The sequence below is a fragment of the Esox lucius genome, chromosome 18 (genome assembly GCF_011004845.1).
Source record: "Esox lucius isolate fEsoLuc1 chromosome 18, fEsoLuc1.pri, whole genome shotgun sequence".
In the NCBI taxonomy this organism is placed as follows: domain Eukaryota; kingdom Metazoa; phylum Chordata; class Actinopteri; order Esociformes; family Esocidae; genus Esox; species Esox lucius.
The window spans coordinates 2,639,161-2,711,249 of record NC_047586.1 but is presented as its reverse complement, the minus strand read 5'-3'; the positions used below and the strand labels follow the sequence as shown (position 1 = coordinate 2,711,249).

Here is a 72,089-nt window from a genome sequence, read left to right as displayed (position 1 = left end):
TGGGCAGCGTGTTGACAATGTCAAGTTAAATCCAACAGCCTAAGAAATCTGTTGATGTCAGAAAACAGGTCACGGGTTGTGAACAGAGACCAATGTGCTGGAACATCATTTCTGTAAGGCAGCCACCACTTTTTTATACTTCTCCATAACTGCACATTGTTAAATAACAGAGAAATAATTAACGTTGTCACAGCTTGTTGCAATGAAACAGGCAGAGAGAACGAGAGCTTGGAAAATCCTCCTGTTATCTAGACCCCATGGTGTGTCTGTAGCAGGAGAATAGGACGTGGCCAGGCACAGGATGATGCGTAAACCAATACAGGCCGACTTACATGCGTACAAGCGAAAACAAAAACCCACGGGTAAATATCCCGGAGACACGGGGGAGCAGAGGGTGCATATAAACTGAGACTGATGAGAGGATATGAACCAGGTGTGTGAGATAGAACAAATGGATGAAAAGAGGAGCAGTACTGGCTAGAAGGCCGGTGACAAAGACCGAACAAGGAGAAGAGGCAGCTTTGGAGGGAGTCGTGACACTTGGATTGTATTGGAACACGGTCCAATCATCATGTTCTAGTGTTGGAACATGGCCCTATCATCATGTTCTAGTGTTTGTACACAGCCCTATCATCGTGTTCTAGTGTTGGTACACGGTCCTATCATCATGTTCTAGTGTTGGAACATGGCCCTATCATCATGTTCTAGTGTTGGTACACGGCCCTATCATCGTGTTCTAGTGTTGGTATACGGCCCTATCATCGTGTTCTAGTGTTGGTACACAGCCCTATCATCGTGTTCTAGTGTTGGTACACGGCCCTATCATCGTGTTCTAGTGTTGGTACACGGCCCTATCATCGTGTTCTAGTGTTGGTACACGGCCCTATCATCGTGTTCTAGTGTTGGTATACGGCCCTATCATCGTGTTCTAGTGTTGGTACACGGCCCTATCATCGTGTTCTAGTGTTGGTACACGGCCCTATCATCGTGTTCTAGTGTTGGTACACGGCCCTATCATCGTGTTCTAGTGTTGGTACACAGCCCTATCATCGTGTTCTAGTGTTGGTACACAGCCCTATCATCGTGTTCTAGTGTTGGTACACAGCCCTATCATCGTGTTCTAGTGTTGGTATACGGCCCTATCATCGTGTTCTAGTGTTGATACACAGCCCTATCATCGTGTTCTAGTGTTGGTACACAGCCCTATCATCGTGTTCTAGTGTTGGTACACGGCCCTATCATCGTGTTCTAGTGTTGGTACACAGCCCTATCATCGTGTTCTAGTGTTGGTACACAGCCCTATCATCGTGTTCTAGTGTTGGTACACGGCCCTATCATCGTGTTCTAGTGTTGGTACACGGCCCTATCATCGTGTTCTAGTGTTGGTACACAGCCCTATCATCGTGTTCTAGTGTTGGTACACGGCCCTATCATCGTGTTCTAGTGTTGGTACACAGCCCTATCATCGTGTTCTAGTGTTGGTACACAGCCAAACACTGAGAAGGAAGGAGTGAAAGGATGGGAGACAGTTAGAGGAGACATTGAGAGAAGACACTAAGAGGAGAGGAGACACTGAGAGGAGACAATAAGGGGAGACAGTGAGAGGAGACCGTGTTACTTAATATGCTGAATAGTGTTTGAGGAGTGAAGGGAAGCTTTCCTAAGTACTCTCCTCCCATTAAACATATTTGTCTGTTTCAGCTCCAATAAAAACAGCAAATCAATCCAGCCTCATCTGAAGCTGCTTTGATGTAGTCTTGGTAACTGGACTCACATTCCCACCAAAAAGAGACTGGTGCAATATTTATTACGCTTCACGGAAATTTTTATGTAAAAAAAGAGTGAAAATCCTTGAAATTTTCATCAAAAGTATTTTAATCAGGCAGTGTGCAGGTCAACTAATGAGTTGGCAGAGAGGGGCCCTCGCCGGGCGGTTAGCTTCAAAGCGCTATCTCATTAGCGTTAGTGCCTCTGATTATGATATCTCACACACACATACACACACACACACACACACACACAAATACATAGACACACTCAGCTGTCATTAACCAGTTAGCATCATTAGCCAGTTAGCATAATTAGCAGCCAAGGTCAGTGTTTGAAGCCAAAGACAGACAGCGACCTCCATCTTCCTTCAACTAGCATTTCAAACACACACACGATACCTTCAAAATAAATCCTGTTACCCCTCTACTCTGCTCAAAGTTTCAGGGCTGTAATTACAATCTCCTCTCTGCTTCTCAATCATAAACATCAGAGGAGAGAGGAGGAGTGAGGGAAGTGAAAGAGACCGATAGGGAAAAGTTAGGTCCAGTGTGGCTCAGTTAATAGAGCATGCTACAATCGGGGGTTTGATTCCCGGGGCTACCCGATCATGTCCAGTACAGTACACCCTTGAAAAAATGACCATCCAGTCAATCTTCGACTATGTGTTAAACACAGTGTTAGCTCAGTCACCAGCGCCCCCTTCAACAATAATCACAGTGACCTTCACACTCTAATAATCACAGTGACTTAACACTCTAATAATCACAGTGAACCTTAAACTCTAATACAGTGACCTTTGCTCTCTAATAATAACAGTGACCTTTACACTCTAATAATCACAGTGACTCTAGCTACATACACAAAGCCAGGCTCACTGATATCAACTTATTTATTAGCCTTCTAGGCAAATTCCCTCTCTACTTCAGTTCACTCCTTAACATCTCATACCCTCAAAGTAACCTGCTCTCCACTACACATCTCAATCTGCTCTACACTTCCTTTTGGTGTCACTCATGCCACCAATGACAAGAAGGATTTGCCAAAGACTCTTAGCTTAATAATTGTTATCTCTCCTCACTCTTTCAAATATAAAATATAAATGTTGCTGTCTGATCAAAGCACCCACCTGCAGAATCCGCAAAACCTTTCGGTTCATTTTACACCGTGTTTTATGTCATTTGAGATATAGTGTATAGTCCTATTTCATAAACTGGTTGGTTCAAATCCTGAATCCTAAGTGGGCGTCACCCAACATATCACTGTTCTAATTGCCTTGGTAACCGACTCATAGCAGCGACATCGAATCAATGTGCTGTTGCAGGTACTCCGTAATGCGTCGTGCCTAAGAACAGCTCTTGAACGTGGTATGATGGCCATATACCACACACCTCGTGCCTTATTGTTTACGTATACAGTGTTAATTTCTTTCTCTGTATTTATTTTTAACATTACTTGTGCTTTTCATAGTGGAATGCCTTTGACCAGATCGTCATTGAAAATGGTTGTCAATTGAGTTAAATGGTTAATTAATGGTTAAATGACATGAAATACGTCAAATGTTTGCAAAATGCTGGGATAAAAGTTTAGCCTAAATCACAAATGCCTGTACAAAGTGGAGAAGAGAAGGTTGTATGATTTGATAAATTAATGGAAATGGCTGTTCATTTAACAGTTTTTTTACAGGTCAAGTGCTATCAAAAACATAATTTCATTATTTGGGGGATTTTGGGCAATGTTTCTTTAACAGAGATGGTCCTGTTAACATGTTTCTTTAACAAAGATTATCAGATTAACATTTTTCCGTAACAAAGACAGTTCCTTTTAAAGTTTCTTCAGCAGAGAATGTCCTTTTGAAAAAAATAATCCAATCATCATGTTTCTTTAACAGAAATTGTTCTTTTACAATAACATCTAGTACAGACAGTATAGACGTGTATGCCAATTATTTTTAACAATAACATTATTTTATTATTTATACTGTAATACATGTTCATAACAACTGTGTGTGTGTGGGTGTGTGTGTGTGTATGAGTGTTCCCAGGGAAAGCTGATTGAATAGCCTCTCTAGCTCAATCAGATTAGCTCTTTTAGCGGATTAGCAGGATTATCAGGATTATCAGGATTAGCGGGTTAATTGCTGGCTGCTGGACAGAGGCTAACACTACGCTAACGCTATGTTAACACAGCCTGCTAGCTAGCTGCTCTACGCTTAACAACATGGCCTCGAACTGGCCGGGAAACACACACACACCTGCTTCCCATGAGGATTAATACACACACAGGCACACACACAAATACAGGCACACCCGCGCACAGGCACACCCGCTAAGGATGTTTAAGGGTTGGTTAGCCGCATTAAATAAATGCGACCAGTTTATTGGCCTATAGATTAATTAGCATGATTTTGTGGAATAACTTGGTGTGTATATTTAGTTAGTTGTATTGTGCATTTTATCACAGCCCGGGTTCAGCTACACAGCTTACATATCCTGGCATCTGCACACATCTTAAAGAGACTGGTGTCGACACAGCATAAAGAGCCTGGTTTCAGCACACTTTTAAAAACTGGTTATACTCCTTGCGTTCTCTCTCACTGCTCCTCTCCTTTTCAAAAACCATAATAGGTCAGAGAAGAGAGTTAAGATGGACTCTGTAAGCCTGGGTGTCTGTACTTTGTGTCAACTGCTGATGTAAAAATAACTTTAGAAAATATATTTGATTGATTGAGGGAAGGATGTGAAGCAAGAGGATGCAAGGAGAGAGAAGAGGACATCTGGATAGGGAACACAAGAAAAGGAGACTTTGAGGAAAGAATAAAGGGCACAATAAAAGAGGATTTGAGGTGTGAGGATGTGAGGAGAGAGGATGTGAGGAGAGAGAAAGGGAACAAAGAGGATGTGAGGAGCAAGGATGTGAGGAGCGAGGATGTGAGGAGCGAGGATGTGAGGAGAGAGGATTTGAGGACAAAAGGAGAGGAGAGAGCATGTCAGGAGAGAGAACGCAATGAAAAAGGATGTGCGGAAAGAGGACACAAGGAGAGAGGATGCGAGGAGAAAGGATGCGAGGAGAAAGGATACAAGGAAAGACAAGAGCCGACACGAGGAGAGGGCACGAGGCCAGAGTAAGAAAATTAGATGGTCTCCTAGTAGGGTTTATGAAAAGCAAACACCAGAGGCATTGTGGGTAAAATGTCATTGTGGGTACAATGGCTGTGGTTAAGAGGTTAAGAACAGCATGGATGCAAGCTATGAATCTACATTCTCTCTCTCTATCTCTCACATAGCCTCTCTGAGTAGTGCACGGGCACCTCCGGCTAATTAAGGGGAAGTGAAGTCTCTGGGCTCATCTTTAAAATATAAAACAAAGTGCTGTGATGTCACAGCCTATCAGCCTATCCTGCGCAGACAGAACCACTTTAGCAGAAAGACCAGTGACTGCGACGCCTGAACGCACAGACCCCACACTGACACACACACAAACACACACACAGACACCGCGCTGACACACACACACACACAAACACACAAACTCACAGGACAGGCTTTGCAGGATGAGGGATGCATGTTGGTTTGGGGCTAAACATGATATCTGCCGTCCCCTGGGTCGGCCAATCAGAACAGCCTGCCAGGGAAACAGTAAAAGCACTCAAGACTGGGCCTGCAGAACACACACACACACACACACGGAACAGCAGTGACACATACTGACACACACACACAGCCTACATGTACACCAGTCTCTCTCACACACATGTACTCACCTTAGACAGATGACCGCCAGGATCGTTTAAATGTTACGCTAATGTTGTGACCAATGGATAACGCTGAATGCACCAAACCCATTCCGAACTGGAAGACTGTTTAAATGTTACGCTAATGTTGTGACCAATGGACAACGCTGAATGCACCAAACCCCTTCCGAACTGGAAGACTGTTTAAATGTTACGCTAATGTTGTGACCAATGGACAACGCTGAATGCACCAAACCCCTTCCGAACTGGAAGACTGTTTAAATGTTACGCTAATGTTGTGACCAATGGACAACGCTGAATGCACCAAACCCCTTCCGAACTGGAAGACTGTTTAAATGTTACGCTAATGTTGTGACCAATGGACAACGCTGAATGCACCAAACCCCTTCCGAACTGGCGTTGTGATTTGATTCAGAATCCTTTCTAGATTAGCAGAATGTGTAAATTAGTGGAGTGTGGACAGGTTTAGTGTATGTCATCTGTATGGCTGTGAATTTCATCTTTGTACTTTCGCACAGATCTCACACTTTCCCACCTTTCACTGTACTTGTCAGTGAATGGTCTTACAATGTAGTCTAAACATTGGGAAAGCTTGAAGTTGGCCGGGCATTGATTAAATAAGTAAAAGGCTTGTTTGCTTGTGTCTTACATACGCCCATGGCTTTGAGTGTGGGCTTCGTTCAGTCAGGTGTGTGTGTATCCTAGTCGATTCAGCGTAGGCCTATCTGTTCAGAAGGTTTTCCTATAGTAGCGTTTCTGATTGTCTGGAGGTCATTTGAGACATTCTCGCCATGCTTTAATGAATCATGAGGCTGCAACACAATTTCTCTGATTGTGACGAAAATTTGAGGTTGACTCCTGCTGATATTGAATCAATACAAAAATGAAAAAAATAAGTTTATTCAACCAGGCACTTACTACTTTATTAACTAATGGACTTCTTTTAAGTAACCAATTATATATTATGAAATATTGAGAAAATAAAAGTAATGCCTTCTTTAAAATACAAACCAACTAAAAAATAAATTTACATTTTAAAATGAACGAAATGGGAAAGCATAGGGTTGCGATAGATCAGCTGCTAGCTTTGCTAACATTAAGAAATCGGTGGGTGTAGTAAAATAACATTTAATCTAATGCAGTGGACTGTTGACAATGACATGGTCATATATTCGATTTGACATCCATATTAGCGTCCTACTAAAATGTTTACCTCAACAAGGTATAGAATACACCTACAAATGACCACCTAAATGTAGGTTACATTTGCTGGAAGATTCCAGATCTTTCCCCTAAGGCACCTTTCACACATGCCATAACATTTCAGTTGTCTATGGGGAGTTAACCAAAACTCCAAAACATAAAGAAATACTTATTTCATTTTTTAAAATTAAACACCCAATATCCTTGTCTGAATAAATAATTGTCCACTTTTATAATGGGCAAAACCCCATTAAAAAACATTTACCCCAACTCCAGCAGCGACTGCCACCAAATGCTTCATGTAGTTATTGATCAGTCTGCCACAGCTCAATGGAGGAATTATGCCCCACTCCACCATGCAGAACTGCTTTAACTCAATGACATTTTGGTGTTTTGGAAAATTAACTGTCATTTCATGGCAATTCAACAAAATCTCAATGGGGTTTAGGCCTGTACACTGATGAGGCCATTCCAAAACTAGAAGTCTTGCTCTTCAACCATTCTGATGTGGACATGTTTTTGTATCTATATTGGGCAGGACTGGCACAATCAGGGATGAGAGTTCACCAAGGTGATCAAACATGTGACCCTAATAATCCCTTTTATTAGGTTCAGTTAACTAGGAAGGCAATAACATTGACTTTACATGAAGATTACGTTTGATTACTTAGTACACCACACAAATGAAAGGAGCAGCTAGCTTTGGTGTAATTTTGTCAGTCAGACAACCTCTATCTATATACTTTAATTCACAAACAATGAGAGGTAACTAGACCTAAACAATGAGAGGTAACTAGACCTAAACAATGAGAGGTAACTAGGCCTAAACAATGAGAGGTAACTAGGCCTAAACAATGAGAGGTAACTAGACCTAAACAATGAGAGGTAACTAGGACTAAACAATGAGAGGTAACTAGGCCTAAACAATGAGAGGTAACTAGACCTAAACAATGAGAGGTAACTAGGTCTAAACAATGAGAGGTAACTAGGCCTAAACAATGAGAGGTAACTAGGCCTAAACAATGAGAGGTAACTAGGCCTAAACAATGAGAGGTAACTAGGACTAAACAATGAGAGGTAACTAGGCCTAAACAATGAGAGGTAACTAGGACTAAACAATGAGCGATAACCTAGGCTTAAACATAAGATTGTCACAATCTACAACTATTAAAGTGGAATAGGTCTTGTCATAATTTTTTCAATCAATTGCTGAGCACTCACAAGTTCAACTATAATTTTTCCAATTCAACATGTTATGGAATGGGACTGGTTGCAACCAAACTATAACAGGCTGTTAACCAAACTATGAGACTTACTTATTAAGTAAGATTTAATCTTCCTTAATTTTATAATAAATATGATCACACTTATTGACTATACAAAATTGCCACTATTTCATTTAATTAACTGACAACAGACAATAAAGCTAATGTTTAGCTTGTGTTTTAGTGTAGTGTGTAAAAAAAATTATCTTCCGAGGTTGCTTTTATTTTGGAAGACTGCAAAAATATTGCCTATTCATTCAAGACAGAAGAAACATATTTTTCAGATCATAAAATGTGTATTTTTTTCCTCAAATGTTTCTTTAATTTTCCAGCATGTCAAGATAGCAAACCACAGCTAGGCTAGTTGGAGGACACTGTCTGCAGCTATCGACCTCCACCTAAAAACTATAATAAATAAAATCAGCCATGGTACATCCTGTCAATTAAGTAAAGAGAGGAAGATTATATAACTGAGTACACAGTCAATGTGTATTATTTAACATGACCAGAGGCATTGTTAAGGGTGGGCCAGACGATACCCCGGCCTAAATCAACCTGGCTTAAAACACAATATGTTAATTAATTTATTTGTTGTTTGTGTTGGTGGAAAAAGTAGGAAAAGTGATTCCTTTGATTTGAAACAGTGGAAACAGTGATAAATGCACAAAAAGTCTCTGGGATCCGTTAGATTAAAGTGCATTCAATCACATTTGATCACATTAAAGCTAACAGAAGAACTGCTGGAGAAATCTCTCCAGCTGAGACCTCACAGCAGGCTCACAAGAAGGAAATGGCAGCCAACCAGACTGACCGATTCTGTGGCGACCAAATTTCAGGAAAAGCTACAAACGTGAAAAATGAAGATTACCTCAGACACCTGTGGGTTGACATCTTTGACAGACAGCTGCCTGAGCCGCACACTGGATTCAGGAGAATCAATATGGACTAATGAGAGCGGCAGCAACCTTTCTGCCAGGGTCTAGGACTCCAACACTGGACGAATCACCGCGGGCCCCATGTGTTCCCTATCATATCTCTGTGGAGGAAGCTGAATTCACCGTGTTTATTCAGAAACACTGGTGGAAAGTGGAGTCAGGAAGTCAGGAATTCCCATCAATTATGGAGGTATTATTTTAAACAGCTATTGAGTCCACTGTAAATTGTACTTCACAGGCCTGAACTAGAGTCCAATGAATTTTGTAACAAGATACTTAACTGACACATTTTCAACAGGCCTGATGGGTGGAGCTCATTACAAGTTTGAGATTTTTTCTTCTTGTATTTGGCCCATTGCATTATGTAATTGTATATTAAATGAAATGAGGTATTATGTAGCTTCATAAGAAATCAATAATGAGATCATGATGAATCTATAGCATCACCAGTGTACTTTGTGGCAGATTCACAGACTGACTTTAAATCTGAATGAGTGACAGCAGGGCATCTGGAAATGAGTCAGACTTTATCTGACAGCCATTTAAATAAAGAAAATATTACTGTATATCAAACCCTTTTTCATTAATGGCGAGCTCATTGCTCAGTGAAATGTAATCTACAATGTATTACTTTTTTCAAAGTATTGCTTCAACTGTGGCTGTAAAAACAAGTTCAGAGTGGCATATAAATTGTAATTAAATGTATTCTTTAATTAGCAAAATATGATATAGTATATTTATAATTTTGTTTTATTTGATGAATTTCACATTTCATTAAAGTCAGTCATCATTATCTCATCCCTGCTCAGTAGGAGTCAATCAACCCCTAAGAGACAGCCATGTCACGTTATAATGTTATCTCTGTTAGTTTCCTTGATTTGGAACACCTGTTTGTTTTTATCTCCCTCAACTGTGTTTCTGGTCACTATCCATATCTGCACGTTTACACAACAAAACCTCCTGTGTCTTCTTCGGTATTTTCTAAATGTAAATAATCCCTTACTCTCCAAACCTGAACACCATTGAAAAACTGTGGTTCGAATTGAAGATGGGAGTCCCTGAGCGGAGTTCGAAAGATAAAAGACCTGAAAAGATTCTATATGGAGGAAGTATAAAATCTTTCCATATGTATTCTTAAATCTCATTACATAATTTTAAAAAAGTATTCACTGTTGGAGCAAATTGAAATGAATTATTGCCAATAAGAAAGCAAGTGAAAATGATTACCTAATAAACAACATGAGCAATTGAATTAGAATACAAAAGAACTTGCAATTTTTTTATAAAAAAATATTGCTCATCATCTTAATTATTTCTTTCATGCAATCTTTTTAGTTCATTTTAATCAAGTTTGCAAAAAATTTTTTGAGGTGAACAAAAAGTTGCCATACGGAGCATTTTCACAGAAAATTCAATTTGAAGAAGTTCATGTATTCAACACATCACACACGTACACACAAATACATGCACACACACCCACACAAACACATAACCCAGGGAGCCAATGAGTCAGTAGATGGAAGAGCGTCTGATTAGGGGTGGCGTATGGAAACCGGGGGTGGGGGGGTGAGGAAGGGGTAGATGGGGTGGAGGGGGATTTGAGGCGTGTGTGTGTGTGAGGAGGGGGCTAGACGGGGTAGAGGGGATTTGCGCGGGGCCGAGGGCAGGGTGGGTGTGTTTTAAGGCTGGTGGGGGGGGGGGGGGCCAGTAGGGAATGGTGTCAGCTGCGCAGGCAGCAGGGAAGGCCGACATCTTAATAAAACAGCCTCAGGCTAAACCCCATTAAAGGCCTCAGAGCCTGTTACCACTGCTGGCCAGGTAACACACACATGCACACACACGCATATATTATATATGGATCTACGTTTGTCTGTGTGTCTTTGTCTGTCTGTGTCTGTCCATGTGTAAGGGCTCGGTCTTTGTGCTCTGTGTGTGTGTGTGTGTGTGGTTAGAGAACTCAGTCTGACCATTGTGGCATTATAGTAGTCAAGGGAAAGAGGAAAACACTAAGTAAAGGGTACACCACTAACGCTACAGAAAGTAAACCCTTAACGCTACAGATAGAAGTCAACCCCCAACACTACAGACAGAAGTCAACCCCCAACACTACAGACAGAAGTCAACCCCCAACACTACAGACAGAAGTCAACCCCCAACACTACAGACAGAAGTCAACACCTAACACTACAGACAGAAGTCAACTCCTAACACTACAGACAGAAGTCAACCCCCAACACTACAGACAGAAGTCAACCCCCAACACTACAGACAGAAGTCAACACCTAACACTACAGACAGAAGTCAACCCCCAACACTACAGACAGAAGTCAACCCCCAACACTACAGACAGAAGTCAACCCCCAACACTACAGACAGAAGTCAACCCCCAACACTACAGACAGAAGTCAACCCCCAACACTACAGACAGAAGTCAACTCCTAACACTACAGACAGAAGTCAACTCCTAACACTACAGACAGAAGTCAACAGACTGGTGTATAGATAATAAAGGTGACAGAGACTGGCAGAGCTGACAGAGACTGGTCAATAGATATTATAGCTGATAGAGACTTGTCTATAGATAGTAAAGCTGACAGAGACTGGTCAATAGATATTATAGCTGATAGAGACTGGTATATAGATAGTAAAGCTGACAGAGACTGGTCAATAGATATTACAGCTGACAGAGACTGGTATATAGATAGTAAATCTGACAGAGTTGTCTATATATAGCAATGCTGACAGAGACTGGTCAATAGATATTACAGCTGACAGAGACTTGTCAATAAATAGTAAAGCTGACAGAGACTGGTCTATAGATTGAAAAGCTGACAGACTGGTCTGTAAATAGTAAAGCTGACAGAGACTGGTCTGTAAATAGTAAAGCTGACAGAGACTGGTCAATAGATAGTAAAGCTGACATTGACTGGTCAATAAATAGTAAAGAAGAAATAAACTGTGGGTAGTAAAGCTGAGAGAAACTGTGCTTTAAAGCTGAGGCTGGTCTATAGACAGTGAAGTTTACAGACACCGGTCAACAAGTAGGAACACTGAGGTTGGTCTATGAAGCTGACTGGCTTCTCTGTTGTTAGTATACCTGACAAACTGTTCAGGAAAGATGAAAAAGACTGCTCTATATGTATTAAATTAACCAGCTTGTCTATATCTAGTAAACCAACCAGCTGGTCTATATGTAGTAAAGCTGACAAATAGTCTACAGGTAGTAAACCAACCAGCTGGTCTATATGTAGTAAAGCTGACAAATAGTCAACAGGTAGTAAACCAACCAGCTGGTCTACATGTAGTAAAGCTGACAAATAGTCAACAGGTAGTAAACCAACCAGCTGGTCTATATGTAGTAAAGCTGACAAATAGTCAACAGGTAGTAAACCAACCAGCTGGTCTACATGTAGTAAAGCTGACAAATAGTCAACAGGTAGTAAACCAACCAGCTGGTCTACATGTAGTAAAGCTGACAAATAGTCAACAGGTAGTAAACCAACCAGCTGGTCTACATGTAGTAAAGCTGACAAATAGCCTACAGGTAGTAATGCTGACAGACCGGAATATATAAAGCTGACAGAGACTGATCTAAAAAGCTGACAGGCTGACCTATAGGTAGTAAAGCTAAAAGAGGCTGGTCTTCACATACTTAAACTAGGGGTTAGATGGGTTGTTATTAGTGTTGTGCTAAACTAATGTCTTGACAGGGTGTCACTTCTCTTCTGCTATGTGTCTGAGTGTGTGTTTATGTGTGTGTATGTGTAAGTGTGTGTGTGTCTATGTACGTGTGATTGAGTGTGGTGCGCCGCGCGCCGGCTCTTTATCTCAGGCCTAAGGCTACTGTCACTGAGCCGGAGGGAGAGAAGGAGAGACGGAGGGAGAGAGAGAGAGACGGAGGGAGAGAGAGAAATAATTCACTTGTCAGCTGCCTGATGAAATGCCATTTTAACTGAAGCTGTTAATAGGAGCATTACAGGGTTCACCAAACCACACACACCAAACACACACACACCAAACACACACACACCAAACCACACACACCAAACCACACACACCAAACCACACACAACAAACACACACACACACCAAACACACACACACCAAACCACACACAACAAACACCCACACAAATCCTAACCAACAGCCAGTACGTACACACACACACGTGCACAATACTTTATTCTGACATGGAAAAGCTACTATACCACACTATATTTGCTATACCTCACTGCACTTTCTACTGCACTATACTACAGGTACTACTATCACTGCACTTTCTACTACACAATACTACAGGTACTACTATAGCAGCTATCTACCATTTCCTCTACCACTACCACTGTCTCCAAGGACTGTTATTCAGAATTTATTCACAAGTAAGTGACTTCTGGAAAATATGAATTAGCTACATTTATTACTGCTGAATTTTAAGTTACACACTATATTTACTACTACCAAAAACTGTCGGTTTTAGAACTGAAACATAATACTTAAAAAGTATTTTTAAATTCGAACTCCTAAAACTAATCAACAAAATGTAATGTAATATATATATTACAATACAAAATATAACAGTTTACCTTGCAACTGAACATTAAATAATTATTATCATTACTATTATTTATATTAACTTAAATATATAACAAATATTAGAATGTTTCATAAAGCCACCTTTCATTTGATAAGTATGTATCTTCTTTGAACATAGTGTTGGTGTAATTTTGGACCATCCTTTTTGACAGATATGCTCCAAGTTATTCAGGTTTGTTAAATGAAGCTTGCAGACTGCAATTTGTAAATAGCGTCCCCTATTATCAAAGGGATTGAGATCAGCCGGTCGCCCAGTGCTTGGTATCACTGTCCTACCGCATAAACCTGAGTTTTTATCAGCCCTGTAGTGTGCTACATCCATTAATCCTTACAATTTAACTTTGTCTCTGCTAATGAGAAGCATCCCCACTGCATGATGCAGCCACCACCATACTTCACTGTACGGATGGTGTGATGGGGCTTGGGATGTTGTTTTTTTGCCACACATAGCGATGTGAGTTTTGGCCAAAAAGCTCTATCACCTTTTCTTCACCGGAGGTGGGTCATTCTCATTCTTTCAGGTGGTACTTCTTGAGTGCTGTCTTTTTTCTTGCCAACCTACAGTACAGACCAGTTTTATGCAGAGCTTTTGAAATGGTTCACCGGAGCACCAACGCTCCACTCCCAGCCACAGAAGCTCCTTATTGTTGTCCTCTCCGTGTCATCTCAGATAAGTCTGTTCATGTTTGAGCTCTGAGTTTTGAGGAATGCCCTTTTTTTGGTAGTGCCTGGATGGTGCGATGCAGCTTCCACTTCCAGATTATCCAACTGTGCTCACTGGGATATCCAAACATTCAATATTATTTTGTACCTTTCTCAAAATCTACAGTACTGAACAAAAGTTTTAGGCACCTGCATGTTGAACTACAGTAATTTATTTGGAAAGTAAGTTTATTTGTAAAATATATATATTATACTTGTGTATTTATATATCTATTTTTTAGCTTGACTTTCAGGTGCCTAAGACTTTTGCACAGAATTGTATGCAATTGTATTACTTAATATCTAACCTATGTAACATGCTTTGTTGTCCACATTTTTTTTATCACATTCACAGCCTAACCAAAGATCCTCCAGCAGTAGGGTTTTAATCTAGAAAATGTGAAAGCAACTTCAATCAGACCATTACATTAATGTGTGAACTGGGAGCTTCCACAGCACAGGGCTTGAATTCATATGTAATGCTTATTCGTTCTTACAAATATTTCCCAAAATAAAACCAATGTGACCTTTTTGAAATAAAATATCAACGCCCCATTGGTGTCAACGCCCCAATTCATTGCAATTAGAAAATTAGTTAGGATTCTGAATACTTTTGCAAGGCACTGTAATTTTAAGTAGCACTGACATTTTGTTACAATCTGCCATGTCATACCAATATATGCTGAAAACATGAACGCCTGTATATCATGCATTTGTTATATTACATTACATTCAGTGCCTTTGGAAAGTACTCAGACCCTATCACTTTCGCCACATTTTGAAAACTGTTATTGACATAATTTGATTAATTAAATCTTTTTGAAATAGACGTTTGGAACCACAAAGACTTCCTACAGCTGGCCATCTTCCACTTCACATAAATGGATCCCACTGTGCCCCTGGGAACTTTAAATGCTTTAGCAGTTTTATGCTTTGACACAATTCTCAGAGAGTTCTTTAGACATCATATCTTGATTATTGCTCTGAAATGCTCTGTTAAGTATGGTACCTTATATAGACAGGTGCGCGCCTTTCTACATCAGTCAGTTCAATCAACTGAATTCACCACAGGTGGAGTCTGATCAAGTTCTAAATAAATCTCAAGGATGATCAGAAGACCCAGGATGCATTAGAGCTCAAATTGTGGTGTCTTGGCAAAGGGTCTGAATACTTTTGTAGATGCGATATTTCTGTTTTTCGTTTTCAAATAAATTGGCACCCATTTCCAAACACATTTTTGCTTTGTCATTATGAGGTACTGTGTGTAGATTAATGGCAGAATCTTTTTCTAATATAAAGTATGGCTACAATGTGACAAAATGGGGAGAAAGTGACGGGTTCTGAATACTTTCTGAAGGCACTGAAGTGTTTGAAAATGCTTACATAAAAGCGTCTTCTAAATTACATATTTTTATACAAAGTTCAATTGTAATACATCTACCTGGTTGTGGATGTGAATGCATTGTGCCCCCCCCCCGGAATGACAAGATGGTTAGGAAGGCAAAGAATCCAAGAGCTAGAGTTGGAGAGTTATAGAACCTAGCTGGATCTGGGGATCGCCAAATCCCCAATTAAATGCCTCCTCCATGCATGTATCCTATTTGGCAGAGTTGCCAGCAGCAGCCAATAAATGTTATTTCCTGGTGGATCTTTGATGTTACTGTTTCGCTCCAACTCTACCAAGTACCAGAACATTTTAACTCTACCAAGTACCAGAACATTTTAACTCTACCAAGTACCAGAACATTTTAACTCTACCAAGTACCAGAACATTTTAACTCTACCAAGTACCAGAACATTTTAACTCTACCAAGTACCAGAACATTTTAACTCTACCAAGTACCAGAACATTTTAACTCTACCAAGTACCAGAACATTTTAACTCTACCAAGTACCAGAACATTTTAACTCTACCAAGTACCAGAACATTTTAACTCTACCAAGTACCAGAACATTTTAACTCTACCAAGTACCAGGACAATATAACTCTAGATACCAAGACATTTTAACTAAACCAAAGACCAAGATATTTTAACTCTACCAAGAGCCAGGACATTTTAACCCGATCAACAACCTGATACTTGGTCTACCAATGGTGTCTCTACTATTACTGGGTTGTGTGGTTGTCCCACCTGGCTGCCTGAAGTACAATAAACTGTAGTATGATTAGAGATGTATTAAGAAAAAGGCAACCAGTGAAGAAATAATAATAATATAAAGGTTCCCGTTATTACATTTTTTGCCCCCCTTGTAATTGATCCCTTAACTGTTCACACACTGTTTGCCTCATTTCACAAACCAATAAAATAACATTCGAAATGCCTTCATCCTTCTGAAACTTTTGTGCGTGTAATGTTTACTTAGAGGTGGTGACAGAAAGGGGGGGAGAGAGAAAGGAAGAGGGGAAGAGAGAGAGTGGGAGAGAGGGTTAAGAGAGCCCTGAGGCCAAGTGCTTTATGGAAGAATGGGCAGGATAGCGTGTGTCTGTGTATGTGTGTGTGTGTGCGTGTGTCTGTGTGGGTCTGTGTGTGTGTGTGTGAGAGAGACAGATCTGGTGGTGAGTTCTAAGGCTCGTATAAAGGAAGCTGCCTTATATCTCCAGTCTCCATATTAGGGTTATTGTTTCTCTATCTAGCTTTTATATTCTACAATTCCATTCCTCATCATCTAGCTTGATGTATATTCTACATCCTCTAGCTCTATGACTATTCCACATTATCGGGACCGTATGACCATTCAACATCCGCTATCTATATGACCATTCTACATCAACTAGCTCTATGATTATCACACTTGAACTAGCTCCAGAATCTTGTCATTTAAAAAATAAAAACTATTTTCAAGGGAGACCTGTAGAGACAGACGTATTTGTGTTTTATGTTAACAGAAATTCTCAAACACACACACACACACACACCTACACACACCTACACACACACACAAAAGGGTCTGAACGCCATCTAGTGTTCTACATATGAAAGGAAGTTTAAAGGACAAATTACTTTAATAACAACAGCACCACCTGCTGGACCCAGGTGAATCAGACACACACAGAAACACACAAACACAGACAATGCACACACATATACACACACCCATAGTTATATAGGAAATTGTTACACTCCAGTCTACTGCTAGAGGACTGAGAGCTGTTGTTAACAAACACACGGTCAACAAGACACTGTGTGTGTGTGTGTGTTTGTGTGTGTGTGAGAGCGAGAGAGAGAGAGAGAGAGAGAGAGAAAGAATCTCTGGGGCAGGTCCTAATTTAGTCCCTACAGAGCAGAACATGGGTGTCAATCTCACCTTGCTGCTTCTTCCTGTAGCTATTAGAACTGCCAGCTCACCATTGCCAGACAGGACAGGAAGGGAAAGGCTGGTTATCTGTGTAATCACTTTGTGTCCACAGCTGATATAAAAATGGCTTCATGAAATACATTTAATTGATTGAGAGGATGAGACCAGAAAGGAGAGACCGGAAAAGATAGCTAAAGGAGGGAGAGAGAGAGGGAGGGAGGGAGAGAGAGGGTGGGAGAGAAAAAAAGAGAAAAAGGGGGCAAAGTTCTGACAGTGTTGGACCTTTGAGACTAATTACTTTTAGAGCAGGAGGAGCAGGATGACATGATACAGAAAATAATTTCCTCCCGTCCATCCCTTTCTCCTTACATCACTCTCTCCCCACCTACCCTCTTGTCCCCATCACGCTCCCTCCTTCCTTCCCTAAATGCTAACTAAACCATCAAGCTAATTAGTCAACACCAAGCTAAATAAACCAAAGCCAAGCTAATTCAACACCAAGCCAACTAACCAACTTAAAGGGGCTAAATAACTCAAAACAAATCTAACTCCATCCCAAGCTAATTCAATCTAAGCCAAACTAACTCAACAACATGCTTCCTGAACAACATGCAAAATCAACACCAAGCTAATATACCAAACAAATGAACATTAAGCGATTGAACTCACTCCACCAACACCAAGAAATCATTCACTTAACATCAAGTTCCTTAACACCAAGCTACTTAGCTCACTCAACATTAAGCGTACATATTGACATAGCAACAAGCCACTTAGCTTGCTGTTAAGTGAGTTAATTTATTAACTTTATACCAAGTTAAATAAACACCAAGACATCCAAACACCAATCTAACTAAATTAACACCAAGCTAATTAAACTCCAAGCTAACCAACTGTAATTTAACACCAGGTAATGTACACACTAAACTTATTAACTCAACATCAAGCAAACTCAAAGACAAACTACCTAACCCAACACTATGCTCAAAACCAAGCTAAGTTACTAACTGAACACACACTAAACAAAATCAAACCCAAACTCAACAACCTTAAAGGCAAGCTAACTCAATTCTAAGCTATTGCAACTCGAAGTCAACCTAAATAAATAACTCAACGGCAAGCTAACTAACTTAACTGTAAGCTATGTAAGCACCAAACTAACAAACGTAACAGCAAGCTAACTAAAGTGCAAGGAAACTCATTACTAAACACACTAATTCAATGGCTGGCTAACTCAAAACTAAGAGAAATAACAACACCAAAGCTAATTAACTTAACAAGCCGACTCAAGACCATGCTAACTCAACACAAGCCTAACAAATTAAACAGTAAGCTAACAGAACAGCAAGTTATCTAAGTCAAGGGCAAACTAATAAACCCAACACCAAGCACACTAACTCAACAGCAAGTGAACTAGGGGAAAGCTAACTAACTCAACTACAACCTAACTACTTAAACACCAAGACAATTTCATTCAGACACTTCCGACCCAAATCTGCATAGAAGGTCTGGAAGAAGCCAATAAGAAAGTTGTGAGAAATTCAAAGTTGTAATAATCTTAATCTAATGACTAATCATCTCCCACAATACCTTGCACTGTTGTGGGACAGCTGAGTGTTCTGTGCATATGAGTTCAATAATACACTGACTTCAGGCAGTACAAGGCAGTTACTGACTCATTAAACATGTTTGTGGTAATAAAATAATGTTACAACAGTAGGTAGTTAGCTAACTAATTGAAGAAATGTCCTTAAAGTGTTGTAGGCTACTGGTTGCATCACTTTTATAATCTGAAATGGCTGGCTCTGGATAGACTGGAAGTAATACACCAGTGTTTCCAGCTTCATTTGGAGCCACGCCTCATAGTCTTTTGATTGGCCCAGTAAGCTCACTCCCATAACATAATATGGTCACTCCCATAAAGCCCTACTTTGAATAGTTGTTGGGCAGGGCCTGGGGATAAGGTTAACACCAAGAAAACTAACTCAACAGCAGAGTATTTCAAGGAAGGAATCAATCAAGGGAAAACGTCGGGAGGGAGGGACCATAGCCCAGTAGGCCATGTCATTGGTAGAGAATTAACAGCCTGCATTCAATGTGATTGGACAACAGCCCTTCCGCTCAGACCATCCCATAATATTTAGCCCACCGAGGGCATCACCATGGAGATAAAAACAACAGAAACAACAACAGCATTCTTTTAAAAAAAACAAGAGGTACAGTGTTTGTGTGTATGTGTATGTGTGTGTGTGTGTGTGTGTGTGTGTGTGTGTCAGAAGGATGTCAGTCACTCATCCATCCAGCTGGCTAATTGGCTCCTTACCCTCCTTTCCTCTCACCCTCTCACCCTCCTACCCTCCTCCCCTCCGCCAGGCGTACCTCCTAACCGTGCGCCGGAGGCCAAAATGCAGATGAGCTCTGCTCCGCGTCAAGGGGAGCCACAGCTCTGCTTAATTATCTCAGAATGTGTGTATTAGAGAGAGAGAGTGTGTGTGTGTGTGTGTGTGTGTGCCTGAAAGTATGTGAGCATGTACTAGTAAATGTGTGTATGTGTATCTCTGAATGTATGTGAGTGTGAGTGTGTACTAGTAAAAGTGTATTTCTGGGTGTGCTGCCGGCCCACACACCAGTGCTATGTTAAACAGCAAGGCATCCTGGGAATTGGAGTGACAGCTCATTTTGGTTCTGCAGTCTGAGAGACATTTCCCCCGTCACACACACACACGCGGTGGAGCTCCTGGGTCGGGCTGTCGCAGCGGTGACAGGGTTGTTGACAAACGCCAGCAGCCAGCGGCACCGTGGGAAATGTTGTCAGCAGAATGACAGGAGCTGTTAATGTCTCGCTTCGACATCCACCGCCTTACACCACTGAGCCTGACGGACTGACACCCCCCCCCCCCCCCAAAACACACACACACACCCACACTCTCTAAGACATCCCGCACTCTCACACATGGAAACTTTGACATGCCGGGCAATATTCAAGTTGACCATTTTAGTTAATCTCCTGACATGAACATTAATAGCTTGTGTGGGTTTGTGTCTAGTTGACTGACTGGTTATGTATGCAGCATCTCAGCCAGATCAATAACAACCCCATCAGGAGGTCAGCCTCCACAGAACACACAAGCACAACGTTATGAGAAAATTACCAACACACACACACACACACAGCTGCCCCTGACAGCCAATTACCCATACCCGTAATCCCCTTGCACCACTCCGCAATCCGCCTATAACTGCGAAACCGTCGTGTCCTTGTTTGCTTGTGTCTGTGTTAACCACGAGTCGGGCCTGACAGACACACCCAGTATAATTAATTAGCCAGGCTGCTTTAGACAACGAGACCCTTCTACTAGTTAGTTGGGGTTAGTGGTTAGGGTTAGTTATAGCTCAGACCGTGTAGCGTACTGTTCAAGCTAACGGTAGGAACACTCACAGGTAAACCGTTAAACACCTTAGGTATATGACTCAGCAATCACACAGGCCCACAACACCAGGGCGAACAGCGAAGGAAACGCGAGTCAAGTGCCGCTTTCATGCTCCGTTTTCAGCAGGTGTCGCCCGTCTGAGCCCTGTAGAACAACATGAAAGTCTGCTTCCCTCCCTCTATCCGTCGCCTCCTACCCCCTTCCCCTCTGCTCTGCGAGGAGTACGTCTCTGTGTGTATATCTATGCGTGTGTGTGTGTGTGTGTAGTGAGGTAGATTTGTGGTGACAGCAGTGGAGCATCCTCCAGTCACCCCCTATAAAGGCTGGGTTCTGATCAAAGCGGTGCAGCGCTGCGAAGAGGAGGCTCCCGCCGTCTCTCTCCCTGTCTCCGCGTGTCTCGCAGGGTGGAAACAGTTTGAAGCTTCAGAACAAAACCTTCTCCCGCTCGCTGATGCTATTTACATTGAGCTCCGTTTTGCCTCGACAGTAAAACATTGGTTTTATTTCCCTGCCTGCCTGCTCCATGTCACAACTAGGCTGCAACGTAGCTAGGAACATACATGCGCGCACGCACGCACGCACGCACGCACACACACACCTACGTACCTACCTACCTACACAGAAGAATACTCACATAACCAATGAGGATTTTACTGTAAATTAGGTATCTTTAAGTAGTACTGCCGGGATTACAACAAGACACACAGACAGGTGAGCACATGTGTGTAGGGTAACATTATGTGACAGTTTGACAGCTGTCAGAAGCCCGGGATGTGTAACATTATGTGACAGTTTGACAGCTGTCAGTGTGTTCAGTTCGACTCATCTTTTATCTTGGAACATCCCTTCACGTCTCCTTACCACCTCTGCTTCTACGGCTTCTTCATCTCGCTGCTCTCCTCACCTTCAGTCCCTCCCCTCGTATTCTTTCCTAGCTCTGGTCCATCGCTTTCTCCTCACGTGTAGCACATTTTGTTACAGTATTGCTAGCGACCGGCACGGCTGGTATAGATACCAATACAATTAGCTAGCTCGTAACGTTAGCCTAAGTAATGCCGTCACAACACAGTCTAACCGCTTGGAGCCACAAAACGAATCCCATCGACACCTACTCGCATTAGTCTTTTTTGCTACTAATTTGAGTTTTTATATTATTTATTATTGGACTGTCGTTTAGACAACGTACTTGCTTTCATCTTTTAGTTACGGTCGGTCACATTGGTTTAGCTAGTAGCCCGATAGTCTTTAACAGAAAAGGCTCGTGCTCACCAGCTGATAGCTGGGCGCGAGGCTCCATTTTGAGACGATCCTAATCAACACACAGCTAACACGGATAGCATAGAAGGCTAGCTATCAGTAACAGTTACTCTGAAGTCTGTGTGCTTACTTGAGATGTTTTAAACATTTTCACGTTAAATTGACATTACCACTTTAGAGACAATAGGACATGTATGAATCTGTATGGAAATAATACTAGAAATAATCACAGTCATCAGCTTTTAAACTGAAAATTTAATACATTTGTAAGAAAACAGACAGTATAAACATATCAGCATCATATTCACCTGAATGATCATATCAGGGCACATCTCAACAATCTAAACTGGCTTTGAATATTTCCACTGATAACAGCTTGAGGCATCATTTTCACCCATACGATGTTTCTGGTCATATATCCAGAAATGAGGAAAAGGGAGGCTAGATTAGCCAATTGAGACACTTAATTGTGTTACATTACTGGCTGCGTGAATATGTTACTGCAACATTGCACCCTAACATCAAGGCAATCTTTGACTCCAAGACAAACTCTCCTATAATTTACACACCCAGTCTTCCTCAAATAGAACACACTCACGCACACACCCAGGCCTACAACCCACAACCTAACCCAACAAGGCAAAGTGGTGTTAGTATGTCATCAGTTCTAGTGTGTGTGTGTGAATGTGTGCGCACACGTGACTCCTCTGTGTGGAACACAGACTGCATCATCATCGCAGTCCTCCCAGAATCCTTAGCTCTACTGAGGGTATGCCTCGATCACCATGGCATGGCCCTGAAACAAGGAAGACAAGGGATAAGAAAAAGAGAAACGTGTGTTTAGTTCATTGATATGTGAGAGTGTGGGTCTAGTGTGTGTGTGTGGTGTGAGCATCCGCCTATATCAAAAATACCAATATTTGCACTCTAAACACTAGGCATTCAGGGAATGCAAAAAATATTGTTGTGTAGGATGCGCAATTTCAAAATACAAACATGCCTTAAATGTTGGGATGTTCCACAAATGTCTACTTTTCCTATAGAGAGGAAGATCATTGAACTGAGACACACTTGTCTGACAACATCTGATACTGTAATTAACAATGCGATGCTGTACCATAATGAACACAATTGACCCTTTGCAAAGCCTGCCCCAAAATGTTGGGCATTCCATTGCAATACTCCAACTGATACTAAATGTTGTCAAGTTTGAAAAGACAAACAAGCAGAAGTTTTAAAATGCATGAAAAGTCAATGAGTGCTTTGGCACAGTGTATAGTTTACATTAAATAATTATCCTTTTTTGCTAGATTCCTTAAATCGGGCAGCAGGATAGCCTCATGGTCGACAGTGATAGGCCAGAAAACGAAAGGTCACCGGTTCTAATCCCCAATCCGGCATGTGGGGGGGAAAAAACAAACAACTGTTGCTCCTTCCCGGAGCAAGAATGTTAACGCAAATGCTCCCAGGTCATCGCTGAAGAAGGCAATCATTTCTAGTAAAATAATGCTTTTAAATTATATAATAAATATTAAATATTTATTATTGTTTTTGTACATATTTTGTTAGCTCTGCTGGTTAGTTTGCACTCTGTGATGTCACAAAGGCAGGCTTTTAGAATTTCTAATCTTACGTTAAAATAGAAAGTGTATAATTGACAGCTTCATAATGAAAACTGCATGCTCGTTCTACCAAACCTCTTTCCTCATGCAGTCATCAGGTAAACCTCACAGTGTCAGATATGAAAATGTTAATTTCAGTTAGTTATGCCCTAACTCAGGGGTAGCCAAATGAAAAATGTACTATCCTCCTGTGACCCAATTATCCTCAAACACAGTGATTTCTAATGTATTCTAACTCAGCGACCTGTAATGAACCCAGGGCCAGACACAGAAATGCTCCAATGTAACTGTGGCCTTCCTCATCTTTACTCTTGTGTCCTTGCACTTTTCCTAGTACTCTGACGGTCTCCCTTTGAAAATACCAGAGTAAACCTATAGAGTTTAATTCTCTCTCTTAATGTCAATGTCATCACTAGCCATCCCAGAATAATAACAATATTATGAAATAGACCATTTGGATCCTGGATGCGGATTGATTAATGGCAGGCAGTTATAACCCACAATCCCCATGTAATGTCTGTTATGTTTTGTAAAAGCACTTTGCGACAACTGCTGATGTAAAAAGGGCTTTATAAATACATTTGATTGATTGAAGTTCCATTTGATTTATCAATTCACATCGCCTATTTCATAGCACAGTAGGCAATTGTTCTTGCATTTGGATTACGACAGTTTAGGCGTGTCGAAAGACCCAGCACATTTGCCTGTTCTACCTCTAAAACAAACAGAGTTCTTCTCGGCAAACATCATCATCCACACTGTAAAATTTGAACATGTCATGACTGAAAGCTTCTCTGACAAACGGAAATTAATTAAATCAAAGAAACTTCTTATTCAAACAAACTTCAATATAAACAATGATGAACGCCAACAAGTTAACTTGAACCTTGGACAATCCAATTCAAAGGATAATTTGATCTTGAACCAATATAGGCTTTTGACTAGTCTACACTGTTGAAACTTGAAAGCACACGTTGGCAAAATATATTAAAAAAAAAAATTACTAAAACTACTAAATCAGTGAATGTAAAATACCCAGTTTGCTGATATTATGTTCTTACTGCATCCTGCTTTTACTAAACAGTCTCTGTCCTATGGCAAATATGAACAGACATGCATAACGTTTTGATAAATCTTTTAAAAAAGGCAAAATGTCAAGAATTGCAGGACGATGCAAAAGGACCCCACTCCCATCACTTCGCACACTTGGGGGTATTTCAAACAACCATGTGAGGAGATTCTTTAATCTGCCATAATCCCCAAAACACAGCTGAATAATTAATAATAATACCAGGAAAGCCAAATTTGAATGTGAACAACTCAGGGCCATGGTTTGTAGTGAATTAAATACATAGTAATAACTCGTGTTTTGACAGACATTCATTACCATAAGGATTTTGCCACAGTCCCTCCCAGTGTGCCGCAGAGTGTCAATCAAGCCAAAATGACCAATTGTTCCAAAACTAGAGGCGAAATTGACGGAAAAACCTAGAACATTTTCTGCGAGGCTCTAAACTATCATACATGTTGTTTTCTGTTTGGAGCTGTTACAAAGTGCCACTTCATTTACAAGAGACTACATTAACATATAGTAGGGGAATATACTTCTTTAATTCAAAAGAATTAAAATCAATGCTGTCATTATCTGGGTTCCTCAATTGTTGTGCCTATTAGATGTTTGATTCATATTTGTAACTAGCTGTTTAGTTCCAAGGTGACATTATTGCACGGAATCAGCTGGCTCAGGAAAGGATTTTCTGAAATGCAGTAGAGTGATTATACATAGTAAACTCAGTGGAACAAGCTCCAAGGGAATAATTGTTGATCTTGAGTGACAGAACATTTGTTGTTGAGAAAGTCAGGCGGCGGACCGTATGTCTCGATTCCTGAGTTAAGATTATAGTCCATGTATGTTTCATGGCATCGCAATGCCATTAGGCACATGCAAGTTCAGTGTATTGTTTATTTTTAGTATACAGTTAGGTCTGGAAATATTTGGACACTGACACAATTGTGTGTCTTCGGTCACATCATCAATAAACACTAGTGACCTAGTGTTGTTGGAAGCCATGCATGCCCATGCCATCACACTGCCTCCACCGTGTTTTACAGATGAGGTGGTATGCTTCGGATCATGAGCTGTTCCAAGCCTTCTTCATACTTTTTTCTTCCCAATATTCTGGTACAAGTTGATCTTAGTTTCATCTGTCCAAAGAATGCTGTTACAGAAATGGGCTGGCTTTTTAGATGTTTTTTGGCAAAATCTGGCCTTTCTATTCTTGAGGCTTATGAATTGTTTGCACCTTGTGGTGAACCCTCTGTTTTTGCTCTTCTCTTTATGGTAGACTTGGATAATGAAATGCCTACCTCCTGGAGATTGTTCTTCACATGGCTGGATGTTGTGAAGAGATTTTCTTTACCATGGAAAGGATCCTATATTCATCCACCACTGTTGTCTTCTGTGGACGACCAGGCTTTCTTGTGTTGCAGAGCTCAATATTTCTTTCTCAGAATGTACCAAACTGTTGATTTGGCCACTCCTAATGTTCCCATTATCGCTCTGATTGTTTGTTTTTTTTGCAGCCTAAGGATAAGCCTGTTTCACTTTCATTGAGAGCTCCTTTGACCGCATGTTGTGGGTTCACAGCAACATCTTCCAAATGCGAATGTCACACCTGTAATCATCACACCTTTTACCTGCTTAATTGATGAAGAAATAACAAAGGGATAGCCCACACCTGTCCATGAAACAGCTTTAGGTCCCTTGAAAAAGAGGGGGCTACATATTAAAGAGCTGTAATTCCTAAACCCTTCCTCCAATATGGATGTGCAAATAATTGAATTCCTATATTTAACTGAAAATAGAACAAAGACAACATATCAAACTTTGGGGAAAAATACATACCCATTTTGAATTTGAGGCCAGCAACACGTTTCAAATAAGTTGGGACAGGTGCATGTTTACCACTGTGTTGCATCACCGCTTCTTTTAACAACACTCTGTAAGCGTTTGGGAACTGAGGACACCAATTGCTGTGGTTTTGAAAGTGAAATGTTTCCCCGTTCTTGCTCGATATGGGATTTCCGCTGCTCAACAGTTCGGGGTCTCCTTTGTCGTATTTTTCGTTTCATAACACACAAGTCTAGGTATGTGTGTGTATGTATCATGTTACCTGCCCCCCAGCGGCGCAGGCAGCCACCAGTCCGTACTGCCCCCCCTCCTTCTGCAGACGGTGTGCTACCGTTGTTACGAGGCGACAGCCGGTGGCTCCAAACGGATGACCCAGGGACAGACTGCCCCCCCAGAGGTTGAACTTCTCCATGGGAGGTGTCCCCACCTAAACACACACCTCAGAGTTAGGAAGGGAAAACCCAGTGTTTGTGTCACTGTACACGGTGATTAAACCCATCCTTGTATACATCTGTCCTTTGTCATGTTCTGAGGGACCTCAGAGGGCCGTGTTTTGGCAGCATGTACTTATTCAGGGAGGGGTCCTTTACCTTAGTCTTCCTCCCCATGTAGGTCTGAGCAAACCAGTCTGAATCCATAGCCTTCAGGTTAGCCATAATCTGACCCTGTTGACACACACACACACACACACACACACACACAAATGTAAATACCTTACAACGCCACATCAAGAAATAGTGTGTCAAACATGCACACACAGACAGAGACAGAGTGAGGTAGTGTGTAACACACCGCAAAGGCTTCATGGAACTCGAAGACGTCGATATCGTTCATTGTTAACCCTGCGCGTTCCAGGACCTTAGGAGTACCGTAGGTGGGCCTTAACAGAAGAACATGTATTAACCATTAAAATCATCCTCATGTCCAAGGTCATCAGTTACCAATGAGGTCAGGGTCAAAGTTCAGGTCTACTGTAGGTCAAGGTTAAAGGTTACTCACCCCAGCAACAGCTGATCTTTGGGGTCCTGAGACACATACACAAAGTCTCTGTAGAGAACACACACAGACACACAGTATTAACATGCTAATATAGTATAAATATAGTGTAGAAATACGGCAGTATAGTATAGTAGTAATATAGTAATACTGCAGTATAGTATAGTAGTAATATAGTAATACTGCAGTATAGTGTAGTTTTAATATAGTACCTGAAGTATGCTAGTATGGATATAGTGTAGTAATACTGCAGAATAGTGTAGCAGTAATATAGTACCTGAAGTATGCTAGTATGAATATAGAGTAGTAATACTGCAGTATAGTGTAGTGGTATTATAGTACCAGAGGTATGCTAGTATTGTGCAAACAGTAGTAATACTACAGGGTAGTGTAGTTGTGATATAGTACCTGAGGTAAGCTTTTGGCTTGTATCCCATGGCCAGAGCTTTCTCTTCTGACATGATGAGGACTGCTGACGCACCATCCGTCTGAGGAACACACACACTTAGTAGAACTGGTAGTGTGTGTGTGTGGACTCAAAAGGAGCCTAGAAGGTCACTATTAGTAGTTTTTTGGAGTCCAACATCCAATCTAATGGGATAATTGTATGCAGTAGTGTTTACTATCTGACTAAACCCGTGTCAATTTGGAGGGCTGTGCAAATTGGGTGGGTGTGTGGGTGGGCGTGTCAGCTGGGTGTGTAGGTGGGTGGGTCAGCTGGGTGGGTCGGGTGGGTGTGTATGTGGGTGGGTCAGCTGGATGCGTGTGTGGGTGGGTGTGTATACCAGGAAAGAGGAATTGGCAGCAGTCACGGTGCCGTGAGGTTTGATGAAGGCAGGTTTCAATTTGGCCAACTGCTCCATGGAGGACGGACGAATCCCGTTGTCCTTGGAGACCATGTCACGACCTACCGACAGACACCAAGACTTCAGCGTCGTCATAACAGCTGTACATCAGGCGGCGTTGTTCATCATATGGTATAATTCAAGAGTCTTATAGACAATTGCATTAATTTGAAACAGGAAACAAAATTATATTCTGCTAACAAAAACTTAAAAAGGTACCACAGTGTCGGCTACGAATACTTGTCAAAGTCTAGACACAGCATCCACGTCCACACCAGTGCTAACATGGCGTGCCAGAGACATTAGCCTTAATTACAAATATAAATGACCTAACTGAAAGCAATTTTACCAATATAATCTGGGATAACAATGTTGGTCTGAAGGCTTGATATTGGCCTAACTATGACTTCTTAAGGTAAGAAAGCTCAGCTCCCACTGCAAAATCTGGTCAGATGCCGTCAGCATTTTGAAACTTAACCATGAACTACATATTTTTGAAAGCTGGATGTTTTTGGTTTATTTATGTGGCACGTCAACCGTCTTTCAAAGAATTCCAGCCAACATCCAACCACGGGAACCTTCATGGAATATATAACCTATCACTTCCTCAGACTCTATTCAAACCAGCATTTCTTTAATGTTGGTTTTCAAATTAACTTTATCTCAATGAGTAGCCGACGGCATATTCCAGTCAGATTAAAAACCCATGCTAGTTGTTGTATCTTTAGATCTGCTCTTCATCAACATTTCTAAACGACATTTCCACGTCTGTCACATGAAACTGCTAGCATGACTCTTGCACTTTGAGAATGCCGTTTTCCCATTAAATGCCCTTGGTAACATTTGCGCCTAGCAACCAGATTGCTGCATGTATAACGCAAATAAATAATAGATCCTAAATATTAAAGGTAAATGTTTTGATTGCTTCAACCAGCGTTATTGCCTTTGAGTTTTCGTTAAAATTTTCACAGGCAGTGGATGTATGAGTGTCTGAGTGTTTGGAACAAAATAGGTACGTTGGACATCATCACCTCTACGGTAATGAGGTTCAACCCACAGCAGAGTTTCCGCCGCACGGTACGCTTACTCATGCTGCTGGAAAGGAACGGCGCACTGAGAGACGTGTCACCGTGGTTACCTGGCACCTTGAAGCTGATGACGTCACTGAGGAGCCCCGAGTCCTGGGCCTGCTTGGCCAGGGTGTGTGACCGCAGAGCGAACTCATCCTGCTCCAGGCGACTCACACCGAACGCCGCCGCCAAACGGTCGGCACTGTGACCCATCGTCTCTGCCGTGGAGAACTCAGCCACCGCGGGCAGCTACACAAAGCACATGTTACATAGACAGATGTACCCCCGTGTGTGTGTGTGTGTGTGTGTGTGTGTGTGTGTGTGTGTGTGTGTGTGTGTACCTCAGGTGTGAGGTGTGCCATTCTGATGGATCCTATGAGACTGAGGCGTTGTCCGAGGGTCTTCGCTCGGTTCAGAGCCAGCATGGTCTTCCTCATCTTCCGGCTGTGGCGAATAGGAACGTCTGACATGAACTCAACCCCTCCCGCTACGATGGCATCACACTGGCCGGCTGCAATCATTCCTGCTCCTGTAATAAACACACACGCCGCCTTATACTGTGTTGTGTCCCAGAATAATTGGCCCCACTCTGGAAATATGTACAAAAAAAAAGTCTGAAAAGAAAAAATGGCCTTGTTGTTCAGCTAGATCTAACACTCGAGTACCAAAGTTTATCTGTCAAATGCATCGAATAACACAGCGTCATCCTGTACAATGAAATTCTTGTGACATGGCACCCGACAAACTACGTAGTTAGACTTAAGAAGTATATAAGCAAAAATATATATAGACAAAAAATTATAATAAAATAAAGCAATATACATAACACTGTACACTAACAGCAATTTAAAAAAAGAATATTGTAAACTAGCAGCAATCTGGGTAGTTTTATTGAACATTTAGATATGGCAAGTATGCCAGTAATATACATAATAGTGTGACCGAGCAGCAGCCGTTGATAGTTGTTGAAATATTAGATACATGAGTGCAATAAGCATATGAATGGTGGCATAGCACACTATGACTACGTAGTGAGACATAAGAAGAAAATGTACATATAGCTTTAAATATATCAAGAGGATAATGCGATCATATACATAACACTGTACATAGCAGCAGTTTAAGAAGAGTACTGTAGATTAGCAGCAATATTGGTAGTAAGTGTATTACTCAAAAAGTAATGTGTATCTAACCTTTGAACTTGTTCAAAGCAAGAAAACAAATATATTCTCACACACACACAGATTAGGTCTACACACTGCATGGACAGGTACCTGTAGTCATCGCCACGTTGGAGGAGATACAGGCCATGGTGACTGTGTGACACGGGATCTTGTCAGAAAAGCCTGCTCCCAGGGACGCCTGGAAAAACACACACACACGTTCGTTTTTCTATCCTTCTGGGGATTTTTTTTTTTTTATAACACATCCAAAAATTCCCTAACCATAATAACCTACATGTGGAAATGTGCGATGGATACGGCAGCTTTATGGGGACCTCTGGTCCAAATTTGGTCTGTCAAACGGTAACACACATGGGAAATGTTTGTACCTCTCTGGCTACGTTGCTCGTCTTGACCTCCTGAATGACAGTTCCATAGATTACGTAATCGACGGCATCTTTAGGAAGGCTGGTTCTATGAAGCAGACCCCTACACGCACACACACACACACACAGTATAAAGCCATGTTTATGACAGAGGTTGCATGTTAACGCAGAATTCTGTGTGATTGTTACACACAGAAATGTGAAGATGAGGTATTTAACCTCAGGGGGATTTTCCCAAGGAAATAAAGGTTAAACAAAGTGCTCCTGTTAGGGGTATACACGTTAAATCAGAGGTGAACATCATAGCAGGACATCAGAGGGACGTACTGTAGTGCAGCTCTGGCCAGATCATGGGGCATTAGGTCAGCATATCTGGAAATACACACAGACACACAAACACATTAGCCACACAACTGTGAACCTAAAAGCAAAGTCTTATAGTAATTCACGACTGTGAACCTAACAGCAAAGTCTTACAGTCATTCAGGACTGTGAACCTAACAGCAAAGTCTTCTAGTCATTCAGGACTGTGAACCTAACAGCAAAGTCTTCTAGTCATTCATGACTGTGAACCTAACAGCAAAGTCTTCTAGTCATTCAGGACTGTGAACCTAACAGCAAAGTCTTCTAGTCATTCACGACTGTGAATCTAACAGCAATTCTTACAGTCATTCACGACTGTGAACCTAACAGCAAAGTCTTACAGTCATTCACGACTGTGAACCTAACAGCAAAGTCTTACAGTCATTCACGACTGTGAACCTAACAGCAAAGTCTTACAGTCATTCACGACTGTGAACCTAACAGCAAAGTCTTCTAGTCATTCACGACTGTGAACCTAACAGCAAAGTCTTACAGTCATTCACGACTGTGAACCTAACAGCAAAGTCTTATAGTCATTCAGGACTGTGAACCTAACAGCAGAGACGTACGTGGTTCCAGAGGTAAGGAAGGGCGTTCTGACTCCGTCCACTAGAACTATGTTCTTCACTCCTGGTTTGGCCAACGTCTTCTTAGACTTGGTCTGGACTGGAGACACGGAGACAGACAGGGTTAGGGGAAAAACAAAAGTGAAAAGAACTACTCCGTAGGAATATGAAGCCACAAGGTCAGGGCAGCAGTCCTAGTGTGTTTAAACTCTTACCCTGGGCATGGAGGTGGACTGAGGTACTTAGGGAGCGGGTCGCTATATAGAAAGAGAGACAAAACCAAAGAGTTGGATGCCAGGACCACATATCATCCCACTTTGCTACACAACATCCAATCATTAGGAAAACTGGGTATTTTTTCTAAACCAAGATTTAACCCAACCCCTTGAAATTGGAGAGTTGCTGGGGGCTACTACAATGACAACCAGATGAGCAATACAGGTTAAACGACTTGCTCAAGGGCAGGACAGATTTTTCATACTGCCACCAAGTTGGCTCAGAATTAGATTTAGCAGTCCGGTTTCTGGTCAGGTGCTAACCATAGTTTTGAACGGATCATAACACTGTAACCTGTCATTTGTGTGAGTGATTCTCACCGTACTGTACAGCCCATGCTGCGTTTACTGGAGGACAGCTCCTTAAAGGGTTCATCAACATGGACGCCATTTCATCTGTCGAAATAAACAAAAGAAAATGTCCCACATGAATAGAGAGTCGGCAGTGTAGTTATCATCCAGGATCTTGTGAGTTGGAAAAAAACGGAATGACGCAGTGGGCCACATTAACTACCACAGAGTCTAGCTAACCGAGTGAATAAGACGATGATAATAATACAATCTGCTGTTGCCATAAAGCAGACAGTGATGTTGATATGCCGGACATGAAGTTGATGGTGATATTGTTAACTAGACTGAACCAACAAGTCAGCTTGCAGACTCCCGGCGGTGACCCTTCACCCAGATCGCTCCAGAAAATGACAAGGACAGCGCGCTACGAGACCTCTATCTCTGTACACGAACACTGCACACACTAACACTAGCAGTGCTTCATTCATTCACAACCACCAAATATCACATGAAATTGAACACACAATAGAGATCGCGTAAAGTTAACTACATTAGCTAGTTAAAGCCGTCTGGTTAATTTATAGCTAGCTAGTTCTTTAGCTAGCTGGCTGACATAACTCACGTAGCCAATTGGCAAGATGTCATGTCATTCATTGCAGCTTGTGGCTAGTCAAAAATTGTCATTACGTTTATCCCAATGTTTGCATTAATGTTCGCAGATATCTGCTTTACCTGTTACTTAAATAATCTTTCCGCCGGTTATACTGCACTGTTCGTCGGGCTCAGCTCTCTGTCTGAATCAGCGACTGACTACAAAACCGCTCATGTTCTCAGGACCCCAACGTGAATTTGGTTGTTCTAATATCCACCTGTTTTAAAATGCATAAAACTCGTGAAATATCAAAACGGTTTGCAGATTATATGATTGACAATTGACTTGAATATGAATGGATATTTATAATGATGCAATGTTTTGAGTATTAAAAGAAATTGAAGAGATATGTTAAAAAAAATTAATATATATCATAACGGCGTTCTGTCTTCTGTTCTGTAAAGTTTTTAATAAGGGCCCTTCTCACACTCGACAGTTGCGCTGTCCGTGAAGAGTTTTGTCCCCTTTTTGCGGACAACATATATCCTGTGTTTTCTAGTAAAGTGTAGCTATGTTTAGTTGGTGAGATGTTTGGTGGGTCTGACTGTAGCTTGCTGTTAACTTTTCCCTCATTTCTTATTTTAATTCGCTCACCTACTCGATCCGCAATCGTTTAACAGCCGAATGAACTTTCACCTAGTGATGGCCATACGAGGCTTCACTAACGTTCTTCTAGCAGCAGGATATTATGCTAGCAGCGTTAACTCAGATTTTATTTTCAAAATAAAAACTATAATTTAAATATGTAAGGCATTATAGTTAACAGTCTAGTCCACAGGTGTCAAACCGGTTCCACGGAGGGCCGAGTGTCTGCAGGTTTTCGCTCTCACCTTATACCTGATTGATTAATGAGTTCACTAATTGGTTAGTTTCTACCCCCACCTGGTTGTTCAGGTCTGACCTGGGAACCAATTTAAAGGAAAACCCAAAGACCTGCAGACACTCGGCCCTCCGTGGAACCGGTTTGACACCCCTGGTCTAGTCTGTACATTTTATGTTTAAGGTCCGTTACAATATTGTTCTTGCCTTTTCATGTTTACACACTAGATTGTTAATTTCACAGATTTTTATTGTGAAAAAGAAAATCTGAGCGCTGCCAGCATAATATCCTGGTTGCTACAATAAGGGGAATGAAGCCTCGTTTGGCCATTACTCCTTTCACCTACTTCCAAGTTTCACCCAACGTAATTGAAAGACGTTTCACTAGCTAGGTAACTTTTTTAATTTAATGAACAAAATTCAACCCCCTAAAGCCAAATAAAAGTGTCTCCATGTGTTTTGGCAAACGTGAGCCTACTTTTTGGAGAGCTTCCGATACACCTGGCGAAAAAAATGCATTCCAAAGTTCCACCGCTGTGATGTAGGAGATTGACCAACAACAGATCCATTTGGCTGCAGTCATTGCAGCTAAATTTGGCACAATCGGATATTAAGTGGAAAGAGGAAAACATTTCACAGAGGTGTATTTGGGTGTTTCTTCATTTCGTTCATTAAATAAATGAAATAAGTATAAAATGGGTTGTGTAATTTTTTAACTCCGGTTCCCTTTATTAAATGTAAGGTTTTGGTTTATGATGAGATAGTATTTAATGTTAAAACTTGCAAAAGGGGGCAAGAACTTTTGTACTGCACTGTATTTCTGTTCCTGTGTGATTTCAGTTATGTTGGAAGTCATTCTGTGTTAGCTCTTGGCCTTCGCACGGGAGCGTTTACATGCTATTATGGAACATTGTCCGTCTGTACATCATGATGCAACAATGTTCCAATCCAGGCACATCTAACCCTCTGGATGACTGCAACACATGGAACACAACAGTATTTTAATTCCTTTATTCCGCTGAAGGCTCTGTTGCAGTGAGCTCCGGTGAAGCAGTGGCTATTCTTGAAAAACACTTTCAGTAGGTTTATTTGGGAAACGTCACGGATGGATGTGTTTGAAAAATGACAGAGGTGTTAAATGTTTTCATCAAGTTCGTCAAATTGACTCACGCGGTCTTTCTGGCGTCCGCTGTTATGCAGTACCTTAAATACAATCCCACAGCCCCCCCTGGCTCATGTGAACTAATACTGCACTACACACTGTCTGTCTGACAATCACGTGATACTGGAATGTAGAGGTTTCTAAAGCCCATATGCCATATATCATCTATCTATAGCATTTTATTTCCATATTCTGTTGTGTACCAGACACAATATAATCTGTGAGATGCTTGGAGGAGTGAGGAGTGGTTAGACAAGATGTAGGACAGAGTTCATCTTATTTGGGCCTGGTTTTAACACACAGGTTTGTACTTATGTACTTGTGGGGACAAGAGAAAATCCATGTTCCTTAACCCTCAACGAGCTAACGTCCACGGCTAAACATAACCTAGTCTTAATGTGTAACCCTAAACCAAACCTTTAGTGCCAAACCTTAAAGTAATGCCAATTCTAACACTAACCTCTAATGTACGTTTTACACCAAACTTAACCCCTAAGCCTGATTCCAATGTGAGGCCTGTTCAAAAATGAATTATGAAAATAAAATGCACTCACTATTGTACTGTAAGTGCTTGGTATATTTTCACAAATGTCATAGAGCAACAACTATGATATAATCACTACTGTTACAGATGTAACACAACTATGACATCATCACTATTGTTTAAGAGTAACAAGACTTTGACAGTATCGCTACTGTTAAAGAGTAACACATTTATGACATTAACACTACTGTTACAGAGTATGACTACCATTTAGCCTAAATTTTTTTACATAAATCTCATGACTAATACTCTCCATTTCTCTTTCACTCTTCTCCTTTTTCTATCCTTCTATCTCTTCATGTCAACCTCTCCTCTGACAGACAATCTCTTTCACTTTGAGCGATCTAAGGCTTTCATAGTGGGAAATGACCAAGCTATGCGCTGTAAGTCAGAATGAGATGAGATGCCTTCAGTCTGTTTCTAATTATCTTGTTGGCATTATTGTCCCAGGAAGAGCATGCAAAGATGAAGTGGTCCTACACAAGATCCTCTGCCAATGTCCCCATTGCCTTCTGTTCCAGAAACGTGGACTTTCCAGCCAGATAAAACGATTCTCTGGACACCTTAGAAGCATCTTTGTGCAACTCTCACCACAGTATGAGGTTATCGAGCACACACTAAACATAATTTGCTTTGCTGTTATTACATTTACCCACTAACACCTGAAATCCTGTGATTTCCACAGATTTATTAGGATCCTGTGCAAGGTGGACTTGTTTTCCCCAAGGCGGGACAGTTTGTTGTCGTGTTAACGGTCATTCTGAAGTTCCACACTGAGAGTTTTCCCCACCTCATTTTTTCTTTGTCGGGAAACCCACAGTGAGAGTCTACTTGTTGAAGTGTGGCCCTGTTTGACCAAACCTGTAAGCCTGGTTTTGTTATAAGTCATGGGTAGATTAGCCAGTCCTTAACTGAATGCATTCTGCCATAATATGTCTATTTTTCAATATTAGGTTTTTCTTCACCAACCCCTATTTTAAAGCATCTGCCTGTGGCTCTGCATTTGTATCTAAAAGCATAATTATGAAATAATTAATACATTTAAGTTTCCTTACCTAAGTGACCTTCGTAATAATGTTTAATCTGTAGGTGTTACAAAGCAAACACTGTAATCATAATAGGTGTAATTTGAAGCACATACACCTACACACACTACACACCATTTACACACACACACACACTACACACCACACACACACACACACACACACACACACACACACTACACGACCTACACACACAGAGGGGTATTAGTAATTTGAACAGGAATATATATTTTTTTCAGTAGTCTAGTAAAACCTCAAATGTGTGTGTGTGTTAGACAAGATAAGTGCTCAGTAGAGAGGTTATTTAGTTCTCTATTGACCTTTGACATCCTTAAGACAAGAGCACAGTGGACTTCTGGTTAGAGAGGGTCTATGTAACATGTAGTCAGCTATTTCATGTTCATTCCTTCTTTCTTTACATTATCACACAGAGCACTTTTAAACATAATCTTCCTAATTTTTACAGTCTGTGTGGTTAAACATCTTTATCATCATTATTATCAAACAGCCAAGAGAAACGACACTACAGCAGCCCTTACCACAGCAAATCATCACTACAACCCCCTGTAGCAGCCATCTGTTACCATGGAGACCCCCTGTAGCAGCTAGAGGTTACCATGGAGACCTCCGTAGCAGCCAGAGGTTACCATGGAGACCGGCTGTAACAGCCATCAATTAGTAAACTCTACAGTCTATATTTACAGCAGAACACACTCTGTCCCAATGGTTATTCATCCATAACAAAGTACACTAATCTCCTCAGCTCTTGTCCTTGTCTTCTCTCCTTGTCCTCTTCTACTTGAGGGAAGCAAAGAAATTATGTAGAGACAGTATGAGGAAACATTCTGGTAAGAAAAGTGCCGTCTCCTCACCAGCAGAGAAGGAGAGAGTAACTGTGGTTTCTTCAGCCTGCTGCAGTTCTCAAATCACCCTCCAGGTGGGAGTATAGAGTCACAATTTCTCCAACCAATCAGAAGGCACAAAGCAGCTTGTTCAACCAATCAGAAGGCACGCAGCAGCTGGTTTATCTAATCAGAAAGCATACAGCAGCCGATTCAACCAATCAGAAGGCACATTCAGGATGGTTCTATGGTAAACAGGTACATAGTAAGACCAGTCAGCTGTTTGTGTTGTTGGAGGGCGCTCGGTTTGCAAACAGGAGATGCCTGGATTTTGTCTGGGCCTTGTTAGCACTCAAAACATCAAAACTAGCTGTGGGATTTGAAAGCAAAAAGACCATCAAATTGAACAATTTCAGGGTGCTTTTTGTACCCTAATCAATCTGACATTATCTGTTGTGTTTCAGTTAGTGAAGACATTCTGTTGTGTTTCAGTTAGCGACGACATTCTGTTGTGTTTCAGTTAGCGATGACATTCTGTTGTGTTTCAGTTAGCGATGACATTCTGTTGTGTTTCAGTTAGCGATGACATTCTGTTGTGTTTCAGTTGGTGATGACATTCTGTTGTGTTTCAGTTGGTGATGACATTCTGTTGTGTTTCAGTTAGCGATGACATTCTGTTGTGTTTCAGTTGGTGATGACATTCTGTTGTGTTTCAGTTAGCCGTGACATTCTGTTGTGTTTCAGTTAGCCATGACATTCTGTTGTGTTTCAGTTAGCCGTGACATTCTGTTGTGTTTCAGTTAGCCATGACATTCTGTTGTGTTTCAGTTGGTGATGACATTCTGTTGTGTTTGTTAGCCATGACATTCTGTTGTGTTTCAGTTACCGATGACATTCTGTTGGGTTTCAGTTAGCCATGACATTCAGTTGGGTTTCAGATAGACATTAGTTTGTGTGCCTTTTAAAAATGATTAAATTCACCTCGAGGATGAATAAGGCAGGTGCATAATGCTATATTTTAATTGTTTTTCTACAAACTACAACTGGGAAGGGAAGGCTGCTCGTATGAAAGGCTGCTTTGTGATTACAGACATACAACATCATCTGTTCGAAGGGTTTGTCTTTTGAACTGTAATTTATCCAATTTGACTGTTAAATTCAATGGGTGGACTATCAGTGCCTGCCTGCCCTGACTTGAATGGGAACTGCCACCTAGCGACCATCTAGGGAATATATTTCCATGAAAACAAAAAGTCAAACCCATAGTTTCGAATCAGTGTGTGGTAGCTCACAAAAATGCGGTGTAATTCAGAAAAAGCGACCAGCAGCACTGGTCCTCAAAGTACGTTACTGTACGAAGGCTGTAAGAAGGCCGAGCTGGGGGTGGGCCTAGGGGGAGTCAGTGCCCTTTGGAGGGCCTGATGGATGAAAGATGGAAAGATCATTTATATCGTGAATGTAGTCTCCAGTGAATTGGGAAGTGCTGTAGCACAATAAGCCCTTCACTACAACGGCAAACAACACCTATGCCACTAACATACTGTAGATCAGCATCCCATGGTTTTGCAAAACGAGCGCATCTAGTGTGTGTGTGTGTGTGTGTGTGTGAGGGACAGAGTGTGTTTGTGCGTTATATCTTAGGCCTCCAGCCCTGTATAAACTGTGTGATCTTGGTGACATGTAGTCGGCTAAGGTGGAAGTCATGAGACAAGGTCTCCTCGTCGAGCTGCACCAGGAGGCTCCCGTCCACGCGCTCTCTCTGGAACACCCCCACTGCTGCCTCTGATAGGCCTATGAACCTTAGACTGGCAGACACCTCCTCCAATGAGAGGGCGGAGAGGTCAGTGGGTGGGCGCCATGCAGGGTCACTAGGTGGCATTGACTCCTCGCAAGTCCCACCTCCCTCGGCACCTCTGGAGAACTCTGCTGTCTGATTGGCTTGTGCAGGCTCCGGGGAGGGGCAGAGAGAGGGACTAAGGCGGTTAAAGGGGTTCAGTGCTCCAAAAGGAGCAAATCGACTCTGAGGAGGTGGTGGCTTCAGCCGGGAGGAAGGCTTATAGCTCCAAGGCTCTGCCCAGGTGGCCTGTGCTGGCTGAGGATTGGCCGAGCTGTCAGCCGGGAGTGTAAGAATTGGCTCATGGCTGGAGTGAGAGGGGTCAGTCCAGGAACAGGGATAACAGTAGACAGACGAGTCAGGAGGAGAGATTGTACAACTAGAATGAAATGGAGAAAGAGGGATATGAAGAGAGGAATGTAGGGTGATTATTCATTATACCCTTTCATTTTGAGACCAACGTCACTTGTACCAAATACATTTTGTGTTCCTAAATTAAGGAACACAAAACATACTACATGCAGGCAGAAAATGAACAAACACATTAATCCATAATTAGGTACATTGTTTCACAAAAGTTGCAAGAACTACTCAAAACTGACCCATGCTGATGGATTGACAGTGTCAAGAGGGCAGCACAATTATGCCCTTTTCTCCATACAGTTAACAACATAATTTGTTCTAAAAAAAAGATGTGCATTAGAACTGCAGTAGAGTTAGTGCTGTGACCTGTTCTAAAACCTGACTGGTGCACAACACATTTCCCATATTAGAAAGATCTTAACTGTTAATGAATCAAATATTTTGAAGTGCATCTTAGCATTTCGGTCACAGTGGTCAACACCTTCATGAAGGTCTGGGTATGGGCCATGTTCCAAACCTTGGTCTTGGTACCAGATATATTTATCTGGTAAAAATGTAGCTTGATGTAGTCAGGGGGCAGATAGCAACAGCAACAATGAATGAAGCAGCCTGATTGAGCTTGCTTAACTGAGATTATACAACTCAGTAGTGCATCTAAATTATTTATCCCAGCAACAAACCTTGTATACATACTGGGGCTACAGTTGGTGTCTGTGTGTGTCTGAGGAATGTGTGTGTACCTCTCTGTTGTTCCAGAAGAGTAGTAGGAGAGCTGTGTCCGGGGGAAACGGGGCGGGACCGGTGGGCTGGGGGCGGGACTAGGACTGGATGGGGAGGAGTCTCCTTTACAGCATCGAGGAGGAACTGGAGGTGCAATCAGGAACCGACACTCTTCTCTCACCTACATACACACCCACACACAAGCACACACACAGAAAAGCACACACACACAAAAACATACACACACACACACACACACACACACAGAGAAAACCACACACATACAAACAAACAGTGGTTTCTATAGAGCCAGAAGAAGCACCAGCTGAATGTGCAGGAATTCAGAAGTGTGTGTGTGTGTATTGGCAGACTCGTGAATGTCAAACTCTTTCGACCTTTACTTCTCAAACACAGTCTTCAGCACACACACACACAGATTGGCTGCTAGGACAAAATTACAAGGAGCAGCATGTGTGTGTGTGTGTGTGTGTGTGTGTGTGCGTGTGTGAGACCAGTTCCAGTAAGTTTGTATCAATAATTCAGACTCCTGACTTTAACAACCGGATGGAGAGGGAGGGAGGGAGGGAGGGAGGGAGGGAGGGAGGGAGGGAGGGAGGGAGGGAGGGAGGGAGCAAAGCATGAGGGTGAGGAATGCTCAGAGACACAAACCTGGTATTAGCAAGTAAAAACATAGATATAAATACCCATCTCCCCCGTCAACATGACCAGACCACTGCCCCTTCAACATAATCATACTACTGCACCTTCAACATGACCAGACCACTGCCCCTTCAACATAATCATACTACTGCACCTTCAACATGACCAGACCACTGCCCCTTCAACATAATCATACTACTGCACCTTCAACATGACCAAACTACTGCCCCTTCAACATAATCATACTACTGCACCTTCAACATGACCAAACTACTGCCCCTTCAACATAATCATACTACTGCCCCTTAACCACGGGGTTTAAAAAAACACACCATTCCAAAGCATTATAGTCACAAACCACACATTGTTTAAAGCTTTAAATACTGTCAAAAATGCTGTAGAATGTTGTTGATTACATGATGTTTTTTATATATAGTGATTGTGAATAGCTGACCAAAACGGGAGTCAGGGTTTAGGGAGAAAAGTTGTCCAAGTAAAGCATGGATTAGGGACAAAAGTGGGCGAAGTAAAGCACGGGTTTCTGAGATAATGGTCCTGGTTCAGATATTTAGATTGTTCTTTTATGGTGATTCAGAGATGATTCAGAGATGGAAACTCACTGCGTCTGATTTTGGAGGTACAGGGGGTGGAGTTGAGACCTGTGTCATCATGGCAAGGTGGGCGGTCCCCAGCGATCCATCCACTGACGGAGAGGAATGAAAGGAGATTAGGTTTGGCTCTGCTTTTCCCAGGACCTCCGCACTCTGATTATTCCACAGCTCCTCGTAGGGGATCTCCTCATTGGTCTGCAGTTCAGGTTCTGGCCAATTGGGAGAGACATACTCTGAAGCCTCCCCCATAGAGTCTCTACAGCGCTGCGATTGGCTGAAGTTGTCTGTAACTCCGCCCCCAGCAAAAACACACACAGACAGCCTCTGGGATTCCTGTGTCGACACACACACACCTACTCTCCGTGGGCTCTCGCACACTCCATCCTCGCTCACACACACTCGCTGCACACACACACTCTCTTCGCTGAGTTCTGGACGCGTCTCTCGGACGGCCCGGCTATAGCCATCAGGGTCAAAGCTGGCGTGTTGCCGTAGCAACAGGCTGTCCATAGTTGCCGAGGGCGTGGCCACAGAGAAGCGGGGCATGCAGCGCAGTAACAGGAAGTGAGAGGGGACCAGCTGAGTGGGTCGCAGGACGAGACACAGAACCACTGTTTTACTAACGATGTTCAGCAGCTTGTAGCGATGCCCCTCTTTCACCTGGAGACACACACACGCACACACACGCGTTAGTCCTTTTATTCACTGGGGACCTGAGACATAATTTGACCAAGAAATTCATGTCCTATTCCCTAGCCCTAAACCCAACCCAAACCTTAAACCAACCCTAACTTTAACCTAAATGTACCTACGTTTTATGGCTAAACCTAACCTAGCCCAAATGCCTAACCCTAAACCTAACCTGAAATCCTGTAACCTAAAAGTAATCCCAATCCCTACACCAGGGGTTTACTGTCTTTGTGAGGTCCTCTGGTCCCCACAGGTACACAGACCTGTATCACACACACACACTCACACACACACTCACACACACTCTCACACACACTCTCACACACACAGACACTCACACACACACTCACACACACACACACACTCACACACACACACACACACTCACACACATGCAGCTCCACCATGGTTCGTGACGGCCGTGTCTCACCACATGTCGGTCGTAGGGGTTCTGTGGCGGTCGGGTTGGCACAGTAACGTTAACGGGCAGCCGGACCCTCTCAATGATGCTGCGCACTGTGTGGTCAGCTCCCAGCATTCCCTGCTCCAGCGGGGAGCGCGTGCAGAACCGCCCTCGGCAGGCGAAGGGCAGAGAGACACTCTGATTGGACCGGTGGTTCATGCAGACCAGACAGGGAGTTTTGCCTGAGTAACAGAGAAATGGATTAGTGTGTGGGGGGTCTGTCTGTATGTGGTAGGTGTGTGTGTGGAGTGTTTGTTTCTGTATGTGGTGTGTATGTGTGTGTGTGTCTGTATGTGGTGTTTGTGTGTGTGTGTGTGTGTGGGGGGGGGGGGGTCGATGTATGGTGTGTGTGTGTGTGTGTCTGTATATGGTGTGTGTGTGTGGGGGGGGGTTACATGGTGAGTGTGTTTCCATTGTGAGTGTGTCTGGTGTGTGTGTGTCTGTATATGGTGTGTGTGTGTGTGTCTGTATATGGTGTGTGTGTGTGGGGGGGGGGGTTACATGGTGAGTGTCTTTCCATTGTGAGTGTGTCTGGTGTGTGTGGGTGGTCTGTCTGTATGTGGTAGGTGTGTGTGTGGAGTGTTTGTTTCTGTATGTGGTGTGTATGTGTGTGTGTGTCTGTATATGGTGTGTGTGTGTGTGGGGGGGGGGGGGTTACATGGTGAGTGTGTCTGGTGTGTGTGGGGGGTCTGTCTGTATGTGGTAGGTGTGTGTGTGGAGTGTTTGTTTCTGTATGTGGTGTGTATGTGTGTGTGTGTCTGTATATGGTGTGTGTGTGGGGGGGGGGGGGGGGGGGGTGTTACATGGTGAGTGTGTCTGGTGTGTGTGTGTGTGTGTCTTACTGCGAGGGGTTTTCCCCAGGCGCCTAAGAAGGGCACTCAGTCCAGTCTTCTCCCTGGTGGGCGTGGCCGTGAGAAGCTCCGCCTTCCCCATGAGTGACAGCTCATCTCCGGCATGCAGTGTCACGCTGTACGACTCACTGTCTTCACTAAATTCCCCTGAAACCACCTGTGCACACACATACACAAAACACACACAAGTATTTGTGATTTATGGTTCGGTATTAGCGCTGTGCATGTAGCTCCTCCCCTTCAGCTCCGCCCACTGACCTTAACAGTGAAGCTGATGGTTTCCATGGTGAAGACTCGGTCTGGGAAGGCTCCAGCCACTTCCTCTACGGAGGAAAAATACTGGACGGGATCCCTGACGTCCCTGTCTTCATCCACAAGACGGAACCTACCTACACACACACACACACACACACAGACACACACACAGACACACACACACACACAGACAGGCAGGCAGGGTTTGTAGTCACAGGGGAAGAACTGTCTAAACGAGTTCCCCAAAAAGCTAATATTTAATCAATTTGTGTCTGTATGATGAATCTCTCACCACATGGCTACCTCTATTTCTTAAGAGCTTCCATGGATACCTACAGCAGACAAACACACAAGGACACAACACACACACGGACACGCAACACACACACACACAAAACACACAAAGATACACACATACATTATAGGAGGCATCTAAGTGAACTCTGACCTCCTCTCTATAGGCCAATCCGAAGCTGACAGGATTGTCATGGTAACTGTTAAAGAAGCTTCATTCTCATGCTGAGCAGAGACATATCACCATGGCAACACACACACACACGCACACACACTCTCTCGTACACACTCACACAAACACACTGCTGCTCTCTCTCTCTTCTCTTTCTCTAATCCAAGAATTCCGGCTCTGGAGACAGGAATAATGAATCCAGACACACTCACACACACAAAGTCAGACAAAGAGAGAGCCCCCCTCCAGGGTACAGAGAAACAAAAGAAGCGCAGCTCTCCATCTCCCTCTCTGTTGATCCAGAATAACAGACAGATTTCTCCAAATGTCTCATAAGCACCAGACCATCTCCTCAAGTACTCGGGAATTTGGATGAAAATCTGTCTTTGAAAATGCATTGAAAAAAGAAAATCAGAATTAAATTTAGTTTTGTTAATATAATTAAATCCTGCCTCACTTCCCGAAAGCAGTAAGAAGATTGTTCAGGTACTGTTCCTCATTTTATGGTCACATAACCGATATGTTGTGTCTGTTTAAATCTGTCAGATTCAGACCATCACTTTACAGTGGCCTACAATACAGGGGCGTTGTTAGCAGGGATGTCCTGGTTTTATCACTGTAGTGACTCAGAGTGTTTTTTTTAAAACAGAATAACTTTGGACCAGGAGCCAGGATGGGTAAAATATTGATCATGTGGGAAATGTTATTTTCACTCTTTCTGTGTTTGAAGTAGATCCCCCAAAATCGTTTTTTGTTTTGTTACATTTAGTCTCATCCATTGTTTTTAACTACGTAATGTGTCTAAGCATGTTATAACGTAAGACCAAAACTCCAGACCAACTCATATTACACCAGATTCCAATTCTGAATGATATTTCTGTACATGATAAATCGACCAATCATTTTTAAGATCAGACAGTGAGGTCCATTCAACCGATGACATAACGGACTCCTCCCGTTAGTCCTAACTCCTTCCCTAACCCTAACTCCTCCTCCTCTTAGCCCTAACCCCTCCTCCTCTCACCCCTAACTCCTCCTCCTCTTAGCCCTAACCCCTCCTCCTCTCACCCCTAACTCCTCCTTCTCTCAAAGTAAAATCATGTTTATTAAACCATTATTATGTCATGATAATTATGTCATGTTTGTACTGTCGTTTAAAATATCATAACCTAAACTTCCCCAGATATCATAATCTTTCCATAAGGGTCCTCGGGCAACTGTTCTGCACAGTCCTGGAGACTATCCCCACAGTCGCTGCCATGTCAGCTAGACTGTTCAGCGAGTTATAAACATGTCAGAGAGACCATTTGCGCCCTGCACTGTCCACAAACTTCTCAGCAGATCATTTTGTGTTAAATTGACAAGTACGTATGTATTAGTTTACATATTTTATTACAGTTAATTGTATTATCTGAATGTGCTGAAATTAAACTGAAAATGTCCAAAATACAGCTGAAATCTACAATGATGTAAAACAAGTGTTAATTGCTCTCTCTAAATCTAACATTGCTAACTGTTAGTTTGGACAAAATCAACCCCATGACTTAAATTGCAGCTCACTTTCAGGAAATCTTGGAGATAAACCTGATTTACATTTTTTCTGGTTTGACAGCCCTAACAAAAATGAATAGGGGTCTGGGGTCAATCCAAATGGAGATGGAAGTCAAACGGGTGACATCACCATTCCATCGTCATGCCAACCGGAGGAGGATTCCCGGGAGAGGAAGTGTTAGGATCCGGTTACAGACAGAACATTTAGGAATGTCTGCATGCTCACACACACACACACACACATTTCCACAGGGCTAGATGACCTAACGCAGAAAACCCTGCAAATCAATCAGAGAAGAGTTCCGGAGAGAACACTGATAGACAACCGACTGACGCAGCAACTTCTGTGTGTGTGTGTGTGTGTGTGTTCACCCTGGTACTGTAGCGGTATGTCTATCTTGGGTCCGATGACGTAGTGGCCCTCCTCCAGGGACAGGGCGGTGACTGTGGTCCACTGGCGACAGGAGTGGAGCAAAACCACATCGTCCTCAGACAGACCCTCCACACACTCCCCTGGAGACACACACACACACACACACACTTTAATTTGCTGAGATTATTTGAACTGGCAATAGGTGAACTGAATGCTATCTGTTACTGGCTTAGAGGTTTGGACCACTTTATTGGTCTTAAAGTTGATACTTAGGGGAGTGTTTTGTTGTACTGTAATTCCAAAAAGTAATTATACGTTTACAGCAACAGTGGAGTGATGGTCTCCCGGTATTGCCTGCCAGTGTTGTGAATGGCTGTGATATTCGTGTATTGATTTCTCCCTGCAGTTTGTATTCGTTCACAAAATGGGAAGGCTGTTTTGATTTTGTGGCTTGGGAATGTAAAAATCTGAATTTCTTTGTTGCGAAAATTCTACACAGTTTTTATGTGTTGATGTACAAAAAACAAACACACTAATGTAGGCAAGCATGTTACTATCTACGCTCCTGGGAAATTGTACATTCTAAAACTTTTTTTTATTTTCCAAAATTATTATAACAATATTCACAGTAGTACTCCAACTTCAGAGCGCTGAAATATCAAAAACAGAAAGTTCTCTTTTTTGTACTCCACAGGCCTTTATTGAAACCTGTTGCGAAGCTCTTTTAAAGCCTTGGGTTCGCTAAACGATGATGACCGAGTGTAAGTTAAAGCGAAGTCCTTCCTGCACTGTAAACAGCCGTGGTTTGATTTCATTGTTATAATTGTTTTGTTTTCTTGTCAGTAGCTGCAAGCTGCTGGGAGCTCTCCTACTGTATGCGGATTGTTCTGAAGACATCAAGAAAATATAAATTCAGGCTGACCAACACCTTTCACCTGCAACTGAATTCATTACACAGCGTTGATTCTCAGTAGAATATTTGTCAATTTGTCCATACAGTAGTTGGATACATGCAGTTTATTTTGCATCATGCCTTGTTACTCTAGCAGTCTAAATAATGCGGTGTATGTTCGAATAATACCTTAACACACATCTTACCAACGTCAATGTCAGTAAGTACTGGAACAACAAACACGTAAATAAAACACCCAGTGGTCAAGCTAACACCCAACATTTATGCCTGAAATTAACCTGGACCTAACGCTTAACACGTAACCTTTAATGGCTAAACCTTAAATTCGCCTAAATTCTATCAATTGCCCAAACTGTGAGTTTGACCCTAAGCCTAATCTGGAAATTGACATTGTCCTCGTGGGGACCGACAAGGACCAAATAAGGGCATTTTGTTCATGTTTTGCCATCCATGTGAGGTCTCCTCGGGTCCTAATTTGATGTTAAACCAAAACACACACAACAGCATGTCATTCTAGACATCTGATCCAAAGGGGCGTAAATTGCAGTGCCTGGAAGAAGAGTGTTTTCGGTTTAAAGGAATGGGGCTTTTTTGTAGAATGTCTGAAACTTGGCAGTCGTTTTCCTCGCGCTTCTTGTTAGTATTCAAAACACTCACCGGCAGATTACATCATTTACATATGAAAGGCAGAGCAGCACTTTACCGATACAACAGTCACTTTGTGGTGGTTTGGCTAAACTGTTTAATAACTACCTGGCTTCTGTGAGGTTACACGTAAGACATCCTTAATATAGCGGAATAACTTACATCGGCATACCTCAACACCTTTAAGGTCTACAAACTACATTTTATCCAATTATGGTTCATCTCCACAGTTCCACTTTCAATGACGCGCGTAAAACTCCGAGACAAATCGTTACCCATCTCGGCGAGGCTAACCGTCCCTGAACAACTTTCAGAGCGAGCTTAGTTTAGTGTTTATAATATATAATAATATCGGAAGATAGAAGGATGGTGAAGGTTGAAGGACAGATAGGTGGTGCGTCCTGGAGGGTCTTACCGGGCGCCAGACGGACCAGGCAGGGCAGGCGGACCTTGCTGACCACAGCATCTAACGGAACCGACGCCGGGCTCCACGAGACCTCCGACAGACTGGCCCAAAGCTTCTCCATCATATGTCATACCGGCGGAACGTCATCATACCCCACACCTCGCTACACCGGGGGAGGCCCGGGGGTCCGGGTTAGTGCGGCTCGAATAGGGAGCCTCGCCATTTTCTTTTTTTTATAAAGGGAGATGATATTGAGTGAGAGAGAAAGTGCACTCAAGGTGGGGGCACCGGGGCGCGCGGGCTCTGTTCCTGTGGGAACACTCGCGCCGACATATCCTCCTCCCATTTATGTCTGTCTGTCTCTCTCTCTAACCCAGCGCCTCTCTCAAAAACAGCCAATCAACCGCTCCTGTCGACGCTGTGGTAGAACCACCGGATGAGGCTGATAATTTAAATAGGCTAGGCAAGCCTATTGAATGCGCTTCAAATCCGAGGCAGCCGTTTGTGATCCGACAGCCAACTGTGATCGTTTTGGGATGAATCACATCGGATAATTTCACACACATCATTATTGGCCAGTTGTGAAAAAAAATATTAACATGTAACTGTCTGTGCAAGCATAGCCAATGGAATGCACAAAAACATTTTTCTTCTACAAAACCATCGAGGATCGAAGAACTGGCTTGGATTTTGTCCCTGATTAGATGACAAAGAATGAAAAATAGAAATTGTTCAGTCTTTCGTGACTGGATTTGCCTACACCGGCTTTATAATAGCCCTGATTTTCTTTCCGCACCATAATAATATAGGCCTGTTTGTGTATGCACATACATATATATTTTTATGTGTTATATACCACAACTTTTAGCCAAGCCATGGCTTCTTGGCTTTATATACTAATTTGTCAGTCTGGCTCCTGAGTCACTTGGCGGTGGCTTGCTGTCCGGTAATTACTGTGCGGTAAATGGCCAAAATGAGTGACCTAAGAGATTTCTTGAAGTCGATCTGCAAGTGTAATTTCTGACTAAAATCAGTCATACCACTATATCAGTCGGTAGCCTACCGGACCCTTCAAACTAAAAACCTAATTGATGCACTGGTTTAAAAAAAAAAAAAAAAAAAGAGTATACAGCACTTTAAATAGGAGAGTTAAATGCCAATTTAGGAAAAGTCTGCCTGTTGAATCACAAGAAAGATGTAATCTCATTGGCATAGCTAGGTAAACGGAAGAGCGGACTGGTCTGGTGCTTTAGTGCAGAGCCTCCCAACCTTTTTCAGTTACTGTACCCCCAAAATGTTTTTGCACTGCTTTCAGTACCCCTGAAGTACCCCCTCATGTTAATTTCACTAGTAAGTCTATGGTGTCATGAGTGTTTTCAAGTACCCCCTGTGGAGAGGCCAAGTAGGGGTCCTAGTACCTCTGGTTGGGAACCACTGCTTTAGTGAGAGACCGGTTAACTCAGACAACACGTAGAGGTTATTTATTAGCTATATCATTTAAAGTCATGAGAAAATTTCAATTGCAAGTTAAATTGTACACAAAATAAAAAAATTGTTTTTGGAATAAAAATACAAACAGTTCCTAAAAATGTGTGACCAAGTGCGGCGCATATAACATAGTTTCAATGTATAGTTGTTAACTTTTCTCAAAGCGACCTTAAATGATAAACTATCATCATCAGAAACTAACATCATCAAATATATATTTTGAAAACATTACAGAAAATAATACATAGCTAATTGCGGTAAATTAAATCTTTATTATGCACACTTCATCTTTAAAATGTTATTAGCATTGAGGCATGACCAATATGAAGATACATTTAAACATAAAACGTTATTCAAATGCCCATAAACTGTATTCCACTAGGATTTAGACAGTTCAATCTTCTAAGTTTTAGCACAGACAGAGTGTGGTCATTGCGAGGGAATCGCCAGTACAATAAAACTAACTACTTTACAAAGGAAATTATCTAAATGGGGTTGTCCTTACAAGAACATACCCTGGCAGGAAACATACAGAAGTGACCTCGATCTACATCCTAAACCGACTACAGAGACGTTTTTTCAGAATTGTGCTTCACTGTGGATTGCACTCCAGCCAATCACAAAAACAATAATTAGAAAATGACGTTACAGAGGCAGATCAAGACAGAAGAGTATAAAGCAGAAACTATGGTTCAGGATGGGTATCTTGGTAAGCACTGTGACAACAGACTACATTTGTTTAAAATGACGGAGGAATATGCAGAGAATAGATGGACTCCATAGTAGTTGAAAAAACAGCTCCACCTACTGGCCACACTGGGGCACACAGCAACATACTACCCGGTCCAGGTGATCAGCAAGTTGGCAATTTAGGTACCACCCAAGCCAAATGTACTGTAGGAGAGCGTGCTTATTGTAACTACCATAAAATATAATCCTTAAAAGGGATTCTCTCTAGGACAGTTGTGGATCCCTTCTAACTGTTAAACTCATAATCAACAGCTGCCAGTTCTGAAAGGGACATTGGCATCTACAGGTGCTGGTCATAAAATTAGAATATCATCAAAAAGTTGATTTATTTCAGTAATTCCATTCAAAAAGTGAAACTTGTATAATGTATACATACATTACACACAGACTGATATATTTCAAATGTTTATTTCTTTTAATTTTGACGATTATAACTGACAACTAATGAAAACCCCAAATTCAGTATCTCAGAAAATTTGAATATTGTGAAAAGGTTCAATATTGAAGACACCTGGTGCCACACTCTAATCAGCTATTTAACCCAAAACACCTGCAAAGGCCTTTAAATGGTCTCTCAGTCTAGTTCTGTAGGGAACATAATCATGGGGAAGACTGCTAACTTGACAATGGTCCAAAAGACAACCATTGACACCTTGCACAAGGAGGGCAAGACACAAAAGGTCATTGCTAAAGAGGCTGGCTGTTCACAGAGCTCTGTGTCCAAGCACATTAATAGAGAGGCGAAGGGAAAGAAAAGATGTGGTAGAAAAAAGTGTATAAGCAATAGGGATAACCACATCCTGGAGAGGATTGTGAAACAAAACCCATTGAAAAATGTGGGGGAGATTCACAAAGAGTGGACTGCAGCTGGAGTCAGTGCTTCAAGAACCACCACGCACAGACGTATGCAAGACATGGGTTTCAGCTGTCGCATTCCTTGTGTAAAGCCACTCTTGAACAAGACGCAGCGTCAGAAACGTCTCGCCTGGGCTAAAGACAAAAAGGACTGGGCTGCTGAGTTCTCTGATGAAAGTAAATTTTGCATTTGCTTTGGAAATCAAGGTCCCAGAGTCTGGAGGAAGAGAGGAGAGGCACAGAATCCACTTTACTTGAAGTCCAGTGTAAAGTTTCCACAATCAGTGATGGTTTGAGGTTCCATGTCATCTGCTGGTGTTGGTCCACTGTTTTTTCTGAGGTCCAAGGTCAACGCAGCCGTCAGGAAGTTTTAGAGCACTTCATGCTTCCTGCTGCTGACCAACTTTATGGAGATGCAGATTTCATTTTCCAACAGGACTTGGCACCTGCACAGTGCCAAAACTACCAGTACCTGGTTTAAGGACCATGGTATACCTGTTCTTAATTGGCCAGCAAACTTGCCTGACCTTAACCCTATACAAAATCTATGGGGTATTGTGAAGAGGAAGAAGCGATATGCCAGACCCAACAATGCAGAAGAGCTGAAGGCCACTATCAGAGCAACCTGGGCTCTCGTAACACCTGAGCAGTCCCACAGACTGATCGACTCCATGCCACACCGCATTGCTGCAGTAATTCAGGCAAAAGGAGCCCCAACTAAGTATTGAGTGCTGTACATGCTCATACATTTCATCTTCATACTTTTCAGTTGGCCAAGATTGGTAAAAATCTTTTTTTTGTATTGGTCTTAAGTAATATTCAAATTTTCAGAGATACTGAATTTGGGATTTTCATTAGTTGTCAGTTATAATCATCACAATTACAAGAAATAAACATTTGAAATATATCAGTCTGTGTGTAATGAATGAATATACAAGTTTCATTTTTTGAATGGAATTACTGAAATAAACTTTTGGATGATATTCTAATTTTATGACCAGCACCTGAATAGCAGGGTATTCAACTGTTATACTGTCACAGGGCTGCCCAACGCTGTGCCAGGAGATCTACGATCCGGTAGGTTCTCTCTCCAGCCCCATTTGTGACTAACCCGGTTATGGTTTTCATCCAGCTAATTATTAGAATCAGGTGTGTTAAATTAGAGTTGGAGAGAAAACTTACAGGACAGTAGATCTCCAGGAAACAGGGTTGAACAGCCCTGGTCTATGTAGCCTGCTGTTTTTCTGTTCAACTTCATATTGAATTGCACTCACCTTGTGTTCCTGGTCTAAATTAGTCCCTGATAAAAGGTTACCAATGAAGAAATAGAGCCAAAATGGCTGAGATCCAGAGGTGAGTTTGAGGTTATAATTGGGCCCCAAAAAATATTCACACCCTAGATCTATTTAAAAATGATGTTCCAAATGATGAAAAAGAAATAACATTTTGGTTCCACAAACTTTCTTAGAAGTTTTAAAATGTGCAGAATAAATGTAGAATTATTTCGTGGATTAGTATTACGAATTGTCATAAAAAAAAGTGTGGACCAATTCATTATTTAGTTGCACATCCTTTGGCCAGCTGATTGTCTAGGAATCCCCTGCCACTTCCAAAAAGTCCAGCATTTCTTCGGCCATTCCTGAGCTTTGTGTTTGACAGACAACTTTGGAAAGGGACACCTTCTGGACAACAGGTTTAACATTTGGGGTGACTCATTTTGCCAAAGCTCTCCAATTTAGTTTGAACGGTTCAGGTCCACACATTTACCCAAGATTATGACGTGTTGGGTTTTTCAAATGAGAGATTCTGCCGCTCTCGTTTGCCTCTTCTAACAGCGGAGTGGTCCTGTTCTTCCCACCATTGAACCATCCTGTGCTTATTGAACATCGGATGGTCTGGAGCGGATCTTTGGGTCTGCTTCTAGATGGATGGGTCAGCAGCTGAGAAAAGCGCTTTGTCAACCATTCATATGACTTTCGATGACACCCGATGGTGGGGACCTAGGTGCCACGTCCTGGGGGGTCAACCAAAGTTCGAGGGGCCCCAAACATCTTGCCAATCCTGCAGACTGTGCACACAGGAACTCCAAGATCACAGCAGATGGACTCGGCAACCTCGGCTATGTCAAAGGACTATTTTGGTTCTGACAACCTCAGACAGTTCGTTGGTTTTTATCCTTTTTACAGTGGTACAGGAGAGTGCTGTTTTCACTCTCTCAAACTCTGTTGAGTGGCAACTAATACGCTATAGGCACCTGCAAAAAGGCACTGGCGCCTATAATTTAATAAAATAAGCAGAAACACACTCAATATTGAACAAAGACAGCATTTAGACAGGAGATGTAACTTAAACAAGCTTATTTTTAATGGATCTGCAAAACGGTTTGAATTTCCTTGAGAATGTTCCATCTCTTCCACATAGCCAGCCGAGAGAACATTCCAACGTTACAGAAATAACGCATCACAAACACTCCCAACCCAAACATCTGCATGCAGGAAACTTAACCCCCTAAAAGAAAAATAAATCAAAATGTAAAAGAATCCCCTATCGTTAAGCAGACATCCTGACAAGCTGTTCTCTGGTTGGAGGAGACATTCAAACCTTTCTGCTCGGCCTCGCTGTGGGAGGAGCCAGAATATTAAACTTTAATTTCATTGAGAGGATGTGGCTCCGCCCCTGTCTTCCATATAAGGCACAGGACAAAATAAACCCCACCCCCCACCTCCGTTACTTGGTTACAAATCTCAAAATGACCAAATACGGCGTCTTGACAACATAACCCACTAGTGTACAAAATGTTAATCCTACATTTGTCTTTTTTTATTTTTATTTATTTTATTTTCCTTTGACTGACGGTGAAGGGACCAGGCGGACTCAGAAAAAGGAAAGATTAAAAAGGTGAGTTTGACCGTTTCACTCTCGTTTTGCAACCTTTAAAATAAACAACAGGAAACATGATCTCTTTATCAGAAACAAACTGATATTCAGAAAACTTGGAAAGAGAGAATTTGGGGAAGGCAGATGAGGGAAGTGGTTTATTTTCAGAGGACGATTGACAGGAGGAGGAGGAGGAGGAGAAAGGAGGGGAGAGGAAGAGGGGGATGAGAGAGGGCGAGGGAGAAACAGAGCAAAAAACTATCAGACAGACTCAGAGACAGACAGATCAAGAGAGAAAGAGCGACAGAGAGACTGAACAGACAAGAACAGGGAGATAGGATGAGAACGTTAGTGAAGGTGAGTTAGGGTTAGAGAAAAGTGTGTGCATGTCTGTGTGTGTGTGTGTGTGCGCGCGCGTGTGTGCTTGCGTTAGTGTGTGTGTCTGTGTGTGTGTGTGTGTGTTTGTGTGTGTCAGACAGACAAGGTGTGTTGTTCTAACTGCAGCACTTGCTCTTCCATCCTGTGACTCCACTGCCACCACTGATGTCCACATTTTCACTGTTGGGCTCTTTGACGGGCGTCTGCAACACACACACACACACACACATTAAACAAACACACAAAACAAATACAAAAAGTCCACAGAACTGATCATACCCAAGTAAACCAAAGGGTTTGTGAAGCAACAGGCCAAATGTACGACCACTAACTAATACCCCCATTCACGTAGGATATGCTGTATGTCAGGAGAAAAAGAAGAGCAATGTTTATATAGTGCCCTTTTTTACAGACATGTGTTCATCCTATTTGTACCAGCAGGCCCGTTTGGTGTGGGCACGGATTCTGAACCTGGGGGAGGGGTTTACCAACTGGTAAGGCACACCAGACTGACTGCTCTGAAAGCATGTGATAGACAAGCGTTACAAACTAAATGAAGCATATATAATTAAGTTTGGTGCTAACTACTAACTAGCTCTGCTTTTTGGAGGCAAAGAGTGCCAACCCTCCCAGGAACAAGAACAAACGACCCGGATGTTCTTCATCTCTGTGAGACTTGAGGTAACGGTTTTCATGTCGCGAGCGTGACGCGTCAGGACCAGAACCTCCCGGCCGTGTCTCAGTCCGGGTGCACACAGGATGGCAAAATCCAGCATCGCCGCCGCTCCTCCGATGGACCGGGTTACAGAGTGCGGTGTGTCGAGACGCCTTGGATTCGTTTCAACTTCAGGGTTGCCGTGCCGATTCGGAAACGGAAGAAGATTCACCACGGAAGACGCTGCAGGTGTGTAGCTTTCAGCGATGGGTTTATGAGATGGCAACAAGGACAACTTGTCAGCGCAATACGCATTTAATCAAAAGTACAATGCGTATCTACAGTAACTCCTGCAGATTTTTGACAGGCACATCTTCACCCAATTTAGGGTACATTTTCGGGGAAATATTTCTGCATTATAAATGTTATACTGGCTAGATCAGCGTCTGGACTTCATTAAGTTCTGACAGAGACTAAGAACGTTTATGCCTGAGCTTTGTTGCCAAAGAATGGGCTGAAACAAAATCAACCAAATAAACTACTAATATATTTTTCCAGAAAGGCAAGAGGGCGGCGTTAACCCACCAACACACCATCGCCCGTCGGACGCCCTGCAGAGAAAAAAAGCACACCCGTGGGCGAGGTGTAGTGTGGGCTGGAGCACGGAGTTTGGGTTGCTCAGCAACCACCGATCATTGTCACACACTGTTGTGCGAAGGTGTTCTGGACGTTTGGCGGTTATGGGGTCGCAGGTCAGTACAGCAGGACGCTGTTCCTTGACATTGTATGTGGTAGCAATGAAGATGGGCCCCTCAAGCTGCTGCCACAGGACAGCCCCCCACCCCCACACACAGTCTCTCAAAACAACACCCACCTTTCTGAGGATGTCTTCCGCTAACGTGAGGAAAGCCTTCTCAATGCTGATGTTGGCCTTCGCGCTCGTCTCAAAAAACCTAATGCCGTGCTCTCTGGCAATCTGAGAGAGGGAGACAGATGTGAGAGGTCCAACAAAAAGGAGTCAGGAACCAAGTCTTAGCTCATACTAGCCTTTGTAGATGTTTGTAGTGTGTGTGTGTGAGAGAGGGTGTCCCACCTGCTCCCCCTTGGCCTTTGGTACGACCCTCTTGTCTTCCATGTCACACTTGTTGCCTAGCAGCATTCTCTCAACGTCCTCGTTCGCATGCTGGAACACAGAAACAAGGACACCTTCAGACTGGTGTGTCACTGCCAACACAGTTGGGCACAACGGATGGGCTTCGAAATAAAACTAGGATGGCAAATGTCAGTAGGGGGTTTACAAGTTGACCTTTTCTAACGTCTCCTCCGAAGACGACTTTGTTGGCTTTCGCTATGAACATCTGACCGTCTGCTATCAACCTCCTGAGCAGAATTACACTTCGACAAAATTGGATCAAACATTGTGGCGAGTCTACAATAATGACCTACATGACAAAGTGAAAAGAACTATGGAGTACGAAGACGAAATGCACGACACAAAACCACTACAACGCTTTATGGACCGGCGGTTTCTTATTTAGGGAAGCACTTCAAAATTGATGCCAAGCAACTATTTCAAACACCAACACATAAGAATTTTGGAAAGAATAATGAGTAGATATAGCACAACTCCTTGCATTTTGCAAGAAACCTCACAAACCTTCCAATCGATATAGGTTTTTTTTACTGAATTGCAAAAAACTAACAAATTGAATGTCTATCAACCAGATAAAAATCACACTTCCTAGTGAAACCAAACATCCCTGAACTTATGCAATTCACAGAACGTGAGAAAATGCTGAATACAGGCCTCCCATTTGGTGAAGTGTTAAGCACCCTACCGTGAGTAACTAGCAACCCCCTTCCCGAAAACATTAGGAAAAATACCACTGAAAATGACTTGCCACATTCATGTACACTCATATGTACGTAACTCTTAACCTGTGTAAGAAAGGCTGATGTAAATATGTCTGTGAATGGCTATTACCGGCTAGGCTCTAGAAGAAAGTACTTCAAGCCTAGGGAAAATATAGTGGTGGATCTTTGATGGTACTGGGGCGGACGTGTGTGTGTGTGCGCGTGTGTATGTATGTGTGTGTACCTCATCGATGTTACGGAGCCACTTGCTGATGTTTTCGAAGCTCTTAGCGTTGGTGATGTCATAGACCAGCATAATACCCATGGCCCCTCTGTAGTAGGACGTTGTGATGGTGTGGAACCTCTCCTGGCCGGCCGTGTCCCTAAAACACACACGTTACATATGTAGCCACAACACACACACACACACACACACACACACACACACACACACACACACACACACACACACACACACACACACACACACACACACACACACACACACACACACACACACACACACACACACACACACACACACACACACACACACACACACACACACACTTAGTTGAATAATTGAATAACCGAAATTGAGTTAGAATATACATTTTTTTAACTACTATTGAAAATCCATGGATTTTAAAGGCAATGCGCTCCTTCACACGCGCTTGTTGTTTACATGGGTCAATATACCGCATAGCCTACTGTTAGCAAGTAGACGAAAGTTAACTAATTCGAGGGAAGATGGAACGTGTTTACTGAATTAATGTTACCTACAAAATAATTACTAGGCCACTAGTAAAGTTCAGCTGTGGAATTGAAAGGCGGTTGAGAGTTAAGCAAATAGCATATAGCTGGCTAGCTTAGCTAACTAGTATTTATAAGGCTGCTCCTTTCAATAAACTCAGTGTTATGTATTGATAAATATTGTCTTCTGTAGCAGAGTTGGGCATGTCTACCACACCACATCCTCGACAAGCGTGATCGCTCTTGTCTCTCATAAACGGCCATTGAGAAGATGTTAGATGACAACGACAACCACTCCTTGGTGCTTTACGTTGTAGCACCCCAGTATTATCTGTGGTTTATTAAACCATGTGTTTTGGTTAACCGAATACAACTCAAACAATAACACACTAAAATCGGATGAGTTCATAAAATCATGTTCAATGCACATCCCTACTACTACACACAGACACCTCATACATCTCACGCACGCACGCACGCACACACGCACACACACACACACGCACGCACCCACCTTCGCACATCTCGCATTACACACACACCCACACATCACAAGCAGACACTTTATCATACTTTATATAAGCAGTCACATTACAAACACACTACAGACACTTACATCACACACACCCTTCAGACACACACACCCTTCAGACACACACACCCTTCAGACACACACACCCTTCATATTGTAAACATGCTGTCACCTTACACACACACACACCCCCTTCAGACACACACACACACACACACACACACTTTATCATCGTTTATACATGAAGGCACATTTCACACCCACTTCACACAGGCACTTTATCAACTCACCATATCTGTAGTTTGATCTTCTTCCCCTGGAGTTCAACAGTCTTGATCTTAAAGTCTATTCCTGCAAAACATGAAGAGAAACATGTGAATACACAGAACTGACATCAGAAAGAAATCCATAATTTTTCTACATTTCTATTCATCCCCATACGCAATTTAATTTAAAATAACCTTAAATAACACATGCTTAAAAAAATTACTAGTACAGACCTTTAAAGCAGGAATGTCTACAGGAAGGGCTGCCCAACCCTGTTCCTGGAGATCTACGGTCCTGTAGGTTCTCTTCAACTCCATGTAACTAACCCGGTTAAGCTTTTCATCCAGCTAATTATAATAATCAGGTGTGTTAAATTAGAGTTGGAGAGAAAACCTACAGGACAGTAGATCTCCAGGAACAGGGTTGGGCAGCCCTGGTCTAAAGTAATCACACACTCCTCTAATAATGACCTTCTTAATAGTATCTTTCACTAAACCAGGAATGTCTACAGTGAATACTATCCTTCATATATAGGCCTTCCCTAAACCAGGAATGTCTACAGTGAATACTATCCTTCATATATAGGCCTTCCCTAAACCAGGAATGTCTACAGTGAATACTACCCTTCATATATAGGCCTTCCCTAAACCAGGAATGTCTACAGTGAATACTACCCTTCAAATATAGGCCTTCCCTAAACCAGGAATGTCTACAGTGAATACGATCCTTCAAATATAGGCCTTCCCTAAACCAGGAATGTCTACAGTGAATACGATCCTTCAAATATAGGCCTTCCCTAAACCAGGAATGTCTACAGAAAATCTATGCTCCCTCAAGAGATTTACAGTAAAGGTCATCCTCAGCCAGCTTTAAATCTGAGCCAAACTGTATCCATGAATTTCTCCTTTGAAACCCACACAACACGGCACGTTACTCTGACAATCAAAACCTGATCCAGCGGACGGGCTGAAGAGAGGAACCAGAACCTGAACACACGGCAACGCGTAGCAGATGGGATTTACATCGGCTGCCCATTACACATCAGGGTAGTTTTCCCTGTTTCAATACGACTTTCGTTAATATTTCACATCCAACAGAGCACAAACCCTTGGCAACCCAGCTCTTCCTGAAGTCTGTTGGTGCGTTTATGGACTCTCCTGTCCTGGATGCTTGGGAGTGGGTGTGAGGGTGAAACTGGTCTCCACATCTTGACAATGAACAAGCGCTGTTTTCTTTTCATAAATAAATATACACCGATCAGCCATAACATTATGACCACTGACAGCTGAAGTGAATAACACTGATAATCTCATTATCATGGTACCTGTCAATGGGTTGATATATAAAGCAGCAAATGAACATTCTGTCCTCAAAGATGATGTGTTAGAAGCAGGAAAAATGGGCAAGCGTAAGGATCTGAGCGACTTTGACATGGGCCAAACTGTGATGGCTAGACAACTGGGTCAGAGCATCTCCAAAACTGCAGCCCTTGTGGGGCATTCCAGGTTTGCAGTGGTCAGTACCTATCAAAAGTGGTTCAAGGAAGGAAAAGCGGCGAACCAGCGACAGGGTCATGGGCGGCCACGGCTCACTGATGCACGTGGGGAGCAAAGGCTGGCCTGTGTGGTCCGATCCAACAGACGAGCTACTGTAGCTCAAACTGCTGGTACTGATAGAAAAGGTGTCAGAACACACAGTGCATCGCAGTTTGTTGCGAATGGGTCAGCACAGCCACAGACCAGTCAGGGTGCCCATGCTGACCCCTGACCACTAAAATGGGCACGTGAGCATCAGAACTGGACCACAGAGCAATGGCAGGTGGCCTGTTCTGATGGTCTCATGTTTCCTTTTACATACATGGATGTCCGGGTGCGTGAGCGTCGCTTACCTGGAGAACACATGGCACCAGGATGCACTATGGGAGGGAGGCAAGCTGGCAGAGGCAGTGTGATGCTTTGGGCAATGTTCTGCTGGGAAACCTTGGGTCCTGCCATTCATGTGGATGTTACTTTGACACGTACCACCTACCTCAGCATTGTTGCAGACCATGTGCACCCTTTCATGGCAACGGTATTCCCTGATGGCATTGGCCTCTTTCAGCAGGATAATGCGCCCTGCCACAAAGCAAAAATGGTTCAGGAATGGCTTGAAGAACACAACAACCAGTTCAAGGTGTTGACTTGGCCTCCAAATTCCCCAGATCTCAATCCCATCGAGCATCTGTGGGATGTGCTGGACAAACAGGTCCGATCCATGGAGGCCCCACCTCGCAACTTACAGGACTTAAAGGATCGGCTGCTAACATCTTGGTGTCAGATACCACAGCACACCTTCAGAGGTCTAGTGGAGTCCATGCCTCAACAGGTCAGGGCTGTTTTGGCAGTAAAAGGGGGACCTACACAATATTAGGCAGGTGGTCATAATGTTATGGCTGATCGGTGTGTACTTTCACGCACTAATCAAAAGTTATTTCACCTAGTTTAGTTTTAATTCACTAACAAACTGAAGATATGGTTTTGTTATTTAATATTTTGTTGGATTATTATCTTTTTCTCCCAAAACAATGGTCAATGTTCAAATTTTTTTTATAGGTTACAGTATTGAATATGTTGATGTTGAACTCAGTACCAAAGGCAGAAATCTGGTACGGTGAGAAAACTACAGGCAAGGCTCAAGTGCTTTGCTCAGGGACAGAACACCAGATTTCTCACCTTGCAGGTTTGGGGATTTGATCTACAACATTCTGTTTACTGAAGCTCTACCCACCAGGCATCCCCGTCACCAGACAGAGGTAATGTGGTCTGTATATAGTCACATGAGTCACCTACTTTTCCACTTGCATTGACAACGTAAATAAAGGTGTCCCATGCCAATAAAGCCCTTTGAATTATCACTGATAAGAGGTGTAGAGAGGGGTGTAGAGAGGGGTGTAGAGAGGGGTGTAGAGAGGGGTGTAGAGAGGGGTGTAGAGAGGGGTGTAGAGAGGGGTGTAGAGAGGGGTGTAGAGGGAGGTGGGGGTTTCCGGTGGTGGTATTTTGAGAAGCAGTCGCGTGTCATGTTTCTTAAGTTATGAATGCTGCGTCACGGAGGGGGTAATGCTCCTGTTACAACAGACAGCAATTATATATAAACATAAAGGGGAGGGAGATTTAATTACAATAAATGGAACAATAATTTTCTAATGATATTAAGAAAACCCAAAGAAATTCAACATTTAATTGATGTAGCCACCAGTTGTCTAATTAAATCACCACATCAGTAAAGGCACTTCATTTATAAACTAGTCGGGCCCTCTGGAATCTGATTCTTTGCCAGATTCCAGTTTTTCCGTTAAATTTTTCCAGTTCTTCCCAGTGTTTAGGTTTTCGTTCTGAAAACCACTGTTTATGTAAAGAAAGAATTTTGGATGTTCTAAGTCCACAACAATGCTTAAACCACACCAGAAGACCACTTTTCAAATCTGGGGAAGATGTTTTGGGGTGTGGTCAGCGTTTTATTTAAGAGCGCCTCAAGTAAGAGGCAAACGTTTAGCAATGTTTCTAAAGCAAAGACCAAGGTACAAATGTTAAAACTAATTTACAGGCTCAATGAAAATATCGCCAATATTATTCTGCCAAGTCACCATAGGATACCTTGTTATCAATATACCATTGCGACGGTTTCTGGCAGGACTTTTAACCAGAACCCTGCCCACCTCCTCACTATGTTCAACACATTGTTTTGGATGCCCAAATGTCTGTAGTCCATGAACAGGGACCGACACCAGCCATAAGGACAAGACAGCACTGCAGCTGACAGCCAGACCAAACATGCCATTTTGCGCGATACTGCCCGAACCGCAAATTATTTTGGGGCGATCTGGCAACCCGCCACCGTTTCCTATAGCGGACAACATCGTCCAATGACTGTCACTCTCCTTAACAAGACTCCAAGCCACTTCGGCAACTCTTTTGCTCAAGGTGTACTCAACCAGGGAACCAACCCCCAGGACTCGAGAGTTGGGTTAGGGGCAACCTTTCTAGCAAAATGTAAAATCACTGGAAAGTAAAACGGAAGGGCTTCATTTGAGGCCAGGGCTCCAGACCAACAACTTCCACTGGTGGCATGGAGTCACTCAGTTGATGGGACCAGCGCGTGATTTGGTAATACGTCCACTAACATTAGCTTACATAAAAGTAAAGACAAGTATTTGTATTGTATGTATTGGTTTCCTTCTACATAAAGATGAATTCAGTCATTTCATTAGATTCTATTCTAGTCCCTTACACTATGATGAGGGAAACTGCATTGGGATGTCGGTCTTCATGATCTTCGTTACCAACGCAATTGTCAACACCAAATAGAGCACATTTTTAACAGGCAAGTTTGCCAAGAACACATGCTTATTTACAGCAAAGACCTGGTAGAGAAAACGATTTTAACATTGGATTTTTCTTTACTTGATTTAGCTATTGTAATCATTTTGGTAGACACCTTGTGCTTGGGCGTGACATATTTCAGGGTGGCCAATGAATTGTAGTGATGGGAAGTTCAACACTTTTTACTGACTCAGATGTTTGAGTCAGTAACGCCCAGAGCACACAATGACCCACTGCTGGCATTCAACACACTGATAAGTGACTGCAAAGGCTACCAGCCTCTCGTCAGGAATAGGGGGCAAATCAAGACATGTTTAAGACTTGTCAGTGTGGTACCTTTTAAACTACTAGGCATACAAAGCATATTTCTAAATACATTCAAACTGCAGTAGGTCTAGTCGCAGCTTCCACACGATTAGATTACAAGGCTGACGAGCAAAGTTTTTGAAATTCTCCACAGTGGGCGAACTAAGAAATTGCACACAAACGGCACGACAGGTTTGAAAAGCCATTGACTAATAAGGCCCTATGATCTGCATGTTTCACATTAAGAGGAGATAATCCACAGATATCATGATTGGCATATACGCTGGATTCTTTTGTTTTTGTAGAACGATCTCTGATTTGAACTTTGAATGGAACGTCCTGGGTGTTTTGAAACAGCTGTTGTCCTTGTCGAAAAGAGGGCTGACAGGGAATGAGCGGGTCCCACACAACCACACGGGCAACGGAAACAGTCAGCCCAAGAACGATTCACATCACTGTGTGACCAAAACACAAAACTTGCAATAAAAAAAAAAACAAAGCTTTAAGGACATACTGGTGCAACCGCTTAAATATGCAACAACAAAATATACATGAAAAGGGTTGCAAAGAGTGACCACTTGATCACAGTCTCAAGCCCGTAATATTTTATTCTACCACATACAATTTTCTACCGACTCACAATTTGCCAATTTCCAAATTTAGAAGCAAAATTTTTTTATTAATTCCATGCCAAGCCACACAGGTACAAAAATAAATTAACGAATTGGTATCGGCATCAGCCAATTCCATAAAAACAAAGGTGTCGAACCAGTTGTATGGAGGGCTGAGCGTCTGCAGGTTTTAACTCCGGGCTTGATGGATTAATTAGGTCACTAATTAGTTAGAATCCTCCCTCGCTGGGTTGTTTAGACCTCAACTGGACTCAATTAAAAATAAAATAAAAAAATGTATCAAGAAACCGTATACACTAAGCCCTCCATGGAATTGGTTAGACGCCGGTGGGGAGAAAGAATATCCATTCGTCTGTTGGAATCAGCAAAGAATTTTCTTATCAGGGTCATCCATAGCATGAAGTCACTGAAAGCGTTGGTTACCTAGTAACCAACATGGCTCACACGGTTGAACAAGTGCTGTAACTAGGGATAGTATGATTGTTTCCACCCAGTGAGAGATGTTTACAGTTGCTGGCCAACCATAAAATTACTTTTTCCCCCTGATTCGGCTATCAGCCAAGCCGCATTCTGGATTCGAACAACCCAGTTTATTATATTGTTTATATGCTAATGTCTATATTGTCTTACAATATAGTTTTGTAGCCTCTGTGTTTTTGATATACCCCCACAGGCCCATGCTAGAACTAAGACCACACCCAATGGGCTTTATAGAGCCATTACCATACTAGAAAATGCATTGCTCATGGCCTGTGAATTGGAAAATGAAAATCCATTGCACCAACAATAAGAGGTGACCAGATCAGATTTATTTTATAAAGCCCTTCTTTAAATCGTCAATTGTCACAATGTGTTTATACAGATACCCATCTCAAAACCCCAAACAGCAAGCAACAACAGAGTTGATGCACAGGAACTAGATTAGTTGTTTTCCATGTACATAATAGCACACGTGGCCACTCACGGCCCTTGTAAAGACCATCTCCATGCCTACAAGCAAAAACTCAAAGTGGAAGTACCAGTGACGCGGTCGAAATGGAAGCGGTCAGATGAAGCAGATGCTAAACTGTTGTGAACACAGACCGCATGTTGTTAATGGATTCATCACAAAACATTGAGCAAATACCCAAACCATCAAAAGCTTCATTAAAAACGACATTGACTACATTGTCATTACACATCAACTCTCTGCGAGGTTAGGAAAGTCAAAGATCGGGACCTGTCCTTAGATGCAATGCGCCAAGCAGTTATCCATTTTTCTTGCTCTTCTCACTCAACCAAACAGATTAATCATAGCTACCTCCTTCTCCTTACTGCAGGAGAGTAATGCTCTGGAACCAATAACCAACCTACTGGGTCCCATGGTGTTCTGTTGGAAACCCAAGGAGCGATACGCTGACAGTGTTTAGAAAAACAAATATTGGGTGACCAACAGGTGACAGTTCACCCAATTGATTGTTTGACATTAGAAAGTATGTATTTTTCCCTAAGCCTGCCCATGTTTTAAGAACATTAACTGGGTATATATAAATAGCTTGGTGGGAAGGGCTCCTTCGGATGACAGCATTAACCGAATCCGTCCGTTGACCACTACGTCCGCCGCACGACATAGAACTTAATTTATTTATTTGTTGACCAAGAGACGTTTGACTGACTTGATTCATGGGGGTATGACGAGCGCATGCGCAGGGTTGGGGAATACAGGCGGTGACGCCATCAAAATAAATTGTTTATGACTTCAGGTGAATAGGTAGCCAATGTTTTGACAAAAAGAAACTAATACACATCAGTATATATAATTGTTAATAAAGCCCGATTCCTGACAACCATGGGCAACACGATTTGTATCGTGTGCGAATTTACATGGTTAGCCAACTAGCTAGTTGGGCCTTTTCTAGCCAAAGAACGTAGCTAACATGTTAGCTGGGCAAACTAGCAGTCTGTTGTTGATTGCGTGGCTCGACACCAGCATATCTAAATACATAACCAGTTATACTAGTTAGCCAACCAGCTTAACCACGTAATATAATATAGAAGAGGGTAAACAAAAGTCAAAACTATATTCACATTAATTGTGTAAAAATAGGCTTGTTTGCTAGTTGACAGCCGCAGCAGATAGCTAGCTACCGTAAGCCTGCTACTAGCCAAGTCCACACTACACTACTGTTCAAATCTGGGCTGCATCACTTCTGGATGTTGCTTCTAACGGGTAGGTAATTAAATTGGTATCATGTCTGAATTAGTCACTCTCTCTAAGCATGGGATACAAATGTTTTTCGGCCGAGTTTTGGTGCCGGCTTCTTCTGGCAGCACCGGCGTTATAGGATTACTAGCTGTGTGTGTTAGCTATACACATTAGCTAGTAACTCTAATGGCCAGATACACAGCGAAACGTTCAGAAATGTCAGGCTTAAACCAAACGAATGTACTGAAAAAAATACACTAACTTCAATACATTGCCACGAATGTGTTGGTAGCTAATTGTACTAGGCGGTAATCAAACCTTGCGTTGTGGGCCTTTTTGTTAGCGGCTAGCTAACACTCAGGCTATGTAGTTATCAAGCTAGTTACCATCTTGAAAGTTTAGTAGTTCATGGATAGTTAACGAACCTAGCTAGCTATAGTGGTTACTGGTGGTTTGTTACGTAGGTAGGTACATTGACAGAACGTAATCCATACAGCTGTGCCCCAATACTAGTGTTGACACCTGCGTTCCAGATCACATCCTGCGGCCCACGCCGCTGGCAAACTCACCTATAGTGGAGATGAAGGTGGTGTTGAAGGCGTCGTCTGAGAATCGGAACAGTACGCAGGTCTTCCCAACGCCCGAGTCTCCGATCAAGAGGAGCTTGAAGAGCAGATCGTAGGTCTTCTTCGCCATGGATAAACCAGTTGTTTGCCGGATAAAGAATAAACTAGCTAGCTAACTACAGACAGTACCGTAGGGCTAGAGCCAGTCCGAGTTCCAAGCAAAGGAACGATGTGTAATATCTGCAATTATGATATGATATCTAGTTAGCTGTATGCCGGTCGGGGGTGGCGTGTCGCAACAGTATCTGACGAGTGGTAAATATTATTTCCAAAACAGAACGGTTTGTCTTATAGCAAGTGATAAAGCCCGTGTGATTTCCCTTTTCCACTCTTTCTTTCTCTCACACTATCGGGACAAAATGGCTCCCCTCTCTACCCGACTTACTCTTTCTTCAAACTACCAGCAAGCTCATTTACATTCTTGGCATACCCCGTCATTCCAACCGCCTCGGGCCTTGCGATCGAGAATTATAATTTTTCGGAGGTTGAAAGTGTGTCAATTTAGCGACCTATCTCAGTTTTTTGTTTTGTCGATGATAAGAAACCGAAACAGACGACCGCCGTCGCCTTCGAATGCAGCCACCACGGCGACACCCTAGATTTACACACACGTCTATGTTCCGCCCCTTCTGTCAAAATGTCGCTCAGTGATTGGCTCTCTGTACTGCTTGTCAACTGTACACCAGATGCCGATTGGTCAGGTTGTCAATTGTCAAGGGGTAAAAACGCTTTTTTAAACGTTGATATATTGAAAGGGCAAATGTTACTGCATGGCCATTCTGGACCCTCTCAGGCTATTACTCTCCATTCATTTCACTGGCAGAAATGTTACATTTTGATCCAAAATGTCCGAAGATTTCCGTCCTGACCGTCCGGGGTGTGTTGGCTGTTTGGTGGCTGGCCAGAGGTTTGACGAACCCAGCTGTGAGTCAAGCTGTGTGATGTCATAAATTCTCCTGTTCATGGTCCGGGCGTTTCCCTACACTAGACCACTCTGCTACAATAACTTAAGCCTACTTCCCAAAGGGACAACATTATTCAGAGTCCAATATATAACATTAAAACATAACAGGGATGTAATTTCCCTTTTTTGTTTGAATAGGCTGAGGTTTCTTGTTTCTACAAAAGAATGTCATTAAAAAGAAAGAACTGTATTTGTAATTTGTCCCAACAAACACAAATATTCTGACAACAGGAAGTGAATGTATAATTTACTACACACTGAGGACATGTGGCTGGGTCCTCACTTACAAAACAGTCTTTTTCAAATCAAGCTCAGTGCATATTTACCGTGATGTTAACTTTGTTTTGAGTTCAGGACTAGGCTTAATCTGTGTCTGCAAAACCATCCTATGGGTTAGGGTTACGTTAAAAGTTTAAGATTGGGGGTTTAGTGGATTAGGATTAGTGTTGAGTTTAGGTCAAACAGTTATTTTATAATGGTACTTGGCAATCAAGTGAAATAATCAATTAAACAAGTAACCGGAAAGAGGTACATGTCTGCCTGTCTCTCTGACGCTCCTCCTGGAATGCAGGATATGCTTTCTGGTCCTTCATACAAGTACAGACACTTCACATGCACTGAAAACAGGGCATCCCACCACATGTCCCAAACTGGTTTCCCATCCAACTGCTAGGACGGAGTGTTCATTGTCGAGCAGCAGGTGGGGGTGTTGGGTAGAATTTCATCACAGCTCTTGTTCAATAGTTCATTACAAAAGGCTCAGGGCATACATTAAGTTACTTGAGGCTCGATGGTAATGAATAAAAATCCTCTACTGCGGTTCCCTACACTCTTCCAACTGAACATTTTAGTAATTTATCAAAGGATCTTGCCACAGTACCCAGTAATAGTAAAAACTACAATAAAAATGAAGCAGCTTAGTCAGTGCTAGAAGAAAGAAAGCATTTAAATAAAAAGTGCAAGCATTAATTGGAAGAAGGTATGGTCAGATATTCTTTGTAAAGTTTTGGGGAAATCGTGAGGAACTCTGCTGTCCTAGCTTTAAGAGGAAGCTGATTCCACAATTGGGGTGCCAGGATGGAGAAGAGCCTATGACTTGGCTGAGCAGGAGCTGGCCTGGGTTTGACCATGGCCTGAAGGTAAGGTGGGGCAGTTGCCCTTCATCCTCTGTAGGCAAGCACCCTGGTCTTCTGATGGATACAAGCTATAAATGGAAGCCAGTGGATTCTTCTGGGCAGCAGGTGACAGGAGAAAACTTGGAAAAGATTTAATACCAGGCAGGTTGCAGTGTTCTGGGAAAGCAGATACGACTGTCTATCACACGGACATTAAGTGTTTTGATATGCTTCTCTTGCCACTTCACCCCTTTACCATGCAGCAACCACAGATCAATGCCAAGGCAAGCCCGTGTAGCCGAGCCTTGTGAAGTAATATACGCTATTAATGGAGAACTGCATTACCCAGGGTCCCTTTTTGTGTTCTGCAGTGATGTGGGGTGTGGCAGTGGCTGAATGAAGTAACTAGTGAGAGACAGTGTGTGCTCTGCACTGCACACTGTAGTCGAACGAGCAGCAGCATTTTTGCTCGGCTTGCACGAGAGCATCAGGCTTTAGCTCCGGGCCGCGAGAAGAACGTGCCATGATGAACGGAGAATTCCGGTAAAACCGTTGGTGAATGTATTGATTGATTGACTGGGACGTATTAAAGGCTGTTCTGGCTTTGTTAGGGAATAAAGCCCAGTTAACAAGCAGGTAGACAAAATACACCAAGACCGCAACGGACCGAAATTGAACCGTCGCACAGGCGCTGTGAGAGCTCGTGATTAGGCTGTTTATTTCTTTTCCAAGCGCCAGTTAGGGTGATTACGGAGCGCAAGTTGTGTGTAATAACGCGGATAAACGAGAGCCCTTCTGTGGATTACATTGTTACTGTTGCCGGTCAAAAACTGACAGATGGATTGGATTACGGATGCGAATGTAATATCTAATTGTAAAATAATATATCCAAGAGCTCAACGGTGGGGATTCTTCCAGAGAGATTCTAGTTGAAAACGGAGAAAAATTTATCAAAGGCTACAGATACCGACGGATAAAGGGATTTTAATTTGGGACCAATGAGAGATCAATAACATTACTAATATGATTATTAAACCGCCTAATCAACTGCTAAATTAATGTGATTTAAACCGGGTCATTTTTCTCACAAGGCCAGAAGTACAATAGGACTAGATTAGTGGCTTGTTACTAGGCTACAGCAACCTAGTGCCTTCTCTCGATACTGTCGTCATATAGGCCTTCTGTATTGGTAAAGGATGATTTACAGATCTCTGTGTTAGTATAGAAGGTTTCTGTGTCAGATATAATTTCTGTATCGATATAGCATATTACTGTATTAGTATAGAAGGGTTACTGTATCGTGCAGCATTACTGTATTGGTATGTGAGGTTACAGTATCGTTATCAGATAACATTATTGGTATTAGAATTTATACAAATTATTACTGCATTGTTTTAGCAGGTTACAGGATCACTGTATTGTATGCGAGGACACTGTCATAACGGGATTACTGTATTTAATGGGATGTTACTGTATCATAACAGGATTACTGTATGGATATAGAAGATAATTGAACCACTGTTAAAAGCACTGTTGACATCAGTACCAGAAGAAAAGCTAACTGAAATACCACAACACACAAAGTGAAATAGATTGAATAGGTATATTAATAGTAATTTATAGTCAGGATGTCTAAGGTGAAGGGTTGTGAGACAGTGAAGGTTGTGGTCCGATGTCGCCCGTTGAACCGCAAGGAGGCAGCGGCAGCTGGGGTTTCTGGGACTCCAGGAGGAGGGGGTGGCATCGTAGAAATGGACGTGCGTCTGGGTCAGGTGGTCTTACGGAACCCCCGCGCTCCACCCGGCGAGCCGCGGAAGACGTTCACGTTTGACTCGGTGTACGACGCTTCGTCTAAACAGCGCGACCTCTACGACGAGACCGTGCGGCCGCTGATCGACTCGGTCCTGGACGGCTTTAATGGGACCATCTTCGCCTACGGCCAGACCGGAACGGGGAAAACGTACACCATGCAGGGGGCATGGCTGGACCCAGAGAAGCGGGGTGTCATTCCCAACGCCTTTGAACACGTCTTCACCCAGATATCCCGCTCCTCGGGCGACCGTCAGTACCTGGTCCGGGCTTCTTACCTGGAGATCTACAGAGAGGAGATAAGGGACCTACTGGATCATAATGTGCAGTCCACCCACGGCACCCCTGCCCGCTCCCTGGAGCTGAGGGAGAACCCGGAGAGCGGCGTGTATGTGCGCGATCTGACCTCCTGCGTGTGCAGGAGCGTGAAGGAGGTGGAGGAGGTGATGAACCTGGGAAACCAGGCGCGCTCCGTCGGAGCCACGGACATGAACGAGCACTCGTCCCGGTCACACACCCTGTTTCTCCTCACCGTGGAGTGCTCCCAGACGGGGCCAGATGGCCGGCAGCACATCAGGGTGGGCCGTCTTAACCTGGTGGACCTGGCAGGCAGCGAGCGGCAGGCGAAGACGGGCGTCCACGGTGAACGCCTGAAGGAAGCTGCTAAGATCAACCTGTCTCTGTCCGCGCTGGGCAACGTGATTTCCGCGCTGGCGGACGGGCGCAGCGGCCATGTTCCGTACCGGGACTCCAAACTCACCCGATTATTACAGGACTCTTTGGGCGGCAACGCCAAGACGGTGATGGTGGCGACGTTAGGCCCCGCCCCCCAACACTACGAGGAAACCCTGACCACACTGCGCTACGCCAACAGAGCCAAGAACATTCAGAACCAGCCAAGAGTCAACGAAGACCCGAAAGATGCCTTGCTCAGAGAGTTCCAAAAGGAGATTGAACGGCTTCGGGCCCAGCTCAGCCACAGGAAGGGGAGGGGCAAACACAGGAAAGAGGAAGGAGAGGAGGACTGGGACACAGAAAGAGAGGAGGAGGAGGAAGTAGAGGACAGAAAGCAGCAGGAAGACCGGTTGGAGGAGGAGAAGGAAGCCATCAGAGAAGATGGCTCCCTA

The 72,089-nt window shown here is 42.7% G+C and overlaps 4 protein-coding genes across 7 annotated transcripts in view; 1 reads left to right on the top strand and 3 right to left on the bottom strand.

Annotated features, from left to right (window-relative positions):
• Positions 1 to 22,430: 22,430 nt before the first annotated feature.
• hadhb (hydroxyacyl-CoA dehydrogenase trifunctional multienzyme complex subunit beta) lies at positions 22,431 to 33,962 on the bottom strand. Of its 2 annotated transcripts, none has more exons than XM_010883165.5 (16): positions 33,939 to 33,962; positions 32,723 to 32,797; positions 32,342 to 32,383; positions 32,130 to 32,226; positions 31,525 to 31,569; positions 31,201 to 31,300; positions 30,923 to 31,010; positions 29,990 to 30,177; positions 29,717 to 29,897; positions 28,519 to 28,640; positions 28,142 to 28,221; positions 27,737 to 27,784; positions 27,530 to 27,617; positions 27,328 to 27,402; positions 27,000 to 27,164; positions 22,431 to 23,000 (listed from the first exon to the last, which is right to left on the bottom strand). In XM_010883165.5, the coding sequence occupies exons 2-16, from the start codon at positions 32,790 to 32,792 to the stop codon at positions 22,965 to 22,967; spliced, it is 1,425 nt and encodes a 474-aa protein (XP_010881467.1). In that variant the 5' UTR covers positions 32,793 to 32,797; positions 33,939 to 33,962; the 3' UTR covers positions 22,431 to 22,964. The 2 variants fall into 2 exon arrangements, with proteins under 2 accessions (XP_010881467.1, XP_010881466.1); XM_010883164.5 differs by lacking the exon at positions 33,939 to 33,962 and adding an exon at positions 33,425 to 33,555.
• A 4,503-nt stretch (positions 33,963 to 38,465) lies between these two features.
• gareml (GRB2 associated, regulator of MAPK1-like) lies at positions 38,466 to 48,992 on the bottom strand. Of its 2 annotated transcripts, XM_010883166.5 has the most exons (8): positions 48,568 to 48,992; positions 46,594 to 46,734; positions 44,208 to 44,338; positions 43,941 to 44,106; positions 43,066 to 43,280; positions 41,955 to 42,605; positions 40,695 to 40,855; positions 38,466 to 39,970 (listed from the first exon to the last, which is right to left on the bottom strand). In XM_010883166.5, exons 1-8 carry the CDS (start codon positions 48,680 to 48,682, stop codon positions 39,388 to 39,390), a joined length of 2,163 nt encoding a protein of 720 aa, XP_010881468.1. In that variant the 5' UTR covers positions 48,683 to 48,992; the 3' UTR covers positions 38,466 to 39,387. The 2 variants fall into 2 exon arrangements, with proteins under 2 accessions (XP_010881468.1, XP_034143544.1); XM_034287653.1 differs by lacking the exons at positions 46,594 to 46,734; positions 48,568 to 48,992 and adding an exon at positions 44,497 to 45,639 and having other exon boundaries at positions 44,208 to 44,334.
• Positions 48,993 to 53,991: 4,999 nt separating this feature from the next.
• On the bottom strand, positions 53,992 to 67,670 carry rab10 (RAB10, member RAS oncogene family). Its single transcript, XM_010883167.4, has 6 exons — positions 67,018 to 67,670; positions 58,991 to 59,051; positions 57,660 to 57,798; positions 56,655 to 56,744; positions 56,436 to 56,537; positions 53,992 to 55,109 (listed from the first exon to the last, which is right to left on the bottom strand). The coding sequence occupies exons 1-6, from the start codon at positions 67,142 to 67,144 to the stop codon at positions 55,023 to 55,025; spliced, it is 606 nt and encodes a 201-aa protein (XP_010881469.1). The 5' UTR covers positions 67,145 to 67,670; the 3' UTR covers positions 53,992 to 55,022.
• A 1,168-nt stretch (positions 67,671 to 68,838) lies between these two features.
• LOC105018054 (kinesin-like protein KIF3C) overlaps positions 68,839 to 72,089 on the top strand; it is a 10,121-nt gene continuing 6,870 nt past the window's right edge. The window contains exon 1 of one of the 2 annotated variants that reach the window (XM_010883168.5): positions 68,839 to 72,089. This exon is cut by the window's right edge and continues 102 nt beyond it. In XM_010883168.5, the coding sequence (XP_010881470.1) occupies positions 70,782 to 72,089 (1,308 nt within the window). In that variant the 5' untranslated portion in view covers positions 68,839 to 70,781. The other variant, XM_010883169.5, reaches the window with a different exon arrangement.

Excerpts from the sequence above, each read along its gene's own strand:
- rab10 (XM_010883167.4), bottom strand. The coding sequence starts at position 67,144 with ATGGCGAAGAAGACCTACGATCTGCTCTTCAAGCTCCTCTTGATCGGA. Across the intron at positions 56,745-57,659 it reads GGCTCCGTAACATCGATGAG|CATGCGAACGAGGACGTTGA; the intron begins GTACACACACAT and ends TCTGTGTTCCAG. Across the intron at positions 56,538-56,654 it reads CAAAGGCCAAGGGGGAGCAG|ATTGCCAGAGAGCACGGCAT; the intron begins GTGGGACACCCT and ends TCCCTCTCTCAG.
- hadhb (XM_010883165.5), bottom strand. The coding sequence starts at position 32,792 with ATGGCGTCCATGTTGATGAACCCTTTAAGGAGCTGTCCTCCAGTAAAC. Across the intron at positions 32,384-32,722 it reads AGCATGGGCTGTACAGTACG|CGACCCGCTCCCTAAGTACC; the intron begins GTGAGAATCACT and ends CTTTCTATATAG. Across the intron at positions 23,001-26,999 it reads CCTGCGCCGCTGGGGGGCAG|GGCCATGCCATGGTGATCGA; the intron begins GTAACATGATAC and ends TCCTTGTTTCAG.
- gareml (XM_010883166.5), bottom strand. The coding sequence starts at position 48,682 with ATGATGGAGAAGCTTTGGGCCAGTCTGTCGGAGGTCTCGTGGAGCCCG. Across the intron at positions 42,606-43,065 it reads ACCCCTACGACCGACATGTG|GTGAAAGAGGGGCATCGCTA; the intron begins GTGAGACACGGC and ends GTGTGTCTCCAG. Across the intron at positions 39,971-40,694 it reads TCTTCTGGAACAACAGAGAG|TTGTACAATCTCTCCTCCTG; the intron begins GTACACACACAT and ends ATTTCATTCTAG.